The 65,754-nt window shown below is 36.0% G+C and overlaps 1 protein-coding gene across 4 annotated transcripts; it reads left to right on the top strand.

The window, feature by feature from the left end:
• Window positions 1-22,361: 22,361 nt before the first annotated feature.
• On the top strand, window positions 22,362-54,864 carry LOC144248887 (uncharacterized). 4 transcript variants are annotated; one of them, XM_085576340.1, is made up of 4 exons: window positions 22,362-25,669; window positions 46,371-46,451; window positions 46,636-46,688; window positions 53,544-54,864. In XM_085576340.1, the coding sequence occupies exons 1-4, from the start codon at window positions 25,585-25,587 to the stop codon at window positions 53,625-53,627; spliced, it is 303 nt and encodes a 100-aa protein (XP_085432466.1). In that variant the 5' UTR covers window positions 22,362-25,584; the 3' UTR covers window positions 53,628-54,864. The 4 variants fall into 4 exon arrangements, with proteins under 4 accessions (XP_085432466.1, XP_077646993.2, XP_085432445.1 ...); XM_077790867.2 differs by having other exon boundaries at window positions 46,633-46,688; XM_085576319.1 differs by having other exon boundaries at window positions 22,362-31,864.
• The last annotated feature ends 10,890 nt before the right edge of the window (window positions 54,865-65,754 follow it).

The raw sequence follows: 65,754 nt of genomic DNA, 5'->3' as shown, positions 1-65,754 counted from the left end.
TATCTCACAGGACAGGCTGTGTTTGCAGCCTAAGCACTATAAGCCTAATGCCTCTTTGGGATGTTAAAATGCCCCAGAGGCCGTGTGCCTAGAATGTGATGGACTTGAGTATGTGCTGGTCAACCTTGCATGAGAAGTGCAGTATTCTTCCAGATGTTACATGTCTTGTTCTATGCTGCTACTCCCATTGGATGATCAGTGATTTGGAAATACGGAAAAATTACTGAATTCTATGTTTTTGTTTGGAAGAAGAAAACGTGTCTTACTATGGATATAAGATGCTACATCTTGGTGTGAGAAGAACACAGGGTAGGCTAGGGCTTTCTACACCAACTTTACTTCTTACCACTCTTTTTGATTCAATCCCATACCATTAGGAATTTCTGTCCTTAGAGTGAGAAAAGAATGATGATGAGAGAGAAACTAACATGTTTTGATTTTACATATGTCATTGTTTTGTTTTTGTTTTTACAAAACGAGTATATGGCAGCTACTAGTACATAGGTATCAATATTTTCTTTCACTATCCACAGATTTGAAAAAAATATTTCCACAGAAACATGTCTTGCTTACTGTGACAGAGTTTACCCTGTTTTTCCAGGTAGACAACATGTGTCATCCCTGAAGGATGCATAAATTTCTTACAGTTGTTATTCAGTTTTAACTCTTTATTTAAGTGCTAACTGAAATATAGTGTCTCACTATGTTCTTGCAAACAAAGCATGTGAGAATTGCTAAGTCCTACCTTTTAACAGCATAATTTAATAAGCAGATAAAATTATCTTTATACTTTAAAATGTGCTAAATCAGTTAATATAGTATTTCTTTGTATCATGTATAAGAGTGATAACATGAATAATTAACCCTCTACATTTGCTATTTTTGAGTTTGATCAAAACAAGTTTGATCAACTCTTGTTTTATATAGATAATATTTCAGAAAAAAAAGAGAAGGAAGAATAAAAGAAAAAGAAAAAAAGAAAAAAAATACAAAGAAAAGGAAAACAGAGAAAAATAATTCTTGCATTCCTCCTCTCTGACAGTGTGTCATGAGTAGTCTAAAGAGAAGAATGATCCTCTTGCAGGACCAATTTAAGTAGGCATTGAGCCACAGTCACTGTTCCTCCTTGTTCTCAAGTTTCTGATAGTTTATTCCCCCTTCAGTAGGTGACAGAAGAATTGGATGGTACCTGCCTTAGGTACTTTCACTGTTGTTATCTCTGTAGTCAGAGACTGTTGTATTTACACATGCTTAAGGGCACACCTTTCAAAGCTGTCTAATCTTTTTCTACAGTGCATGGCTGAATTTCTTCCTGACCATATCTGCAGTTTAAAATTACAGGAGCTGTTTAGAGTAGGTATATCTACCTATACATTATTTTAGGCACATCTTATCTTTTAAGGACTATTGATAACTCCCAAACTAATTAAATGCCATGTCAGCTTTCCCTAATATTACCTGAGTAGGAAGGAGTAGGAGGAACCAGAGTAGGGAGGAACCAGAGTAGGAAGGAACCAGAGATGATTTCTAGCTTGTGGTAGAGAAATATTAAGAGGTTCAGCACACAGTTCACAGCCAGGAAAATTGTCTCAACTATCACTTGCTGTTTCAGTCTGTTATCTGTCAGATAAATATTAACACTCTCTGCTGCAAGAATGGAGAGCCCTGAATAGAAAGCTGAGTACTAAGACTCTATCATGGCACTTCTTCAGGCAGGAGGTGGAAGGACACGATGTCAGGCATCGTCTTGCAGTATGAGCTTCTATTCCCGTGGATGCAGTACTTAACCATTAAACAGATCTGACATCCTAAAGTACAAAATCCTGCAGCAGTGGCTGCAGAACGACTTTACTGGTGTGTCTTGGGTCTTAAGAGCAATAAGAATCCCCAAGGAATTATTTCTTTAATATTTAGGCATGTGTAGCTGACTTTCACATGGGGAATACTTAGAAAGGGGGAAGGTATCCATCTGTCCACATCTAGGGACAATAATTTAGCTCTGAGGCACAGTAGATAACAAAGAAATATCCTAGGGCTGAGATTCAGCTGCAGGTGGTAGTCAGATAATTGTGTCCAGATGTTGAAGAACAAAATATCCAACTTCTGTTACAATCAGTACACATCTTGAGAACTTGACAGTGGAGTCTCAAGTACTATACAGCTGATCATGTGTTTATTTGAAACTTCGATTCTGAATCCTCCACAGATTTCTTTGCAAATAACAACTGGGGTATAATCTGGTTGTTTAACATAGGCAAAGTGATGTTTGAGATATCATAGGACATCAGAGATGTCCTTATCAGACTTACAGATGAGCACTTCATGTATGAGCATTTCTGAATTGCATCAAACGTGATGTTTGACATGAGATAGTCTATGTCATTGTTAATGCTGCAGACTGATATATCTATTAATTCTTATTTTTAATGTAACAAGATGAGTGAGAACACTGGCTGAGAGGTGGGCAGCAGATCCAGCTCATAGGCCAGGGATGATGGCTGCAAGGAGCTCTGGATGCTATAACCAGCTGCAGAACTGGGTCTGTGAATACTTGGTGCAATTTCTTCTGGAAAAGGGTTGCTGTCATGGGACATCCTTAGAAGCAGATCTTGTTTTTCCAAAAGTTTTGGCATTAATCGCTTTGTAACACATAATCCACATCTTAATGCTAAATGACTATGGACTGCATGTACATGCAATAATAGTCATTATTATTTGGTGATAAAATCCTGTCAGCCAAAAAGGACAATTCTGTTTATAAATAGACAAAATTGCATGTATTCTCTGTAGTGCCTGTAGTGTAGGTAATGTGCAGTTGTACATGTGTTGATCCAAGAATATTGGCAGGTCTGGGAGTAAAGACAATCTATTTTATTAAACTAGTCTTGATTTGCTTAAATAGATAAATAACCTTTCCAGAGGTAGAAGTTGCTACAGGAATGTAAGAATTGCCATTTGCCCTAAGCTTTTAAGGTCACAAGAAAAACAAGAGCTCAGAGATAGCCCATCCACTGAAGGCCTCAGTTCTAAACAAGACCCAGGGACATTCGTGATATTCACAAGTCAACTGAATGCAGTTTGGACCTCAGAATTTTCTCCTTTTAGTGAAACAGAGTCAGAAAACTGATTGGTTTAAACCAAAGAGAGAGATGTGCTCCAGTATGCATAGGAAGTTGTCTTTTTATTCTCTGTGTGTGTGTGTTAGTGCTTGTCCTGAATGCCTGCAAGGATTGTCTCTTGTTCTTTCAAAGACAAGTCATTCATTAGGACGCTTTACCTTTACTAAAAGACATGTTTTCAACTTCGGCATGGCCACTAGCCAGAAAAGCAATTTCCTCTTTTTTTTTTTTTTTTTTTTTTCAAAAAAAAAAAAAAAAGAGATTGTAAACCATCAGCCTGTATCAGGAAGAAGGATTTAAGTTTTAAAGGTGAAATAACGTTTGCTCCTTTTACATGATAAATGAAAGAAATAGGATACACTAAGGAAAGAGAGACGACATAGCAATTAAGAATATCAGGAGAGGGTGGTACACAAGTCTATCCTCATGTTATCTCAAAGTAAATTAGCATGAGAGGTTAAAGAATCCAGACTTCTTTTACTACATAAATTACTCAGCTTTCAGTACAGATTTTACAAGAGCACATATTACTTACCTGAACAACTGATAGTGTGGTATTTATCACATGCTGTCTCCATTTGTAAGGTCATAAATTCCCTTGCTGTGGTTGCCTGTAACTTGTTTTAGTGCTAAGTGTAGCAGTAAAGTGCTGGAAGAAAATCTATAGATTCAGCTTATAATACCTGGCTCTGTTTTATCCTATCTTGAAGGAAGTGAGAGATAAGGCTGAGGTTGCCTAAAATGAGCAGATATAGGAATAATTGCTACTTAGTGTCTTAACTGTCATTTATATATTGATTCCTGGCACTTTAATGGATGAAGAAAGAAAAGTTTTTCTTCCTACATTAAACCAAGGTATTTCAGCTAGGTATCTCCCCTAAAAACTCTTGTCCCTTGTAACTTAAACACATAAATCAATACAAATATATAATTTCAAATGGTAAATGTACATATATTAAGATACATTGTATTTATAGCATATAATTTATATTAAAGTAAATAATAGCAATAATAAAAAAAATTACTGTACTGTTTTTACATGTGTCCTGGTGAGGCTAAAATTCTGTTTTGACAGTTTGTTAATTTCAAACAAGAATGAGGCTTCTAAGTTTTAAACTCTTAAGGTAGAAACTTATCTTTGCTTTCTTATATGTGAAACTAGCCTCAGTGTCTGCTTATACACCAAAATATGTTATGATTATTTCCTGTAGATCTTAATCTGCCTCTTATCTATGTGGTTTTTTGTTTTTCTGAGTTTGTCTCACAAGTTATGGTACATTAATTCTTAATGCTTTATGGTGACTTGTTTATTATACAGGTTTACTTTTGCAAGATAATTATGCTATCTCAAAACCAGTGGAATATGCCATTTACTGCAGACCTAGAGCATACTTTTGATTGCGAGGACTTCAAGTTCAACAAAATTATGTTTTGTTTACAAATATCTCAGTTGGTCTTCTAAGGCATCATGAGATGTCTGGAAATAATTTGCTATGGATACCTTAACGAGGCAGAATCAGATTGAGGTATTATTGGAAAGCAAGTTGTACTGTTCTGTGATTTGCATTTCCCTAACAGGTATGACATCTGCTTGATGACTCCTGGAGCACGGTTAATAATGCTGTTGGCAGGGTTTGCTCTTTTCCGCGTTTTGCAGATGTTACATCCAGCGGTGTGCAGTTTTATGCCTCTCCTGAGGCATTCATTAAAAATCTGTGGTGTTGTATATTATGTGCTACAGGACGGAGACGAAGATGACTTTCTCAGGTCTTTCTCAGCACTATGACATATGTTCTTTGTGACAACAGGCATATCACTTAGGAGGTCTTCCAGACTACATATATCCTGTTGAACAGAAAAAAAGATTATTTTACTGATAGTCATGTACTACTACTAAAATGTATTCAAATTTAAAAGAAGGGTTTCTGTTTAATTACAATACATATTTACTAAACAAACCACAATACTTATCAAAATGGAGCAGTTTACATGTTAAGTAGGTTGATGCCATAATCATACTGTTTTGCAATCATGAATACAGAGCAGAACTAATCCTGTATCTCAGAGATTGAGGGTTAGGCAAATTATTTCCTCAGAGCTGCAGAAAGATGTGTCAAAATCAAGATTCAAAAGCAGAAATGTTTTGAATAAGACTTATGAAACTGCTAGTTTATACGAAACCTACATCTTAATTATTTATTGCTTCACTCAGGTATCTGATGACATTTGGGATGAAATAGGGTACATGGGACATGCTCACATGCCTAGGAGGGATCACACAAGACCAGGGGAGTATCCAAACCCTTCTGATTCAGGACCTGAAAGGCAACATGATATTCTAAGATATATTAGAATACATAACTATGCTCAGGCAGCTGAATCAGGTCTTTTCACTTCCTTTTTACTCTTTGATTTTATTTAGATTTACATAGGTGATTACTCAGCTTACTTACTGGCAGAAGACAGAGAAATACCTTAAAACAACTTCAGTCACATGACTAATTCCTAAGGTGTCAGTAGACCCGAAATTTTTTGATTTATTTGGAGTCCCGAGAAGAAAATCCAAGAACTTGTTACCAGGACTTCATACCCTATCTCAGCAAGCAGCCGCCGGAGAGCACAGATGAGCTCTGGATGGGCCCTGGTCCTCTGGTGTTGGATCCTACTCTTCTCTCTCTCATGAAGTACATGCTTCTCATTTTCTTTTTCATGGTCACTGTCTTGCTTTAGTAAGGGTATTCTCCAGTTTAGTGCTGTCACTAAAAATCACATGCCACTCTTCCTCCCTCCTCCAACTGGAGGCAAAAATGACAAAGATAATGGGTTGAGATAAGAACAATTCACTGGAAATGTAATGAGATAGGAAAATGAACAATAACAGCAGCAATATTAATAATAAAAAGTATAAGAAAATAAATGTTTCACACAGAAAAACTCTGTGACAGTAGACAATATCAGACAGCTCCCTAATCACATTTTCTTGACCAAAGAGAGCCCCTGCTCCCTGGAAGATACTCCCCTTCCCCTGTGTTGCTGTTCACGACCATTACAAACCCCCACACCCCTGCACCTGGCAATGAGGTGAGGTGGTACAGAAACCATGTCCCAGACATGCCCCTTCCTGGCTACTGCAAAAATTAACCCTCTCCTGGCTAGAACCAGGACAGCCACACAGGGGCAGGGAAAGTAGGATTTGATGTGCATTTGACTACTGTAACCAGTATGAACCTGAGATTTGGTTTCCATAAGCATCCCAGGCTATCAGCAGAATATATGGCCTGGATTTTGAGACAAAGATACAGCTACAATTAGTAGAAACCAGCCTTTACATAGCTTATGACAATCTTTGAGCTAAGCTAACACAATTTTTACCTGCTGTGTTTTCCACAATGTCTTCAAAAGTTGAAGAAGGTACTAGGGATTTACTTTAAAAGAAAGAAAGGGTAAATTTTTTTAAATTTCTAGGATGTTGAGATTACAGCATTGTAATACCCACATTTTCAGTCTATAGTGAAGAAGGCTGCTGTTTTCAGTTTTACAATATAAGGTAAAAACATAACACAAGAGTACTCACACTGGGTCAAATTAAAGATTTATCCTGCTGTTAGTTTTGAGAGACATTAGACACCTTGGCAAGAACATGACAAGCAATCAAGTGAATGTACTCTCCACTATATTATCTGTCTAAAGCAATCTAGGGTGTCCCAGATGAATGTCATTTATAATATGAAATAATCCTTCCAAAGGAAAACCACACGGAGGTGGACAGAGGTGTTGTCTTTGTTTTTAATAGTCCTTGATAGATTCCTTTTCATGGCTCTTTTCCCAGCTGATTTTTGAATCATCTGAGAAAGAGATATTTGAAAAATCACTTCCTCTTTGTTCTGAACCTGAATTTTTCAGTCTTCATGTCCCTCAGAAGTGCTCTTCAGAGCACTTATAGCACTATCAATGAAAGAAATTTCAGTGTAATCATTAACAAGTGGTTAGCCTAAACTTGTTTTACATACGGAACTGAAAAGTCTCTGTGTAGAACTAGCAGTTGGTGTCTTACTGAGCCTGAGCTTTAGATAGCAACAGAGAAATGAAAGGTTCTTTATTCTGTTCTCACTGCCAGTCTCCTTCTGAGAGGATGCAGGATTTAAATATTCAGCAAAGTGATTTCCACTGATATGATGAAAGTCTTAATGATGAAAGCCCAGCTGGAGAGTTGCACCTTTTACAGAAGTCTAACACTGTGTTATTACTAGCATCCTGAAAATAATTTGTGACAATAAGGAAAGAAATAGGGCAATCAATCAGGCTTCTACTTCCTATTTCAACCAGAACACATTCGAACAACAGATTGTAAACCAAGATCTTTCAGTGCTCCAGTTTAAGAAACCTTTTCTTGCTGATGTGTAGTCTCAGGAGGAAGAATTCTTGCAAGTTCTTCCTTGCTTGTAGTGGTCCACATGTAATTCAATGTAAATTCATAAAATAAATTTCTGGGGTAATTTGCTGTGTCTTTAGTCCACGTGCACACATGCTGCATTTTTTTTCCATAATAATATCTTTTTCCACAAAGAAGACTTATGGCTTAAAAGTAAGTGCAAACAGAAAGGAATATTAATAGTAATAAGCTTGTGCCAGATTTCATTACCAGCTCTGGTAAAAAAGGAGCTCAGCAGCTTTGAATAATGGAATCTGTTTGATCCTACTCACTGTTTCATAGATTCTGATGGAAAACTCAAGAACTAGGTAGAGAAAATGCATTGATTATTTCATTAAAAATGGAATACATTTGATAGTAATACTATTTCAAAAGAGTAATGTTAAAAAAAGCTAATACCTAGATAAACCTCAGGTTGAATAATTCTCTTTTTATTTTGGATCCTGTGTGTTAGCCTTCTTAACTGATTCTTGGATCTTCTTGTTTAGGAATTTCAACCAAGCAAGTTTCTAAATATGTTTTGCCAATGATGCCAATTAGACCCAATAGTAATAAAAATGGCATAGTTACAAGTCTTCTAAAATGTGCTTTTTTTCTATATGAACGAAGTAAGGCCTAATATCTAGACTTAAACCAACAGATCCAACTGAAAACTTGTCTATTGACATAGTAAGTGAAATTTCCTCTTTCTACAGATGTTGTTCTTCCAGAAAAGTGTATATCAAAATGCACTAAATATATTAATGTGTTGTTTTGATTTTTTAGGAAAAGGAAGTCCTACAACCAATTTTTTCCTTTTTTTCCTTTTTTTTTTTTTTTTCCTTAATTTTATCATATTTATAAAAAGCAGAGAGGATAACCAGCAATAGAAAGCTGTTTCTAGAAAGTAGGAATAGCTTGGTACTCCCTGAAGGGATGACCTGCACTCCAGGGAGTGGGATGTCTCCTAGAGCCCACCAAAAAGCACAGATGTATCCTGCCACAGGGAGACCCTCAGGACAGAAGATCCCATTGGATTTTCTGGTCTTTGCTCAAACATGCCCTGTAGGAACCTCCAGCTCTGTCCACTCTATGAATATGCATAATTTCAAAGGCCATCTAAAATAATGCTCCAGCCTTTCAAACTTCCCCCCAGGGAGGATGCATTTCCAAGAGAGTGATTTTGTGCCACTAGTAGTCAGACTTTTATAGGAGCAGCACCTTGCATTTTGCAGTTTTAAACTCAGCTGCTAAGTGGTTAGGTCCATAAAAAATCTGAACCTGAAAGCAGGAAGTGATTTATTCGGAACTTTTAATTGAGACCAAAAAAAAAAATTACTTTTAATGAAGAACATCAGAAGCATGGCATTTTCAAAACTCTTTGTAAGGAAAAAAGGAAAGATATAGGAAAGAAATAATCAGTGTTTCCCTCTTCAGCCTTCAGTGTATCATGAGTATTTTTTTTTTTTCCTTGCTGTATTGAGAACCTTCCTTTCTGCTGTATTGTGTCTCAGGATTAGTCACTTTTACATTCCTGCTCCCTACATTTATTTTACCAATTTGACTGGAGTATGACAGATCTTATCAGGTTTGGCAGGGTTTGTTTTGATGATGAATGGCTCTGCAAGTCTTTGCTTGCAAAGTATGACAGTCCACGTGCATACTCTTAACTCTCACTCCATTTATTAGTTTAGTTGTATGTGTTTTCATATAATTCTGTGTATTTTAATTGAGATGTAGATATCTAAAAGCACATTGGAGGGAGGTCTGGAAAACAGTGCACAATGCTATGAAATGACATTGAATTTCGAAGTGATAGCAGATATAAACTTTTAAAAAATTATTTTCCAGGCAAGATCTTATTTGTGAAAATAAACAGTACTATTGTAGACATAAGGCTTAAATTATGTTCATTTGAAAATTTTACAGTTGTTTTCATTTGGCCACTTTCATGATCTTCTATTAATAATTTATAAACAGTCATGAGAAAAGATTGCGCAAGTTAGAATATCTGGGAAATGTTTATTCTTTTATATGTATACCTAGGCAACGGAAATAGTTTTACTTAAACAAAATAATTCACTATTTGTTATTTTATGTTTTAGAAATCTGACATCTTCTCAGGGAACAGATACCATGTTACATGATGTAGGCAGCTTAAAGACACAAAGGAAATGTTTTGTAAATGCATAATCTAAAGTTCATAAATTATTTATGTATACAACCTAATATTTAGAGTCCTTGCTCATATTTTAGTGACTGCACCACCATCTCATTGCCTTAAATGGAATTTCTTACATATCCAAGCACTTGCCAGCCTGAACTGTCAATTCCAAGCATTCCTTGATAGTGGGGAGTCATAAAATACAATTTTCTTATTGACTACAAATTAAACTGAACTGTTGCATAAATAATTGATTTTTATTGGCTTATTCAACACTATATTTGTGTGGTGAATAAGCTCTTTTGATCCAGGATTTTGAGAAAATATAGGCTGAAGTGGAAAACAAATACCAGAAAAGGTGGTATAGTTTCTTCACTCACTGTTTTGATCTTGGCTTGTTACAGGGATCAGTCTGAAATGAAAACAGGCTCTCAATCAAACTCCTATAATAACCTTTTAATGTAACATCCTCACTTTCAGAACTGAAAGAATATAATTTTAATTTATCCAGTTAATTTTTAAAACATGTCTTGCAAAATCTGAAACAAGTGAATATCAAGTGGAAATTCTGTGCTTATGAGTCCAGTTATTCACTGATGATTCATGTAATTACATATTGATTTGGTATAATTATCTGTGCCATCAGCATAGATAACCACATTATTAGTTCCTCAAACAGCTTCGAATAATGTGTGAGAGGAGCAGTTACATTATCATGTGGGATTTGAGCCACCTGGGGAAGGAGCCTTGAGATGTCATGAAGAAACCAGTGCACCACTCCAGGAATACCTGGCAAGTTTGGAAGGAGCTTTGACCCACCTGGTCTAGTGAGAAGTGTTCCTGCCATGGCAGGGGGGTTGGATAAAGAATTTTACCTTCCAAATCAACTGATTCTATGACTTTGTGATTTCCTGGAAGTTACAGAAATAAAAGAGTACAAAGAGTAGGATTGACTGAAGTTACTTAATGTTAAATCTCATTAGGATGGAAAATGGTGAATTAATCACTCAACTAGGAATCAATATTTTCTTAACATAACTAATAAGAATTGGATTCATATTTTATATTTAGCCAAAGAATGACCCAGTCATGAAAATACATGGAACCTTTGAAAGCTATTTTCCTGAACTTGAAAGAAACTGCTGACATAATGAAGGAAAAAGTTCCTATTAATGGGTTGTTTGGGAGAGACCAACAGATAAAATAAAATAAAAAAAAAAAAAATAAAAAAAATCTGCTGCACTGCAGACTCTAACTAAGAATACAACCACTGGATAAAGAAAGCTGTATATAGAGAAATTCTGTATTTGAAGGAGGAGAATTAGTTCATATCTTGCAATGTTAATGAAGTACATTGTGTTTCATCAGTAGCTGTAACAGATATTAAATGAGAAAGAGTGAAACAATTTGGAATCCAGTAGATCTTATCAGTATTAAAGGCATTGGCAGATGAGGTTTTTGAGACTTTTGTGTTGATTTTAAACAAGGCATACAACATGGGGGACTTTCCAGAATGCTGAAAAAAAGCTAATGTTTTTCTAATATTTTATGAGAAATATTATATGAGAAGCATTTTTTATGAGAAGTATTTTATAAGAAAGTTTATGAGCCACATATCTTTATACTAATTCTGAGCAAAAGGCTCACAAATGAAGCATCCACAAAATAATTAAATGTAATTAAACCTTATCAAGCTACTTCAGGGATGTTGATATTTTTTCAATAAATATATAGGCCTGCTTTTCAGGCTGATTATTATGACAGAAATTTAACCTTGTACTGTATTTGACTTTATTTCATATGACATCTGAAAAATTGCAATATAGAAAATTCAGGAGAGACAATCTTGTATCCTTACTTCAAGCAGGATCTTGAAAAATTAGGAAAAAAATTGAGATGTTTCAAAATGGACCTGCAAACCTCTTTTCACAGTTGTCATGAAAGCATATTGGCTACTTCCACAAAATCCAAGTCTTTTCATTACAAAAATTAAGACATTTTTCTTATACACACCTATACTCCATGCAGTCTCACTGTAGGTCTTTTTGGCTACAAGCACTTAATGTTGCTTTTCTTTGATGCAAGCAGAGTTAGCCCAGCTTGTGAGGGAAGGTGATTTCTAAATGTTGTTAGGCAGGCATGTGCTAGAATTCACAGATGAAGAGGCCACTCTCTTAGTTCATGAAAAAGACAAATGAAAGAAATAAAAATCTATAAATTCATTGCATCCATTCCCACATTGAACAATAAGAAGTGGGCAGGTCTATAGCATCTTGGAAATTTGGGAACCAAGCCTGGTTTTGAGTTGCAGTTTTTCTGTCATCCATGCTGCCCACACACTGGTCTCACTTACACTCCAGTTTGCAGAAAGTCACCTGTTTCTCTGACTCTCTCAGGAAATTTCAGGATTTGTGGGGTTGGGACAGGAAAGGGAAGCAAGGTTCAAAATATATGCAGTTGACCCAAGCCTCATGGTTGTGCAAACTTAATATTGAGCTCAGTATATCTATCAGCATAGCCATCAGAACAAGTTCTTTGCTTTATTTAGCAATGGGCAAATATTCATATTCTTTCATATTCATTCTTCACTATTCCAGATCTTATATTCTTCTTCTTTCCTCCTGACTGAACTGAGAAGTCTGTGGGGCTGGCAGCCTTGAACTGATGTGAACTGGGTCTGCAAAGATGGAACTCAGTTTTTGTGCAGAGCTGTGGGTTTATCTCTATCCACATCTCTCTCAGGGATGAATCCTTTGCTTTGGAAAGACAAGTAAAGCAGGTGGGACTTCAGCAAACTGTATCTCCTCCCTGGGATCCTCATGGGGGTACAAAATCGAACTGACAAAAGGAAGGCAAAAGAGATGTTTTTTCAGAATGCTGATTATTACACAATGAAGAAGTCTATGGGAGCCCAGGGGAAGAGCTGCATTTAATCATATCAGCACAAGGGTCTATGGTCATGCAACATATACTACAAAAGTTGGCTGACCTTTCTTTGCACCTTCAGCTTCAGCCTCCCGTCCAATCCCCCTCTCACTCTTCTGTTATCCAGCAGAATCTGGAAAGAAATCATTAAACCACATAGCTGTTCCAATAGCAGCTGCTTGCAAGGCGGCCTTGGGAGTCCATGTCAATTCCTGTGCTGTGCAGGGCTGCTCAGGGCTCTCATGTGTGTTCCTGGCAGCTCACAGCCCCAGCACAAAGTTGTGTGCAGGCTCTGAAAACGAGTGGAAGGAAATGAAAGTGGAAAGAAGGGGACAGCTTGGCTCCTTGTATGAATTACCTGTGTGAAGGAAAGCTAGAGCATTAGATTTTATGGAGCTTCTCCTTCATTTTCTCTTAGTTGTATTTCTGTTTGACATTTTGGATTTGCCTGATTTTTCTCTATTTCTTTCTATCTCCTTTTCCGCATTTTCCACTGTGCTTTTATGTACCTTCACCTCTTTTTATATTCTTTCTCACTCTCCCCTTTATCCTTCTATCTTTTAAAATGATTCAATTTCCTTTTGATTTTAGAAATGTTTATTCCATTTCTCTCAATTTCCTCACATATTTCTTTACTTTCTCTTTTTCCTCTCTGCTGTTCTTCCTAAACTGCTTCTCTTCCTTCCTTCTCTCCTTGATTTACACTACTCTGCTGTTTTCTGCACTGCCCCCTTTTCCCTCCCTCCCTTCCTCCCAAATTCTCTCTCCGTCATTCCCTATCTCTGGTTGCAGGTGCTGCAGCTGCGGCAATCAGAGACACACCAGGAGGGCTGGAGTGGGGTGGAGGGTGGTGGTGCTGGGGAGGGGCTGTGCCACATGAATTCCTCCCACCCTGCAAGCAAGAGGAGGAGGGTTCTGCCTGTGCAGGTCTTGGGACAATGGTTCCTGTCAACAGGATGGGGGAGTTTTATTTGAACGTGGGAATGTCCCATGAAAATTAAGACATCTGGCACTCTTACATTCCACGTCTGACTTCGGCTTCATCTGCTGCCGTTATGAGTGTCATAAACATGGGTAATTTCATGAGCCATAGGAGTCAGACTACACAATAGATTGCATTGCAGATGGTATGCCTGCCCTTAAAAGGACTGGGTCTTGCAGAATTGCAGAGATTGCTGTTTGGCATATCCTGGAAAGGGAAACAGGAACTCAGGAATGAAAGATTCCACCAGTGTCATCACACACAAAGTATTAAAAATATTGCAGTCACAATTTAAAATCAGAAAGGAAAGAGAACAAAATATTCATATTAAAAAGAAATTATGCACCAGTAATGTAGGAGCTATTGTTCAGTACTGGTCTTAAGCACAAAATAGTAGGTATCACATTTGTGTGCCTCAATTAGTAATTTCCCAATGATCTATCTAGAATTAGTGAAGACATCTCAAGGAGATTATTCACAGCACCTAGGCTGATACTCTGCTCTTGCTAGGACCATCAAAGGGTGTGTCTCTCTTCTAGTCTGGGCTGGATTTGCTTCTCACCACACCATGATTCAAGTTAGTCTTCCTCTTTCCTGCTATTTCAATGCCTCAGAATTCTGCATAGCTTCCTGGAATATTTTTCCACAAAAATAGGCAAACAGATATTTTCCTCTATGCATTTGCTGTTCTGGTCCTGCCTTTTACTTTGAGACCACTGAAGCCATTCCCTCTATGTTGTAGCTGTGGGTTGGTTTGCAGGTACTGGTCAAATTTTTGGCCCCAGTTATTTTGGGATGTGTAGCCACACTGCCAATCTGATAACCAGCAGAGGGAGCGTTAGTTAGATCTCTCAGTGCCCATGGCTGTTGATGCCCCTGAAAGGAAATGGCCATGATGTAAATAGCAGAAAGTGTTCATTTAAACAGAAGAGATAACATGATAGAGATGAGTTGCCAGATGGATGAGACTATTTGATGAGAGGAATGTTTTCTCTAAGCATTAAGAGGATCATATGCACAATGTCAGATGAAAAATAAACTGGCAAGAATTTAATAAATATCATCTGCTTAATCCAGATTTTTTTTGTTGTTGTTGATTTAAATAAAATTATTGTGCAGAAGTTTATGTAAACAATGCCCCTGTTGCTTTCAAGAGTCTGTACTTCAAATTTTGTCTCCTGAGGTACAGCTTAGGGGCAAAGGGGTAGTGGTGACAGAGGCTGCAAAGGGAAACAGGTTTTTTTCTTTGGGAGCTGCATTCCATTTCACAATGATTTCTCATCTTCTGTATGGGATAGAGTTAGCTGCTTCCCAGGAAGTCACCTCCTTTTGTTCAGCCACATGGTAGATGTTCCAAATATAAGATGAAAAGACCTGCAGACATCTCATATGATCCTTAACTGTAGAAGTATACAGGGCCTTAAATCCATTTAGATGGACTTTACAGCCTCAGCAACACTTCCTCTATGGCTCTAGTCATGGATAGAATGAAGTACATTCGTTACCAGGAGCTAAACTTTGCCTTGTAATATCTGTTTTTTTTAACCCCTTTACTGGGCTATTAAACAAAACATAACCTTGTCCCCTTTGATCAGTATATCTAGCATTTCCTTTAGAACATTCCTTTAGAAGATCGCTATGGGTCCAGTAGTGTATCCACTATGAGATGGAAAAACTGAAACCTGGAGGCAGTAGAGCTCTAATAAATCTAATGAAAAATTATTTTGACAGTGAAATCATCTATTTTTGATACCACAGATAGAGAAAGTCAGTCAACAGGACCGTATGGCAGTTGATCAAAACCCTGGAAGCACACATGTATTTGAGACACTTGCTAGGGATCAGAGAGATCTTGGGTTTCCCACAGAAGTGCAGAGATCTTGTTCAGACATAGGCACGTTTCTTACCAGATTTCCATGACATGCAAAGAAAATATTTTATTTATTTCAAAGGAAGAGAACTGTATCAAGTATTCCTTTCGTTTGTCTTGCTCTTGGTTGTCTCTGATGCCTTTCTACAGAATGATCTGCGAGGAGATATTTTTTGATAACTCATTACTCTGCAATATTCTTCTGTTCCAATAGAAGTTGTGTTATGATAGTTTCTCTTGTTTCAGTGGGATTTATGCAATGGAATAGGGGAGTAAAGAAGCTAATGAAACTACTCAGAAAAGGTGAGACTCCATCTGTCCCACACAAACAGGCCCAGTGCAAACATATGATTTGAAATATTATTTAGTCAGTGCTTTTTCTGACTGCAGTATACCGAGAACTGGCTGATTACCCTGTACCACCTCTCCTTTCTGCTTTCAGCTGCTAAATTGCATTATTCATGCTTTCCTTATACTTATTTTTCTCAGAAGTAATTACTCTATAGGTACAGGGGGCTTCATTGGGTGGTAAATATCTGTGTGAGTCTGTGGTACTCACTGTGTTGCTTATCCTTTCCCTAGGTGATTTAGAAAAATTGACATTCATAATACAAATGAAATTATTATTCCATTTTACCTTTCAATAACATGTTAATTTTAAATTAACTGCCATATAGCACTCTCTCCATCTTTCTTTCATTTCTACATACAAACTTACATTTTGTGAATGTGGAGGATGGCAGAAAGAGAAGCTTTCTCTTACTGATGTCATAAGTACAAGGAAACCAGGATTAGTGACAGTCTAATAGAGAATTCTAATTATTATAAAGAATAATTAGAATTATTCTTATAGAGAATTCTAATCTAAATTCATACCTTTGTAAATAAGTATCATGTTTTGGAACAGAGATAAGACATTAAAGGTTCACTCCCCTGTTCTGTAGCAACAGCTCCAGCATATAGTATAGAACTTGACAGAATTTCATACGCTTATAAGTATGCTTTCTGTCAGTATTCAATTTTATCCTGATTATGCAACACCTCCATTGCAAGAAGAAAGGAAGAAAGGAGCCCCTTTTAGCATGTGCTAGTCCATAACTCAAAAAACACTTTGTGGAAGAAATTTTTAAATACTTCCAGTGAAGAAAATATGCACATTAATTTTATTCCTCACAAGATTAAAATGGAAATAGCTTATGAGAATGTACAATCAGATGGTTCAACCATGTATAATTTATGTTCTTCCCTACCAAAGCAATTAAAAATATTCTATGATGCAACATTTTGTGAATTCCTGTTTCTTTGTTTAGCTGAAGTTCCTCTTAAAATATCAGCTGCTTATATATGATATGTGATTAGGAAGTAAATATGAAAGCAAACAGTCTTAAATTAGTAAAGGAAGCAAAATTTACACATGACTTATTGAATGATTATGCAATATTTTTATTTGTTACCTCAAAATCTCTCCTTTAAAGTACCTGAAAGTAACAGTTCCACTGTTTTGCTTTCACAGTATTTATACTTTGATAAGAAAATGTCCTTAACTATTTTTGAGAAGTGGACTGCTTATGTTTGTCTCTTAAAAAAGTTAAAAATTGCAAAACCAGCACCCAAGATTATGAGAGGGGAAGGGGAAGGGAAGGGCCAATGAAAGGAGAAAGAAAGATGAAACATTGATGCAATTGCCAAATGTCTGTCTTGTCTTGTTGAGGCTTGAGATACCAAGTTTTCCTTGCCAGCCTTGAAATACAGTATTAGTCAAACTCCTCTGAAACTTTTGAAAATATATTTTTCAAACCATTTTGAGCAAAAGCTCAAAACCAGATTTTTTTTTTTTTTTTTGTTTCAAACACTTAATTGTTTAATCAAATGTTAGAATGAGTTCACTAAGACAGATGTGAATGTGATACTGCAAAGTCTGCCATGAAAAATCCATTCAAAATTTAAGAAGTCTGAAAGTAAAGACTTTCATTTGGGGTAGACTATAAGTGCCCTGATTTCAGATGCTAATATCCTGAACTGATGCTGAAAGCCTGTGATAATTTTTACTTTACAAACACTTAGTTATCTAACTGCATATTTAATATTTATGTTGAAATACATAAATAAATAAATAATATTTTTTCAAACATATTTTATTACCAAGCAGGAGAAATATAATAAGGGTCTTGTATCTGTTTTTTGAAAACAAATTTATGAATGCAGACATGCTAGATATTTGTACCTGATATTTGATGTAACAGTTGAGCAATGCCAATTTCCTATAGGCAGTTTCTTCTGATACAATAATTATTACAAGACATGACTCTAAATTTAGGCCAGGAAGTAAATTTTAAAACAGTAAAATTATTTATCTGGAATGAATGATATCACCAAAAACATTTAGAATTTCAGCCAAATGCAACTGAAGGAATAGGATGCTTTTGTCTTCTTGCTTCTCATATAGTTATGAAAATACAGACTTAGACTGTTGAGTGAGGCAACAGGTGTCTAATGTAGAGTTCAGCACCTTTTTCGGTGTTTTGCTTTGCTTTCAGGAATCAGTTGCAAGATAGTGATCTAATAAGTAGGTTGCAGAATCAGACTGTTCTTCCCTAATCCCCCTCTTACTCAGTTATCTTTTCACTACTGTCTGCAGAGATATATGGCTTCAGTTGAACAGGTGGATCACATCTCTCCTGACTCCTGCATGGCTTTGTGTGGAGTGCATAGAGAATCAAGTCTCTGCAGGCTGACAAGTGATTTAAATCCAGATCCTTGACTTCCTAGACAACTGCTTTCATAATAAAATTATTACAAAACTGTAGGAAAATTATTATAAATCCTGTCTAGATTTTATAATCAGTAAGATTTTTTTGCACAAGTGTTGGCTTTCATCTTAACATGGAAAGAAAGGTGTCCTTTATGTGGTAAGGACTTACCTAATTTGTAAATTCAGAGTTGAGTAGATACTTAACTGTTTGGATCAGCAAAAGCATATCCTCTTCAGGCATGTGCAATAACAGGATACTTGGGTTTTGGAATAAGTGCTTCTTGGGACCTTTGCCAAGGATTTTTTGGAGAGTGCTATGGGACTTAGATGCCTGAATCCCATTGAAATTGTACTTTATGGGCTACAGTGAAGTACTGGATTGTACCTTTAAACACTTATGATGTGGAAAACTTCATATATTTGAGAAGACAAAGACTGTATCTTTTCTTCAGGAATAACTTGAAGCCTGGAGAGCATCAAGAACCTCTTAGAGGCTTTTCATTGCCCTTTCATTCAAAAGCCTGAAATCAGGCCAGCTATGCACGCCCTGTGCGCCTATGGAAAGTGCCATATTTCAAAGAAGGCATCTGTCAGTCATGTCTTCTTCATGTTACCTGGATTCTATTGCCACTAAAACACATAAAACACAGGAAGAGAGTCATACTAGGGACAACTCTATATATTTAAAGTTTGATTTGTAGGTTTGTTTTGGGTTTTTTTTTTTTAGGTTTTGTTTTTCCTTTGTTTGTTTTTCTGTTTCGCCTGAAGCTCTGACTATAACCCAGCTTTCTCCCTGCTTGAGCAGGTAACCAGCATGCTAAAGCAACTGCTATTTCATGTCAGTGTGAACATACAAAAGAGACTGTCTGTAAGGCATTACTTCCTAGGGCATATTCTTGGGCCTGACACTCTCTAGCTAAAGGGTGAATGAGGTAGAATTGCAGTACCTAAGCCCAAAATTATGATCCTGAGGATCCTTGCCTTATGCCTCTATTCCATGCTCCTGACTTCTACACTTCTTTCTGTGTAGTTTTTCTGTTTGAAGTATCCTAGAAGCCTCACAGTCATGATTTTTCCCATTCTGAATGTAATATACTGAGAGAGAAGGAAATCTGGAGCAGATAAAAAATATCAGCTCTGTGAAAGTTTATCATGGGGTAGGCATGATAAGAAACAGAAAAGTGTTTGTTTTCTGTATAGTAACTATAAGGGATTTTGTTATGCCTACTGTAAAGCCACAATGATTTATGAGAAGAAGCATTTTAACTACACAACAACAAGCTAAATGTTTCTCTGTGTGGGATAACACAACTCTTTCTCAGCTGGCTGAGTCTGCAGGGCCATCTACATTTATCACTCTCATAAAGTCCCCTGAATAAGTAAAAGCCCCTCTCACCCACTCTTGCCTGTGGCTTTTAAACAGGAAGGAAGTATCATTTTCTTCTACCCTAGCACAAAGAGAGCTCTGAGCATCTAATTACAGTTTCTGTGAGCAAATGGAACCAGAAAAGCATTTCCCTGTAGCTAAAATGCCCAAGCAGAGCTTGCACTCTCTCAGTTTTCCCAGACTAAGGTTAAAAATCTGCTCTCTAAATTATTCCATTGCTTTACAGAGGAAGTATTAATTACATTACTGCAAATGTAGATTGGGGTGGGATGTAATTACAGGGTCGGCTTTGTGTCTGTTGTCCAACAGAATTAGGCAGGAAGTGTTTGCAATGCCAGCAGTTTCAGGTGTTTTGCAACCTATTATATTTGCTGGTTCTCACCAGGTCTCACAGATGGATCAGGTGACTTTCTGCTGCCCGATTGTCTGGAAAATCCACAAAGCTGCTATTACTACAGGTTCATGGCTTTTACAAGACTGATGGGTTTAGATTTAGAGGAGGAAAAGAAAAATGTAAAAATCCATTCTTCTCCATTCAGCCCTTGCCAAATTTTGCTTTCTTCCTTTAATCAAAGACTTATTTTTCTGTCTGTTTTCATTTCCTAGTTCTAATCCTCTTTTCTTTTTTTTTTTTTTTTTTTTTTTTTCATTTTTTTCTGCTATTCTGAAAATATCTTTTATGTTATGGGGAGTAAAGGGCTGTGTGCATGCAGGAGAAAGCCATCAGTCTCTGCAGCAGGAAAAACAGTGGGCACCGGGTTGCCATGACTGAGCACCATACTGGGACATGCATTTGACTTCCAGTTGAGGCACAGCATGGACTGATTTTTTGTGTCTTTCAGGAAAGCACCTCTATTTTTTGGGGCTTGATGGATGGTAGGAAGAAAATCAAATTCCTGCACTCTTCAGTTGCTGGTAGTGTCACCAGGCATAATTTCATCTTGACTTGAATGAACATGTCCCAGAAAAATGCCTGATCATGGCTCAGGAGTGATGAAGACCATCATCTGCAGACACCTTTGATAAAGATTCCTGGTGTAGGAGGGAGAGAGTTTGTTTGTAGGGAGACAGGCTGATCTCTCCCAGTTGAGCTGGGTGCATATGGGTGGTCTGGGGCATAGTTAATTTACTTGATCAATGACTTTGGATATATTTAACTTGAGCTCTCAGCAAGTGGCTGTCTGTCTTTTAACATGCTTTCATCAGGAATTTGGGATGACTGTTCATCAGGGAAATAGATTTTTAGGAGGCAATTCTCTGCTATTTGACCAGTATTTTCTTATTCATAAAACCTATTTGTACTGACTGCTGTGCATGAACAATATGCTCTGGTCTGTAGAAGTCTAAATGAAACAGTCTTATCCACTGAAAGCAAATAGAAGAGGAAAGACAATAAGATCTCTTCATATATCTTTTGGATCAAACAATGTGGCTAAGGATACCACCTTTGCCCTCATCCATGTGTTTCTGCTGTTGCGTTCTGTCCAATGAGCCACTTCCACTGAACATGCAATTTTGTCTGACCACGAACAGTCAAACTGAGTTTGCCTGCCTGTTGTGGAAAAGCAGGACGGGGGCGGGGGGAAATGGCAAGAAGCAACAGCACAGGCTGGGACTTGTAACCAGGCCAACCAACACAGTTATAGATGAAAAAGGAAATAGCAATCACAGTAAAGACACTGCATCTGTATGTTTTTCTGGCACTATTACTAGTTCTTTGATTTAGGGGGACAAGTCCTAAAAAGAAATGTTCTGGTATTGTGGTTATATTCAGTTCTGTAAAACCTTAAGGTCAAAATTAAGGCTGATAAAACATTAATTAACTTGATTCTTAGTACAAACATAACAACACTGTGGAATGCTCCAGGTCCACCCTTTTCTCTATGGCATTTATCTATAATAATATAAACATTTAGAACATACCAACATCAATTTGTCATGGCAAAGTATTTGCATACAGTTTTCAGTTTTCTATGCTAGCAAAGATGGAAGACATATATTAAGTTTCTTTCAGCCCTTAAACTTATATAAATATGAAAGGTAGATGCCAAAGCAATATGTGCCTTCAAAATTCCTAAAATAGATAGGATAGCTATTACGTATGCACAACCCCCATGAATGCCAGCATTTAAGATGTATATTCATGCATATACTGTGGCTGGTGTAGTGAAGTGTGGAAAATATTTATATTAATTCTTGAAGAAATGACCTTAATAATTCATTTTGGACTCCACCTCTCCTAAATTACAGTTGCCTCACTTGTGGAGTATTTTCCATATCTTGAAAAGACCCTAATAAATTCTAATACTTTCCTAAGTGTGGAAATAATTAGTAGTTTATGATGTCACAGATTTGCAAACTTTTTTCATAGTTGTTGTTGGAAGAAGCACATATTTCCTTTCTGTTCCCTCATGCTTAGCTGTGCTTTAAATTTCTTTCAGTGATAATTAGGGTTTTTTTAGAAAGATGCATCATTTGTTTCAGATGTGCTTGGAATTAATTGGAAAACTTGTATGGAAAAGGAATACATCCATGAGGTAACAGTGATAGGAAGCACAAATAGTTTGATTTTAAGGACTGATATATATTGTATTTTAAGGAATTATTCTAAAGATGACTTTTATATTTTACCTAGCAAGGCTCACATTTGATACAAACTAGTAGACCCAATGGCAAATCATCATGCTAAGGTTTTACAGACATTATTAAAGCATGCTTTTATTCCTAATCAGCTTTGCTGATTAAAGTTAAAAAATATCTCATTGTTATTAAAATGCAATTATTTCATTCAAAGAGTGAGGATTGCATCCAAATTAAAGACTGAACAGTGTTGAACTTCACTTGGAATGACATTCAAAGGAATGAAGCAGTTTAGATGGTTTTGGTTCAAGTGCAGGTTGGATCTGAGCAATTTGTCCTCTCTCCAGCAGTGATTCCAATGTGTGTACAATGAGTGCAAGTGAAAACTTACTAAGAAAGCTTAGGGCAGAGTGGGAAAAAGATTAGGAACAAGTGTCATGGGTTAAAGGCATTCACCAAAAGAGTAGAGACTGTATTCTGACTTGGTCAATATACGTGATACTAACCAAAAAAAAAGTCAATCTTCTGTTGATATCCAGTCAGATTCTTGTATTTTTTCACATCTGGAACTTACTAAAAGACAATGGCAGATGAGAGGGCTCAAGCACCCTTTTAGCATTCCAGATAGTGGTTGTTTAGCAAAAGAACTTGCTGGCTGCTTTGGACACATCTTTTGCACATAAATTAGTCTTTCAAGTGCTTAAACGCTTCCCAAAATTTAAACAGATTTACGCTTACTAAAAAGTTTGGGGAATGTCAGAAGTCATATACATATATACTAAATTTTAAATCTTCTGCATATTTATTTCCTTTTTGATACATTCTCCTGGTCTATGAATTTGTAGATTTGTATTTGTCCCTTTCCTCTTGCATTTGATCTTTTACTCATCCTCTTCCATTCCTCGCCCTAGTTGTCTGTCTCATTCCTTGTATTTCTTTCTCTCCTTTTTTGGGGGTGGGAGGGGATTGTTTGTGTGTTTGGTTTTGGGTTTTTTCCCCCAAAGAAGAGGAAGCACCAGCTTTTTAGATAGTAGTCAGTAAAGACAGAGGTAGCAGCCATTCTAAAATTTTCCACGTGGTGCAATAATGGAATAGCATTGGATTAAAATAAATAAATAAATAAATAGAAACAGTAGGAAAATGTGAAAGGATACATGTAGCATGTAGGCTACTAAACAAAGACCATCTTGTGCAGAGTGTAAAGAAAACATAATGATTACAACCTGCTGTAGGGTTTGAAAACAATTTACTGAGAAGTCTTTTACAGTGGCTAGCTTTGGAGCCATTTCTATTTAGGTAGCAGGTAATTCAAGATCTGTTTAAGTATGTTCAATAAATTTCCTTCAGCGTTTCACTGTTATAAATCTGTCATGATGATTTTTTGGATCTTCAGGAATTAGCAGATCCTAATCTCAGAGCTACAACACAGTCATATTTCATGACAGCATGTTTCAAAATGCATATATTTTCATGAGAAAAGTCTCAAGCTAAAGTTGACCTGAGAGATTGAATAAAGTAAAATATCTTGGGAGTGATTCACTCCTTGCAATTAAAATACTGTCTTTGTGTTTTAATAGCAAAATACAAAAAATGCCAGAAAACTTTGATTTTAAATATTCTTTTTGATTTTACATGAGGCAAGTGTAAATCCTCTCAAAGTATCTAACTGTATTCCCCTTTTCATTTCTAGACTTCACTCTGCTGCAGTGGAAAATACCTACAAAATTATTTGGTCTGTTTCCATTCATACAAATTTAGTAAAAATGCACTCCATATGTTATGCATGCCTTTCTAGATAAAATATGGCTAGATATGCATAGAGCATCAAAACACCACCCCATCCTCCTCATTTTCCAGGGTGGGGGATGAGAGATCTTGGATGACACAGGTTGTGCAATGTGTGTTTGAGTGTCATTGTCACAGACAAGCAAGGAGGTCTCTGTGGGAACCCAGCTCAAGTCTGGCAGGACTTTTGAGCTCAGTGTCCAAAACCAAGCAAACGTACTGAGCTCACCTTGGAAGCAATGAATCTTTGCTCATGTACCATGTCACCATAGCAGGGTACTTTTCTGCAAAATGGATGCACTGTCCACAGGTAATGGACAGTCAATTGTACCTGCTGGCCTATTGCAGTGAAAGAAAGTCTTCTGTGCCCCAAATGTGTGTACAATGGAGGCAGCTGAGTGTGGAATGGAAGCTTTTTGAAATATATAAGATGAAGAAACTTGTAAATAGGGCAGGCAGGATGAAAACAAGGCTATGCAAAGACAAAATGAGAAGGAAACAGCAAATTATTTAAAAAAAGTGTACTTCCAGGTTGGGAGAGAAGGGAATTTACAGCCTTGGAAATAACAAAAAGAAGAATTGAAAACAACATGTAGACAGATCTGTTCAGAGCCTTAAAGAACAATGAATTTGTGACACATAAATTAAATATAAAAGAAAGAGAAAAATATTGCTGTCTAAGTCCTGTAGCACTGACTTGTTGGTAATGCTTGTACTTCTGATTTTTTGCTTTTAAAGACAGTTGGAATGTTGTTAATGTGACAGTGCTACATCCTCTAAGGTCTTCATCTACTATCAATGCATCAATCCTCTGATAAGTGAGTCCTGAATTGACAAAGGTCCATGAGATTTATATTTTTAGTTCCATCCTTCATTGGTGAATAATGTTTGTCAGTTATTCCTACTGAATTAAGAAGAAAAAATCAACAATTATACATAAAAAGGAAATACACCCAATGTTTTCTTTTGAAAACATCTAGAGAATTGTGCTTTGCAAAATGGATTGGATGTTGGCAGATAGCAATGTGTTTTTTAGACACTCTTTTTGATCATTTTTTCTGAATCTCTTATCCTAAGAATGGAGTACACTCTGTGTGATACTTCTATGGGTAAACTCAAAAAATCCCTCCTATAACTGCTTCTAGAGCCTGAAACATTCTATTCCTAATGTCTCAAGAGCAGAAGTCTATAGTGATATGATTATAAATGTTGGACATCCCAAGCTGGATAAAAAAAAAAAATATTCTGAGAATAACATAATAAGATTACAAAGAAAAAGGAACAGTGAGTGTCTAAACAGATGGCAGTTGTTTCACTTGTACCTTCCAGGGCTATATTGTCAGGCACATGTGAATAGAAGCAGCTGTGCGGTTGCTAGCAAGATCTGATCTGATGCTGTCTGTCCTAATAAATTCATGAGGTGATTTTGGCCTCCCTGAAGAGAAAATTCTTTGTGTATTTTATTATTGTGAGGAATTGTGGACTATGCTTTCTTTCTCTGAATATTCTTCTCCTTTATAAGCTCTTCAAGCCCATCACACTGTCTCAGTTCCCACTTCTTCCTCTAATTTTGTTCCTTATCTCTTCCTCACCTGTCTCAGATGGAGAGATGATACACTTATCAGGAGCCCCATCTCAAGGCTGGAAGCAGTTACAGGATGTCCATCATTTTCTTGGATTGAAGAATACTGAAGGTAAATTTCCCAAAATGAGACTCAAATCTTGATTCAGTTGCCTTCACATGCAGTTCCAGTGCCTTTTGAACAATCCTGTGATATTTGGCCTGGCCTCCAGCTACTTTATGGAAGGCCCAGGTTTCCCACCCACACTGTGCCATGTCTATGAGCTTCATTTCAAAATCTAAAATACATAAGAATGATTCAAATGGTACTGAGAACTAAAGTGTGCCTGAGTCAAGTCCTTAGTATAAGGTCTGGTGTGTCGTTAAGGCGTATCTGTGCCAGATAGTTTCAATTTTTTAGCTTTTCTCTTTTTCTTTGGCTTAATATGTAGTGTATAGTAGAAGACACTTGTGGTTTGTTTACCAGCGTTTTAAAGGGTAGGCTAGTGACTCCTCTATAACCTTTGTCAAAAGAATCCCATTAAGTGAGAAAATGTTTAAAAGGAGGCACTGTAAATTTAGGATTCTTGAAGTGTTTCAGAGCTATGGGTACTGCATTGCAGAATCATCTGGAAAGGAAGAAACATGGTCTGATATTCTTGAAACAAAGAAACTGAAGCTCACTTTTTGAGTGAAAGCCTTCATTATTTCAGTTTCACAATGATCATTATACTCCTTAACATCTTTTGCTTAAAAGAATGAGGCCCTAGTAGCTCTTTCAAGGAATGCTTTCAGATTATAACATCTACCTTCCTGATCTTTTTTCCCTAGATCTCCATTCTTCTCTGCAATTGTTCTTATTTAAATTCCTCTTTATTATACACAGTTTTTCATACTTCCTTTTACTACATTCTCCTCTATATATCATTGCAAGGGAAAAGTCCATCATGAAATCCTGAGTATATGTAGTTTTTTGCTGTTGTTTGTGCAAGTCAACCTTTTAATCTGAAAACTGCCAGCCAGCTCTAAACTCTGGCACTCTCCATATTAATTAAACAAGACTGCTGGAACAAAAATAACAAACCAAACAAAAAAACACAAAACCAAAACTCCATGTACTTTACTTTTCATTAAAGGCTGTAAGCATTAGTGTTGGGCAAAAAAAAAAAAAAAAAAAAAAAAAATCTGATTTTATTTCTGGCATGGAAAAAATGTGTTTTCCTAAAAATATTTTGAAAATCCAAGTGGATGGGCAGAGTAAGAATGTTACATCCCCACTTGAAGCTGTTTCAAACCTGGAAGACATGAGGGGATGATCAGCCATAGTCATTCTAGCTGGATTACAAGTTCCCTCTCACAAAACTGGCCTAATCTATGTCTGATATTCCCTGTGCTTAGTAAAGGATTTAAATCTCCTGTTCTATAGATCTAGAATTTAAGGACAGAAGAACAAGATAAAATTATTAAAGAGATGACAATAATTTAGGACTATAAAGCCATAGATGAGAGTAAAGGTTAAACAATGTGCTGTTGAAAAGGTTAATGTTGCCCTTTTAACATATAGCCAAAAGAATATGAATTTTAAAGGCATTGTTCTGATCTTTGTCACATTATCCTAATTATACCTTGTAATAAAATATTAATACATGTTTAAATATTGTTGAATGCCTCTCAGGTGTACTAAATTCCCACGAGAAGCAGTTTATGGATCAAATGTTTTACACTTTCAAGGTCAACACTTCTATACTGTGTGTTGGAGATGTCTTGATAAATAAATACAAAAGACTATCTGGTACTATTATCTGTGATATTATATGACTGAAGTAGGTGAGCCAGGCTTTTCTCTTCAGCTTTGTGTTGAAGGGTAAGATCAAATGCTGGCATAAATGAATGCAATTTTACTTGGTTGTGCCCTCTTATGTTGGTTGTTAGTTTTGCTCTATGTATTTATTGGCCAGTATGGTTCTCTACCTCCCTTAATGCAAACTCTCATGTTCTTTCCTTTACGCTCCCAACCACTTTTAAAGGCCAAAACCTTACAAATCTTTCATTCATAGCCCAGCAGGAGTTTTGATTTATGATAAAATAAATCAAAGTGCTCTCATCAGGAGGGTAGAAACTTATGATAAAATGATTCTTCCAGCCCCACTGACGCAGAGCCAAATACAGTATTTTTCAAATTTTAAATTGCATGTACTACTTGTTAAAAGCGACCCTCTCATTTTTCAAATGTTACCTAACTGTTTTTTCAGTTGTCTGTGGTAATAATTATCAACCAAGACTATTTAATAATCTCAACTTTAGAAATATTTCTTCACTTAAACTGATAGGTTTTTTTAAAATGCTATCTACCTTTTACAAAAAAAAAAAAAATAGAAATTCTGTTCCCTTATTAGAAAAAAAATTACTTCCAGATATGATTGCAAAACAAAGGTGAACATTTCACATTGTAGAGTAGCATTGAGTTAGTTTGACACAGACAAATCAACATGAAGAAGCCAATGTGAACATCCTACCTCCTCCAGAAAAGACTGACTGCATTTTCTGTCTGCCCCAAATCCATGGATGGTGAGATTGGCTAGGCAAGCCAACTAAACATGCAATTTACTACTGAGAATCCTAGCTTAAAACTTCAAAATATATTTATGATGTCACAAAGTAACCCATTTTCAGGATATAGAGGAAGCTGTGACTTTGTAATGCAGTCATTCTCTGTCATCAGGGGTTGCCATAATTGGTCCCCAAGCATATTGAATTGCTTCTCTGAACTCGTGCACAGTAAGAGTGTAATACTGTAGGGGAATTATCTAGTTATTAATGAAAATGCCAGGCTGGGCTTTATAGTTCTTTTCTCATCCTCTTTGTGTGTGCATATGTGAAGGAGAGATCATGAGAAATATTATTCTAGTATTGGATCAAATGATTTAGGTCCCTATAGCAGACTATAAAGTGTGTTTGCACAGGAAGACATGCCAAAGAGGTCAACTGCCAGTGTTTCAGTATTTTCTCAGAAAAAAAATGTAAAAATATCTTGGCTCAGCATGGTGAAACTGAAATACGTTGGCCTAGTGAAATGTGTAACTAGAGAAATTGTACCAGGACTGTGTAACAGAGAGCAGAAGAGAAGCAGACAAATTCACTTCTTTTCTACACACTTCTGTTGGGCCTTCTTCTGTCATTAATCACTGAGGCAAATAAGGGTAGTTTTTTACCAATTATTTGGACAATACTCTATTTTGAGTTACAGTAGAGTTATTTGATGTTTGTATCTCTTTGGGTCAGTGTACCTCCTTAAATCCTCTTTGGTAACATGAACATAAATTTAGATTGGATATCTTGCTCAAATCTAACTTCTCTTTACAGTATGGATAGACAGGCTGCTTCAGGCAGTTTTTTATCCTGAGCATTATAGGTGCCTATCTTGAGGTAGTAAGAACCTCTCTCTTAGAGGACTCTTTTGAAAGCACCTGCTTTTCAGCAGGGATCAGGGTCCACACAGCTAACTTCAGCCAGTGGCTGAGTTTTCATGACCAAAAGAGAGGGGAGGTGGCCTACTTTGCCTTAGGTGTAAACATAGACTGAGCCTTTCACAAAATCCCAAATATCATGAGTTGGTCATAACTGCTGAGTGTTGGAAAGCCCATTTGCAGTCTTGAACATTAGAGTCAACTATGAACACCACGAACAATAAGGTGTAAATTCAGCAGCTTGTACAGTCTCACTCATCTCTCTGTGAATAAGTGGTCTCAACATATTAAAGAGGAAGTTATAGTAGAATTGGAAGCACTCATTTCTTGACACATTGTTAGCATGAAATGAAAAATCTAGGTGCACAGGAGGCAATGATTCAGGGAATGACTTATAGCCCCATACTAGTCTCCTGTAAATTTGTCTCATTGCTTGAGCTGCCATGAAGATAAAGATTCAGCATGGGCCAGACTAACTGGCCCTCCTTTGTTTTGAGAAAGTTATCTTCTTCAGAAAGATGTCGGTCACAGCTTTCATACATCAAGGACATGAATGATGGTTACATCTGGAAAATCAAAGCCAATATATGGTTTTCGTAAGAGATCATAGGATTAAATATAAGGAACCCTTAATTTTTTTAGCTTTATTTCCCTGGAGTGTTAAGGATTGAATTTAATGATCCATATCTGAAGGACATGCTTGAAGCTGACAAGGTCAGAACTAATTTTACATGTGGTACACAGATTTGAAATTACTCTCCTCTCTTTAACCATGGAATGAATGATCTATTCAACTTCTCTCAGCAGCAAGGCTCAAGGAGTAGTAGCAGATTTTCCTGCTGTTCAGGTATAATTACAGAATCACACAGGTGGCATTCAGTCTTTCTCTAATTTAGTAAAAAAAAAAATTCTTCATGTTGCCCCAAAGTTGAATATTTTCTTCCTTTATAATTCTCCTTGGAAACAAAGCAAAACAAAGCCAAAGCAAAACTAAGCATTTTCTTTGTTTGTGGAGAATGCCTTACATTTTGTTCTGTTTTGCCTACAGTAAAACTGTTATGCAGAAAAAAAACCCCAAAACCCAGCTTTACTAAGACAAACTTGTTGTGTTTGTTGTAAGCTACTTATATGCATATGAACATGTGGTCCTTGCTGAGGTTTTGCCCATGTATGACTTTAAAAGGTGCCCAAATTCCTGTCTCTTATTCTTAAATCTATGTTCAAAATATTAATTTCATAGCATACTTATAATTTGATTCACTAGAGCCACACCGGAGAGGTCAAGATTTTTAGGAAAAAAACAAATCACATTATATTTCATTTTTTCTACTTTTACAACAGAATTGAGTTTTAAAAATTTAGCTTGTCTCAATAAATTTGCAAATAGTGGACTTGCTCTTAAATCTGCACATCAACTATTTTTATTCTCTTCTTTCTACAATGTGGGTGAGAAGTGTTTATGCCAAAAATGTAAGACCGATGAGCTTATTTAACAAAAAGTTTAATTGTTCTGAGTACATTTAGTGCTTGAGGTATGTATAAGATGACTAACTTATTTTTCTAAATAAATCAGTTGTTGTGAAATAGAAAAAAAGAGAATTTCTAATTTCACCTGGAAATATACTGGTCTTTTTCCCTGAGGCAAGAGCAATTTTGTACAGATAGGATTTTTTCTCAATGAAAGCATCTTAGAAATGTACACAGAGTATGATAGTTATGTATTGTTCATTTAATTCCTTTCACTTCTTTGTATAACTACTGTACAAATTCTGTGTAAATAATCTGTCTATACACATGCATAGTATTTTTTGCTCTTGAATTTATTCTGAATGTATCTATTTCAATGTTTATAGTTTGTCTCCAAATCTTTGAGTAGATTTTTAGAAGTGGAAGTCATAAGTAAGTTATCCCTGACATATACTCTGGCCATACCTGAAGGACAATGGAGTCCCTAGAAAATTGATGAACTGGTAAAGTTTGCACAATATCATGTGGAGATGTATGCTCAGATCCTAGAAGGTATATATCAGTGTTAATTGCATTTTGTAGCTGAGCTAATAACCATATCTCTCAACAGCACTAATTAAGGTAGGCTCAGTATCATGTTGATGCACTATATTTTCTTCCAGTAACAAAATTAGATATATGGGTGGTAATTTGTAGATTTTCAAGCCACATTCCATTGCTATTAGTCAAAGTCTACTAAATTGCAATCTACATAAATCTATATCTTACAACAATAAGGCAGAGATACTACTAAACAAATAATCTCACATTTTCAGAGCTGGCTAGCCCTACAATTTTGAGCAAGTCAACCTACAATCTAGAACCCTGTAGTAAAACCCTGAACTTTTTATATGCCACAGCAGAACTGGGTAGGCAGTGAAAATGAAATGAAATGGTGATAATTTTATAATTCTCTTCTAAAGCTAAATTCTATGAGGTTTTTCCAAGAACACATGAAACTAAAGCTAAAAAAAAGCAAGACCGGAATAAAAACTGAAGATCTAGGGTGGTTTTTTTTGCCTGACTGAGCCAAAGAACAACATGCAGGGAGTTACTGTAGAGAGCTGCAGACATCTGACAATAAATTGCAAAGCACAACTGAGAGAAAAAATAACCAGCCAAGTTAATTCCAAGTTGCTTTCTGCTTTCTCATTTACACACATAATTAAGGAACTCTTTACAATTCAGAGTAGATCGAAGGCTATTCAAACTTTGAATGACTGGTTAGGGTTCCTGGCTGTTTTGCCCTTCTGGAGCAAAGCATGTGATGGCCACCCCTCTGCCACCCCTGGGACCAGGGATGCACACAGCAGCACAGGGTGTTACAACAAAAGGTCCACTCAGTTCTTTACAAGGTAAGTTGAAGCTGCACAGAAAACGTTGCTTTTGGCCAAAACATTTAAATTTAGGCTGGCCTATGAAGTTATCTCCCTTAAGAAGGAACATTTATCTTCCTATTTGAAGCAATTTAGACAAATAATGTGTTTCGAGAGCAGCGCAAACAGGGCCTTAGCCTAGGGTATATAAATGTACTAACCACACATAACTGAAACAGATAGTTCTTCCTTCCTCTGTGTAATGAAAAGTTGAAGGTCTGCCAAAAAAAAAGTTGAATTGCCAGAAATTCTGTCAATGTGAAGGCATCTTTCCGCCTGTAAATCAACTACACATTTAAATTACTTCCTTTCATAATCTATTAAAATGGTTTTGGCACAGTTATTCTTTGTGCAATGTTTATTGCATAATTTCATTTCATTCTTGGTCAATAGTTTTTACTACTAAGTCTCAAATGCTGTTGAAGGAGAGAATGCATCTTACTCTGTTTTATTTCTGAGTTACAAAAATGATCTAAGTAAGTATGTTTTTAAAGTGGAATAGAGAATATTATCCTGAATATTTAATCCACTAGATTTGTTAGCTATTAGGACATGGTTGTAACAAGACTGTTTTAATGCAAAATTAACTACTTTCTAAATTATCTGTTGATAGTAAGGGTGTGTATGAAATTCATTCATCATTATTTCAAACTATATGAACCTGGAGTTCATCAGGAAATGATGATTTTTAGTCTGAAACTGCTGAAACATCAATTTTACATTCATAATATGTTCTAGAAGTGATCAAAATCATTACGACTTCTGTTGCTAGGCTAAAGACAAGCCATATGAATCGAATGGAAGTTATAAAATATTGTAGGACTGTTAAATTCAGCATTTGGAAGGAATAAACTGTTTGCAAAACCCATAAAATGTTTTTGGCAAAATATCTATTGCACATTGCATGAAACTAGAGCCCAGCCAAAAAAAAAAACCAAACCACTAAATCCTTAAGAGTGCAGGTTATTTTTCTATATATTTAAAAGGGCATTGTAAACAAAATTGCCCCTTCCTCCACACCTTCCTCCACACCTTTATATTTAAGATGTAAAATAATGAAAATAATGAAAAAAAATGCCTTGATACATTTTCAGTAATGTTTATAATAAATTTCTCACAACAATACCTGAAAAATTCCCAAAATGGAAGAAAATGAAGGTTGCTGGGCTCTCAGGCCCTGCAAAATTTTTGAATCCATCTGCATCAAAACTTGAACAGGTAAGGAAATGAATAGTTCCACAAACCCTTCTGAAAATGTAGAAACGAACTTATTGACTATTGCAATTCAATATTTGCCAGTTTTTGAGAATTACTAATGGCCACTGCTTTTCAGCCTGCTGGTACCCAGCCTTTACTGGTGCAAGGGGTGGTTAGTTCCCAGATGCAATACTTTTCCTCTGGTTAAAATGTGCCATAATTAACAGATAAGAAAATTTTTTTATATGTTTAATATCCATTCACTGGCCTGATTACAGCTGTCTTGAGTGTTGGTGGAGGAACTGGAGTAAATTAACAGATTGTCACTATTGAGGGATGTTACAAGTGGCCATTGTTTGCAGCAGCTCTAGCCTGTGTCTCCTTTGTCCTTCTCTGCTGAAGTCTCCTTTGGACATGTGGGGCTCTGCTCAGCCCAAGGGTTTCAGCTGCTGCCTTCCCATTGGAAAATTCAATCAGTAGAGCAACTCAGCAATATCTCAGAGACACACAGAGACATGGACACTCACAGAGATGGACATAAACAGGACTCACAGACAGCCATGTCCCATTCTCCCCTCAGGCTGGCAGAGGCAGAAAGCCACTAGTGCAGCACACAGCACTCCCTCTGTTCAAAAGCATATGCACATTCATAGATTCCCCCTGTACCAATGTGGCATTTCTGCCCACCTGGCATTCACCTTCTGGCCCAGCTTGGACATTACTTTTAATATTCATATCTATCTAAGAATCAGGAGAGTTTATAATTTTCTATCTTAATTGATCTTACCTATTTTTATATGTATTTAACAAAGCAATGTGGCATATAGACAGAATATTGGCCCTCATATAAAGGCTCAATGAGTACCAGTGTGTTCTAATATATACTACCTCAGAGTGGTTTTCATCTACAGGAGACCAAGATATAACTTCCTTTGTACATATCTTTAAATATCAGGGAGAAGAAAAATCATTATTTGTAAAAGCACACAGTAGGAAACAAGCCAGATCTCAAGTTTGGAGAATACTCTCGGGAATATGGTGTGATTCTTGGGGATGGTCCTGTTCAGGGCCAGGAGTTGGGTTCGATGGTGCTGTGGGTCCCTTCCAACTCAGCCTATTCTGTGATTCTGTAAAACAGGAAATCTTCCCCAGAGGATGTCCATGACAGAAGACACACAGGAGCATGACAGGACATGCCCATGAGGCCCAGGGTCTGAGTGTGAATGTTTACACAGGTACATCCAGCTGGGCGCCCTGATCAAGCCCGTGGCAATGGCTTCTGCAGCTATTCGGCTGTTGAAGTGGGAGAGAAGAAGCTGAGCAGTGGAGCTGCTCATTATCACAGCTTTAGCAACTGAAAGGGCTGTCAAACATTGCAACAAGCTGCCCAGGGAAATGGTCGAGTCACCATCCCTAATGCTATTTAAAAGATATGTACATGTTACACTTAAAGATAATATTTAGTGGTGGTGCAGTTTTAGGTGGTGGGTTAATGACTGAACTCCATGATCTTAGAGGTCTATTTCAACAGAAAATATTCTGTGAATCAATGTAGTCATTCCTGAAAAGAAAAAATAAAAACCAGCCATTTTTAATATAGGAAAGATAATTTATTTAAGGACAAATATTTTATGTTTGAGAAAAACAAAGTAAAATTTTATACAAGATTTATACAAAATTTATACAAAATATTATACAAGATTTTATTTACTTGACTTGAGTAAATTTAAATTGCTCTGTAGAGTATAAAATAACAACAAATGCCACATTTATATTTTAGTCAGTCCTGACCTGGTTTCCCAACTCTATTTGGGGTCTAAGACAATTTTACATAAGGACATGCAGCAGTGCAAAAACTGATGTTAATGTACTTACAGTCATATAGCAAAGTATACTTTGGAATTATTAGTTTCCAAATACACAATTTCCCTTGGCTGCAAGCTCAGCTTGTCCCTGCTGTGAGCAACTTCAATAGCAAAAAACTGTGTTCGTGGCTAGACTTACAATCCAAGATGCCACTTTTGGTTCACACAGGGGTATTTAATTCTAAATTAACTAGCATTAAAAAAGGAAAAAAAATCAGATTATAAGGGGAAATATTAATGAGTTTCCTTTTGTAACTAGCTAGACTTCTCTCTGGGGCTTCATATGACTAACACATGCTGACTGAAAATGGGTTTAAGCTGCAAGAGTTTTATAAAGTATTTTTCAAATTAAACCTGTTAATTTCAGGAGGGATAAATCCAAAGATTTGGTTTAGCCCACTAGAGATATACAAATACTATAGCTCTTTCTACTAAAGTGGTTTCCAACCAAGTTCTTTGTTTGTTCTGGCCAATGGAACTTGTATTGTACCATGACACTGTGGGTGCCATAAGAAATTTGATGCTGAAAATTTGTAAATTTGTAGGAGTGAAATTTTCCACACAGATCTGCTGTAAAGTGTAGTATGTGGAAGAACATTTATTTGTTTACTTATTTCTGTATAGGGAAATTGATCATATTAGAAACTTTACTGCAAGAGTTAGCTTTGTGCAGGCACATAAGAGAATAAAATAATGCCTAATCTAAGTCAGTTCAAAACTTGGGTGATCATTATAAATTGATTTCTTAATTTTTGGGGCCTATCTTTGTCTGTAGAATATTCATTCTGAATTATTCAGCATTAATAAAAATAACAAAATGAATAAAAATAACTGAAGAAAATAACAAAAATAACTGAAGAAAATTATAAGATAATTTGAAAACACCAGAAAAAAAAATATTGTAATATTTGTTAGAAAGCTACTAACTGTTTGATTTACTGAAATTATGTTTTTCAACAGGTGCCTGAATCAAAGACAAAAGAGGTTACAATTTGTTTAATCACTTAAATAATGTAGAGTGATATTTTTAAACTCAATTCCTTGAAACCAAACACAATAAGTCAATCTATTAAATGTTTATTAGTTTACTGAAAACTAATATGCACTTCTGAGGCTTCCAAAAATATTTGTCTTTGAGAGTATTTGATGCATTAGTGCTTTACAATAGGTGAGACATCTGTCCCACAAATTATTTCTAAATGAAGACTGAAACTCTGTGTTCAGCAAGACATAAGTAATTTATGTAATGATCTAATAAACTTTTATCCTACCTTGATAAAATTATAACAGAAAAAGCTTCCCTGCTGACATTAACAGATGTTACTGTAGATAGTTTTCCTAAAAGCAGACTGGAGGCAATCATCAAGGAGTAAAGTTCCATCTACCACAAGCAAAGATTTACTTTGCCCATCAAAGGTTGAAAAGAGATAGTGCTGTAAACAAGTTTCATTTAAAAGTCTCCATTATTCACAGTTTGCTGAAACTTTTCTTCATCCTGGTTATCCTCTGTCCTTAACAAAAAAAATTCTTTTTTTATATATTATTCCTGGAGAACTCGAATCCAGTAATTCAGTGATGTAGTCTCCTATGTTTCTCTATATACTTATATGTCTGTCATAATTTTCATCCTGGAGTCTAACCAGAATAAGCACATTGAAAACTGTTGGTTAAAAGATTTAAAATTTGAATTGATCCATCCTATGCATTTTTATCTACCTTTAATATTGGTTTCAGGAACAAAACAAACAAAAAAACAGCCAATATAGTTTGCCTATTTAGCAGACACTGGAAAATAATAAATGAGTCTACAATAACTCATTTGGCAGATTCTTTGACCAATGACTGGAACTAATGGGTTCAGTGTTGGAGTTACTCAGCAAGGGTTCCCTTCTATACATTTCAAGGTATAGCAAAGGAGCATTGACCTTGCCTCAAAAGTAATTGTAGACATCAGAGCAGAAATGTGTAAGTAAACATATTATTACTCAAGGGAACTGGAAGGACACTGGTGTGAGGACTGAGGACATTGCAGACAATATTTGCAAAGAAGGCCTTCAAAATTTCTTTTGCTTGTATATGGTATATATTTGATTGAACATGATACTTTTTGAAAGTGTCAGGCTGAAATTCTTGGTTTCTTATTCACAAAAAAGAGACTTATATTTGAACAGGACAGTACTTGCTCCACCTTTATGTCTAAAATAGGCTGGCTGCTGACAAAATTAGATGTTTGGGAAAACTGTTTTGCATAACAGTTTAAATTCTGGATGCTGTTTAGTCAGAGAATATAACTCAAACATGACTGTCTTGTAACAAGTATGACAGCAAAAAAAAAAAAGCTTGATGTTTTCAACAACTCTAAATTCAATTTCACAGGGCAGGAAAGGTTTTAAGAGCATGAACAATCTTTCTTTGTTGGAAGTTGTACAAATACAATGTGTATGAGCAGTTGACAAGGAGTAGAATTTTGTCAGCCGTTCCTCTATGGCAGTGAGAAAGACTTAGCAGAGAGGCTATATGGGTTATTTGGCCTTTGGCTTAGACTATGTGGTATGATGTTCTGCATTTAGTTTGTTTATTTGTTTGCTTTGGTTTTTGCTGTTGTTTATTTTGGTTTTATAAATATAATTTATTTATATTTTTTTTTCTGATTTTCAATGTGCCAAATCTACATTGTCTTTTGTTTATTCCTGACCACACCTCAAAGTCTTTCTAGAGGGTGGGTAATTCCAGAACTCAGTAATAGAATTTTTTTAGTGACTAGCAAGCCCAGGAAGCATTGATAAAGCCTAATGTAAACAACTACATCTGATCTGTGGAAAGATGTAGAAGTGTTTAGTCAATGGAGAAAAACATTTAAGGAAGTGATGCACAGCTAGCTATTGATAAGATGAGTAATACAATAAAGTGCCCTTTTTCTCCATTGTTTGGAAATAGAATATAGCAAGAAATGTTCAGAATATAAAGAGATCTAATTTAGACAAGAATCCAAGCCTTCATATCTCATACCTTAATTCAAAAACATATATTACAGGTACAAGTAAATAAAAGCTATAGGATAGATTATGACACAGTTAAAATGTATTATCAGTGTGGTACGGAATTTTCATATAAACTATATTATAAATTATTGAAAACATTAAAAGAAAACAAAAAAACTTAAGGCAAATTAAAAATACCTAAGGACAGGATTAAGTTGCCTAAGCATATGTGTCTGGTGCCATTTAAGATGTCTTGGAGTAAAAAATAAAACAGGTTTTATGTTTCTTGACAATTTAAGCAAATGAACTTTACTCTGAATGTTTATGTTCACACGGTGGGATTTTGCTCTAGAGATGAGGTTCAGCTTGCAAATTAAAACATTTCATTATGCCTCAGCTCTCATTTTACCCAATGGAGATATGGTCAATAGGACATGACATTAAATAGTCAATAGAGTCTGAACAACAGTACATCTTCATAAATTTGGAACTTAAATTCAGCAAGCTAAATAGCTTTCTAGATTTCATTGAATTTACTCACTAGGTCTACTAAATATGGATATCCTGAATGAGAAATTTGTCTTTTCCTGCCTCATTTGAATGCCTTCAATAATGTGGATTTTCTCAAATGTCTTTGAACACCCACAGCCCAAAAACTGAATCAAGTTTCTAAATTTCTCTGAGCTGTATCCCATTGGAAAATGTTATGGATACTCAAATAATCAAAGATATATAATTTTTAATTGTAATTAAACAACAACAGCAGAATGAATTTAATTAAAAAAATTTTTAAATAGAAGAAATCTACTGCTTTTTCCCCCCATGTGTTGTTTTAATATGTTTCTAATTGTGCTTGTTTTGTCTGGGGTAGATTTAACTTTCTTCATTGTACCTGCTCTGGGGCTATGTTTTGGATTTGTGTTGAACACAGGACTCATAATGTAGAGATTTTATTTTATTACTGAGAAGAACTTACACAGAGCTTTGCCTATTTCTACACTGGTGAAGAAGTTGGGGGTACCTGGGACATTAGGAGTAGACACAGTTGGGACAAGTGACCCAAGTTAACCAAAGGGATATTCCAGACCATATGACAACATGCTTGGTACATAAAAGGTGATGGCGGTGAGAAGGAGGAAGGGGAAGACATTTGGAGTGATGGTGTTTTTCTTCCCAAGACATCAGTACACGTGACAAGATCCTCCTCTCCTGGAGATGGCTGAACACCTGTCTGCCCATGGGAAGCAGTGAATTAATTCCTTGTTTTGCTCTCCTGGTGTGCGAGGCTTTTGCTTTTCTTATTAAAGTATCATTATCCCAACCCACAAGTTCTCTAGCTTCTACCCTTCCAATTCTATCCCTGATCATGCTGGTGGTAGTTGGTTTTTGGTTGGGGATTAAACCATGACACTAGCTAATATTAAAAAGAAATCCTAAACTTTAGTTATTTCTTCTCTTTAAATCCACCAAAAATAGAAATAGTTACTGGTATCAATGACAGTTTGACTTTGTATCTGAATATTAAGTGAAGGTCATATATATATGTTTATAAGTGAACATTAGTGACAGAAAAAATGGATTTTTGCACTTATGGTATTGGTATCTAAAATTACATATTATAAAGGAACATATCAGTCATATATATATGCAAATTAAGTAAAACTTAATTTTTTACGGTGATATACAGACAACCTAAACAGCAAGTAATTAGAGGCATATAAATAGGTTTTGAGTTTAAAAGAGACACCTTTTATTTTGCCATATACTTTTCATATTCTCTTATGATTTTGTGTATATATATATATTGTAATAAAGGTGTAAAACCATATATGTGTTCATCTGATTTGACAGCATGTTAAGAATGCCACTCTTCTCACAAAATAAAACTAATGCCACTGCTTATATGAATACTTTTCCTTTTAAATTTGTCCTACCATATGTATGTTGCATGTTTGGAAGAGGAACATAAGGTACACAAGTAATAATTCTGTTGTGTTTGGAGAAAAATTATTGTATTTGAGTACCACTTAGTCCTGAGAAAATAATCATGTTCCTTTAGGACAATGGACATGAAAAAATCCAAGTCCTTTATTCGTAATATCACTTTTCTTTTTTCCTAAAATATTTGTCTGCCTCTCAAGATGCTTAGAAATTTGCTTAATCACAAAGGCTACTTCCAAAAGTGTTGAGCTCTCATTAAAATTCCATATCTGAATTGTGGGAGAAAAAGATGAGTCTGTATATGGAAGGCAGTTCTTTTAATTTCTTCAGCTTGACTGTTCTGTCAGTCATCCTGAACATCTTGGTTTCAATGTAAGACATGAAAAAATGTATAGTATAGGCATGAGTGTCCATATTTTTAACAAATTGAAAGCTAAAAATGTAAATGTAGCATATGTAGCTAAAATCAACCATAGCTTTCAAATGGAAAAAAGCAGAAAGAAAGAACAGGGAAAGAACAGGGTCCTACACTGGCTCGTAAGTAGACAGACATCTGTAGCAATTCAAATATGTCTAGTTGTCTAGTTTAAATTACTAAGACAGAATCCTTAGAATTTGCACAGATAGTTATACCTCTTAAATTTAAAAGGACTTGAATCTGAAGGTTGTTTCTTACTGGTTTTGAATAAATCTAATTGTGCTACCTGCATGGAATTGGTCCTAAATGCATAGAGGTATTCTGGTGTAGCTTTTTTTGGTTTATTTTTTTTAGTATCCTTACTAATATTACATCAAGTTTTTAGAGCCTCAGATGTCTGTAATCTAAATATTAGTTTAATGTATAAATACAGAAATCCTTTTATTTAGTAAGCGACATTAACGACTGGCTTAAGCATTGGTAACTCTTTATAAGGGCTGTAGCATTTACAGAGTTATTTTTATTTCTTATAATTTGCTACTCCATTTCTCCAGTGTAGCAGATTGCATCAAATCTTTAGGTCTTGATTTTCACTCAGTTTAAATTAGAAAAAGTGAATAAACAATTATAGGGGATGGGAAGGGCATAGCATGAAAAGATATAAAAAATTAGTATAAACCTTTCCAAAAAGACTATAAAGTTGCTGACAAGCAGAATATGAAATGTGGATTAAATGGGCCAGACTACTTGTTCTTTAGTGACCTCTGAAAAAATTAAATGTGCAGCAAAGTCAGAAATTAAATAGATCTTTGTCTACTGTCCAAATGGACACTCTTATTGATTCTGCTTAGATATTTTTGTTTAATGTTCCAGTTATCTCCCTTTGCAGCTACATAAGAAAGATATAAGCTATTTCTACAGTTCTAAATGCATCCACCCAAGGGAATAATTGCTGGCTCCAAAGTGGTGCAGATTGCATCTATATACCCTGTTTAAGGCTAGATCTCCACAGAGCAGTTATGCCATGGCCAAACAGCATTGCACTTCGTCCTCAGCCATTTTGGGCTGCCACAGGATACCAGAACAGTTTAATAGATGGAGGAGTTTTTTTTGGTTGTTTGGTTGGTTGTTTTTGATGAAGTTGTTTGTTTGGGTTTTATTTAATTTTGTTTATTTGTTTCTGTTTTGCTTTGTCAGGGAAGAGAGAGGTGGGGACACTGATTTTAGTTTATACTATCTGATATAATGTGGCAGCTTTACTGGCACTTGAGGCAGGTATATATATTACAAGATGAAAATAAAAGTAGATGTTTCATGCTCAGTAATGTTTCATTTGAATGTCTGGAGACATCTGAGAATGAAACACATGCAGGAGAACCTTTCAGGACAGGGCAATATGAACAAATAAACCTGGTTTAAGGTTGTATATCTTACCTTTTATATATAAATTCCTGAAGAGATATGTTACAACAGCACATGAAAAGAGCTTCCTTTTTCTAGCCTTATACCTGGAACTTAATATATATATAACAATCAATTGCTTAATTAATTATAATTTATGATTTCTGGTGGCCAAGGCCCTGTGTTGAGACAGAGAAGGGGCTAGGTGATTGGTTTAAATAATTTCTATTATAGTATTGTCAAAAACCTTCTGACTTCCATTTGTTCCACATAATTAACTGATCTTTAGCTGATTCTTCCATTTATTTTGTCAGCAGATTTAGGCTTAGATAATAAATTTCTTCCTTTAATTTAGTTGAGATGCATTTTATCTGTTCCAAATTTTGGCCACTAAAAGTTCAGTGCATATGCTTAAGCAAGTTAAATTAGTCTCACATTGTAGACAGAAATGAGTGTGTTCATCATTTGACCTAGTTAGCTAGTCACATGAAGGTGTCTTTCTAGATGTGCAATTTTACTAACATTGATTACCTTACACAGGATTAGATATTTTAGATCTCTAAAGACAGTATGGCAAGGCATTAGACATTTATCTATTTGTTTATTCATTTGTTTGCTGTGTTGCATGTTAAAACCAGGTTGTTTACATTCTGCAGAAGAGATATATGAATAATTTAACATTTTAAAAGAAAGCATAGAAACTTGTTATTTATAAAAGGATTACATTATATGTATTTTTTTTTCTTTTACTCCTTTTGGATGGTTTCTGTGGCCTCCTGGTCCTTGGAGACATTCTTTCTACCTCTCCTTTTTTTCTTAAACTGTTTTAACTGAATTCAAATACGATCAAGTTGGCTTTCTCCACCATAATGCTTTGGAGGCAATTTCCTCTTCATTTTAAATTTGTCACCAGGGAAACCTTTTTCTTTCTCTCAGCCAAACAGATGGTTTATATTTTCATTTTTTATTTTTTCAGTGTTTCCACTAAAACGGTCAAGATCATCCTTGGAAAAATGAAGTTCTGAATCTTCTTCCACTATCTAAAAATAAAAGCATATAAATTTTTAACATCCTACAGGTTGTTTCTTTTTCTTCTCAAATAAAACTACTCATAGATGACTTTGGCCCTTGTCATTGTAATACCTGAAATTCTACAAGCTACTAATGAGATTGTCCTCTGACCTTGCATGTGAAAATTCTTGGACAGCCTTGAAAGGAAAGAGTAGATTTTGGTCTGATTAAAATTAAACCTTATCTTGAATTCAGGGAAGAAAGCACAAGGTAGATTAAAATACTTTCTCCAAATTTCACTGAAGGTTTAGTCATATAAGCCAATAATAATAGTCTAACAATTTATAGCAGCACATAGAAATATGAATGTGTACAGATGTCCCATTTCACTTGTAGTACCTGTTGATTTACTTCTAAAGTGAAATACTAGATGCCTATACAAAATTGCAGCATTTTGCATTTAAGATAAACATACAAGAATATGCATGTGTACTGACAGTTACATGTCTACCAATGTTCTGTAATTTTTTTTGCTGTTCAAAACTGAGTTTTAGTATTATCATCCTTTTCTCTATCAATTGAAGAGCAATATTAGTATCAGAATTTGTTATTAGTCTACCACATAGAACAATAGGAAATAATATCAAATTGTTCCAGGAGAGGTTTAGAATGGATGTTAAGAAAAATTTCTTCACTGAAAGGGTTGTCAAACATTGAAACTAGCTGCCAGGGGAAATGGTTGAGTTTCCATTCCTAGAGGTGCCATGAGTACATGTGGCACTTAGGGACATGGTTTAGTGGTGGACTTGGCATTGCTGGGTTGGACTTCATGAACTTACAGGTTCATACCAACCTAAATGATTCTGTGATCCTACAATTCCACTCATCTGGTTAATCAGACTGAATTTTAGGAATTTGTGTCTTCTCATCACATGCATTCCAGTCACTGTTCCAAGCAAGACTAGGGATTCACAGGAGTATCAGCTTTTGCTTAAGAGTTTCAGACTTGTTCCAGGTGGACAACTGTAGGTCCTCTAAATTTTATTTTCTGTGTATTGTGTATTCCACCAAAATGTCTCTAACTGAACTAGATTGTTCTTACAGAAGGTTCCTTCTTACTGCAGGTTTCTGTTCCTGAAGTTCCTGAGCTACTATCTTGACATTCAGGCACTCAATGTCTTGCAAATCTGCTGAAGTGTACTATTCTTCAGTGTATAGGTCTGACTTGGTAAATGCATAAAAGAACTTTGCTTCTGGATTTGTAATTACATGAGCTGGAATCCAGTGCTGGAGATTATTTGCTCACTGACCCCAGTCCATTAAGCTCTTTCAGTGTTGTTTCCTCCTCAATTATGGCATTTTCCATTTTCATGCTCTTATTTCCATCAGCCCCTTGACTTCGCCTCCATGAACTACATCATTTGTAGTTACTGAAATCTGTGTCAAGGGTTTTTTTTGGCAGTATCTAAACTAACTTTAATCTTTGCCCCTATACTTGCTGAATTACCACACCACTTCCTCTTTCTTTGTTCTCTTTTTTATTTTTGTGGCTAAAAAATCTTTTTACTGTTTGTTTTAATTTCCTCTGCAAGGTCCAGCTCAGCTTGATAGTTGGCAAGTCTTACTTTTCTCCTACATATTCTGACCTTCAAGACATATCTTTCTATTTAGTCAGTCTGTTCTTGCTGTTCCACATAAACTCCCAATTTACTCCAGTAAATACTTTTTTTTTTTTTTTTTGCACTGATGTGATCAAGGTCAAAAATGGGTAAATGGATATCTATTTTCAGCAATACAGCATTGGCCCACATCTCAACAGCTGCAGAGAAACATCACAAAGAAGACTTTATTCACTCCTTGGTTACTAAATGATTCTCAGCATGAATGAATAGTTATCTAGTTAGGTCTTGTATATTTTCCTCTCAAACATTTTCTCTCTACTTGTAGTACATGTATTGGCTTTCAAACTGTGATTTAAAGTAGCTCCAAGATTCTTTTTCAGACAAGCTTTTAAACCTTACAAATCCTCTCAACTGTCACTGATTTCCTGATTTTTTCAATAATTTTGTTACTAAAATAGAAAGTGTTAAAAAATATATTTGCTTTTATTTTTTTTTCATAGTATAACTTTACCATAATCTGATTATCATCCCTTAATTCAAGATATTTTTTCTTTTTCCAGTTGTATATGAGTTTTTATTATGTCCTGGTCATGAAGATATTATTGTTTCTGATGGTTATGTTGTGTAAAAATACTGGCATCGCACAATTTTTGTTGGAATATGGTCTTCAATCAATATGTATGGTATAGCAACATTGTATTAATCTTGATACTATATATTTGAGTACCAGAGTATATACTATACTCTAATTATTAAGAACTTAATTCAAATATGACCCCAGTTTTTCCAAATAAATTAAGAAACCTCTTTCTAGAACTTCTTAGTAACTTTTCTGAAGTATTTCTACTCTGTTGTCAAGATTTCCTCTTCCCTCCATCTTTTTATTATTAAGAGAAAAGATAAAAACTTTCCATGTTGTTTACTTCTCTAATAAATCCTTCACAAGATTGTTGACTGGATAACCTCTCTGAGAATTTATTCACACGTTCCTTACTTTGTTCCATCAGCATGATTTTTATTGCTTCTATCTTTGAAAAATCTATCTTTGAGAAAGCTACCTCCCCAAAGAGATAATGCACAACAAGTACACAACGCTCACTTGTCCTGCAGGTCCTCTTGCCCTTCCTACTCATCCCTTTCTTATAATGGAGAAATCCTTGGCATCCTTGTTCTTCCAGTAAGCCATGTACATTGATTTCTTCTGCAAAGACTTAAAACCAATTAATCTAGAATCCAGGTCATATTCCATTTGTGATCTTGCATTTTAGAATTCTTGAACATTCACTTTTCAGAAATTTATTTGTGTAAGATATGAATTATTTTTTTCCAGCTCTTACAGATCTGTTGTTTACTTAATAAACAGAAGGGCATGAAAAGAAATCACTCTAAACCCCAAAACAGTAGTATTTTTATTCCTTCCTCTTCCTGCCTTCTCCTTTCAAATTCAGAATCATACTCTCTGTACTAATTAAAATCAAGAAATGATGCTACAAAAACTTTAGTAAACTAAGAATTTAAGCTCTGCAGCAGAACATAACCTTGAAGTAGCCTCTCAAAGTCCTATTCTTATTCAAAGTGGGTTTTTTTTTGTCATAAAATATTGAAAAAGAAGAGGGAATAAATCTTAGACTCTATACCTAATTTAACAAGTTATATGTTGAATAGTCTTTACTCAGCAGAAATGCTGTGACAGAGACATTATTTAGTGATTTATCTAATGGCTTAAAAATCCTGCTAAAAGAGCTCATATCGAAGGTGATGAATGAAAATATTCAAAATGTCATCTTTAAAGTGAGCCCTGTTGTTTGTGTCTTTCCTAATCAGAGGATTAGTATGATGTAAATAGATACATTTTTTTCAGTGAATGAACTGTCTGCAAACTCATTTATGGAGCCCTTTAGTAAATTTCAAAACGTGATTTATATTTAAAGAGACATTAAAAATATTCTTCAGTTCCAATTCCTTTGCTGTTTTTAGTTCTACAAATGACATCTGGGATGGTTTTGTATATCCTCATTTTAAAACTGAAATTCTTTGACTATTTTGTAGCACTTACTTGCAGCAAAGAATTCTTTGCATCTCTTCCTGTGAGCAGAGAGCATGAGCAGATGGTGTCCACTCAGCCTTGCTGTGAGTATTTAGTTACCCCATTAGGGACAGGTAGGTCAGAACAGATCAAGTGCACTGTGAACCACACTGATCTTGAGTATAACTGCATATAGGAACTGTACAGAAAACCTTACTTTCCTGTGTAATGTCAGGACTTGGGAAAAGTTGCTGAGGTTTTTTGTCATCCTTTTTTTCATTCCAGTAGATCCCCTGGGATACTTTACTGTGTCACATAAGAACACTACAGTTTGGCCTTGGGTGAGTCTTAGATTTATGCCTAAAAATGTTTTATACACACACTCATGCATCTGCATGTCTGATATATGCTTATATAAAGACTTATGGTAAAATTATTGCTATGATTAAATTTCTAGGAAAACTGCTACTATGCTACAAAATTTTTTTTTAAACAACTCCTGTTTATGTGCATGCGGCATCAACATAGAAATAATAGAAGAAAAAAGTCTTAAAGAATGAAGAATGAGAGGACAGAGCTGATACATGCATACATACATACATACATACATTTTTATATATATATATATATATATATATATATATATATATATATATACATATATATATATATATATATATATATATATATACACATATATATACAAGCTGATGGAGAAGTGTAAAATTGAAGACACCAGAAATTGTTTTGGAAATTTCTAAAATTTAAATTCCTACCTTAGTAATTTTTAATTTGAATGGACTATCTATAAATGCATTATTTAACATAAAAAAGCAAGTAAAAAACAACAGCCAAGTAAATTTTAATGTATTGCTACATCCTTGCAAACAATCCAGAATCTTGTACATTTACATCTGTCCACAAGGATTAGGTGAAAACACTTTATTAAACCATGGTTAAGGTTATGTTATTCAAAAGTTAGAATTATGTTTGCATGAAAAGTGTTCAATGATTCTTTATGCTCATATTGCCAAGAACCACTCAAAATGGTCTTTTTTGCAAATAACTTACAGTTAGCCACATCAAAATTGGCAGGATTAAGCTAAATTATCTTTTGATATCTAAAGTCTTATACTTCCAAAGTAATTCACTGGCAGTGACAAGAAGTTAATGTCCAGGAAATTCACATGCATTCCCAGTGGCAGAAAATCTTCAGGGCAGTGAGCATGGGAAATAAAGAATTCTTATTTGTGTTTCTTCCAATTTCTTGCCATGTTTCCTCATCCCAGCCAGAATTGCACTGCTAAAGATTCCACAGTGGCCAGTGAAAGGATGAATGGAATTTAGTTCTCTTTTGTGAGCTGTGTGGGGAAAGGGAAAGAACACAGTAAAGCTTTTATTGACCCAACTCCAAATCCAGTGTGTCTAACTAGGAAATTGTTCATTCAGATGGAAGCCAAAAAAGTGTCTATGCCTCAATGCGGCTGAGACAGCAAAATCAATTCAGAAAACAACAGATCTGTTTAGTAAGGATTCAAAGGAAGAAAGTGTACCTAAATCAATAAATAATATACACAAAAAGGCATTTATATGGCATTATATTTTATTAAAGTGTCGAAAAATAAAAAAATCCATCAGCTTCTACCAACACTAGCTTTTCACAGGCCAAAAGGCTGAAGTGATTTTAAAAATTAAAAAAAGCTACCTTAAAAGGCTGAAAGACACATGAATTTGCTGACTGCTTTCCATGTAAAAATTATTTTGCCATGATTTCTGTCTTGCTTACATTGTAAAGAACACTTATAAAGCCACAAAATATCATCCTTTCATATCATCCTTCTAATCACAACCCTGGGACTTTTGCTGCATACTGCATTACAGCTCAAGAGCAAAGCACAAGGGTGATGATGAGTTCTATGTTTGGCTGCATAACTGGTCTTTTAAAATCAACACTGTACCTAAATATGCTTCTAGTCCAAACTTTTTCTCATGAAACATAAGTATTCTTAAACATGGAGTCTTAAATTACTCTGTGTACATTTAATTTAGTCAACAATTTATCTATCTTTCCCCTGAGTAATAAAGCAAACTCAAGGTGAAATGATACCTTTTTAAAGTATTTGAGTTGAGGGGATGGGGTCCAAGTCCTAAAGAGGTATAAAGTCTCCCATTTTTCATGCTTGGTATTATCTGGTTGTGGAGAATTGTAATGCAATTATTTTCACATATTTCAATACTAATTTGTGTAGCAGAGCATGAACTTCACATACATAGCCCTCATTTCGCATGTAATTGCAAAATACTTTATCAGTAATGTGTAAGCCATGATTCATATGTTCAGAAGAAGCATGAAATAGCCCTTTTCAATTAAAAAAAAGGAAAGGGTAGAACAATGAACTTTGTTCATTTTATTCTCTTACAGCTGGGTCAACATCCTTATCTTCTCATATGCCTTATCTGTGCTCCTCTACTCCTCCTCATCTGTGGCAGAGATGATCTTTGGAATTTCCACATCTTCCCACACAGTTGTTTGTTCCCAGGACTCCACCTTTTCCTGCACTCTTTCCAATTTTATAATCATAAATAACCTCCTGTTTCTCTGATGCTTCCTTGTGGAGGTGGTGGACTTTTTGATTAATATTGGACTGAACATTAAGTTGTTTTGAAAGCAAGAAGAGGAGATTGTGGAAAACAGGAAAACTTAATGAAACACATGGCAGTAGTTCTAACAATCTATTTAAAATACCTAGTGTGATAGACTCTGCAGACACTCAGCAGTGACTGCAGAGTAGATAATTTTGAGAGTCATCATGCAACACATACAGCACCACCAGGTGATCAGGCCCATCCAGCATTGGTTTAGGAAAGGCAGATCCTGCTTGACCAACCCAATCTACTTTTCTGACCAGATGACCTGCCTAGTGGATGTGGGAAAGGCTGTGGATATTATCTATCTGGACTTCAGCTGAGACTTTGACACTGTCTCCCACATCATTCTCCTGGAAAATCTGGTAGCCCACGGCTTGGACAGGAGCACTCTTTGCTGGATTCAGAACTGGCTGGATGGCTGGGTCCAGAGAGTGCTAGTGAAAGGTGTTGCATCCATCTGGGGCCAGTCACCAGCGGGGTTCCCTAAAGGTATGGATAAGGAAATTGAGTGCACCTTCAGTAAGTTTCCAGACAACATCAAGTTGTGTGGGAGTGTTGATCTACTAGAGGATAGGAAGGCTCTGTAGAGGAATCTGCATGAGCTGGATGCATGGGTCAAGGTTAATGGTATGAGGTTTAATAAGGTGAAATGCACTGCACTGGGGTCACAATAGCATCTGCACTGCTAGAGGCTTAGGGAAGAGTGTCTGGAAACTGCCTGTCAGAAAAGGACCTGGGGGTAGTTGACAGTGGCTGTGATGTGCCCGGATGGCCAAAAAGGCCAACAGCATGCTGGCCTGTATCAGGATTAGTGTGGCCAACAGGATCAGGGAAGTGATTGTCCCTCTATACTCAGCACTGGAGAGGTTACACTTCGAGTACTTTCTCCAGTTCCCAGTCCCCCAGCTCACGAAAGCTGCTGGAGTGAGTCCAGAGAAGAGCGACAAACTGGTGAAGAGTCTGCAGCACAAATCCCATGAGGAGAGGCTGAGGGAGCTGAGGATGTTCAGCCAGAGGAAAGAAGGCTTGGAGGGGAACTTGAACACTTTCTACAGCTATCTGAAAGGAGGGTGTCATAAGGAGCCACTTCTCCCAGGCAGCTAGTGACAGGACAATAGGAAATGGCTTCAAGCTGCGCCAGGAAAATTTCAGGCTGAGCATCACGAAGAATTTCTTCACTGGAAGGGTCATTAAACTTTGGAAAATACTGCCCAGGAAAGTAGTGGAGTTGCCGTCTCTGGAAGTCTTCAAGAAATGATAGTATGTGGAACTTAGTGTTGTAGTTTAGTTGGCATGGTAGTTTAGCTAGCGTGATCTTGGAGATCTTTTCCAACCTTTATGAATCTATGATTCTGTGACAGAGATCTTAGTTTTGAGAATGTATTAATGCTGGATGATTCATACATATACTTCTTCTACTTCCAGCATTACACTTTTGTAGCAATCACAGTGCTAGAATGCCTTACTGGTGGAAGAACAATGCACAGAATTCCATGATGTCAGAAGTCTAATTGATTACTTTATTATACTAAAACTATATTATGCTATATTGCAGTAATAAGAACTATATCACTACTAAGAAAAATCCATGACTCTGCTCAGTCCTAACACAGCTGTGACCTAATTGGTCAATCATTCCAAAACACCATCACCAGAATCCAATCAAGCAATCACCTTTGGTAAACAATCTCCATAACATATTCCACATGTGCACAACAATGAGCAGCAACAACCGAGATAAGAATTGTTTTGCTCATTCTTTTCTCTGCTTCTCTTCCAACTTCTCTCAGGAAAAATCCTGAGAAAGCTAAGTCTCTCTCTGTTCAGAGGATATGTAAATACCACAACCCTTTAATTTAAATAACCTTTTTTCCTCACGGATATTTATTCACCAGTGGTTTTATGCAGGGTAATAATATCTCTACCCAACTTTTGTTCTGCTAGACCAAAAAAACCTGTGTTATTGTTATCTAGTCTTGGACAAAAGGCTTCCCTCATCATGCCGTCTGTCCTTCTTTGAACATCTGATTTGAAATCATCTTCTTTTAGGCAGGTGAATGAAACTATACAGCAGTGTCCTTCCAGGCTCTTGGCACTTATGCTTCTCTGTCTTCACAGGAAATTGTTTATTAATACAGCCCACAACCACATCTATTTCATCTGCAGCAAATGCACAACAGTAGTACACAGACACAAGCTTCAGTTACCTGCTGATCAGAAATCTGATTTCTGCTGAGTTCACATATCAGCAATAATTGTCTCAGTGGATCACTCATTTTTGAAATGGATCTGTCCCTGGGAGGAAAACTGTTTTCAAGAGAACAATAGCCCTATACAATTCTTTTGAATAAGAAACAACATTATCCAGTGAAACTTTGAGTGTTTAGCAGGAAGCACAGAGCAATAAGAGAGAACAAGATTTTTTGTAGTTTCATTACAATGACAAATCAAACCTAGCCATGAAGCTGAAATTCTGCAATGCGTTGACTAAAAAAATCCAACTCAAATGAATTGTATTTATCCAGATATGCAAGGCAGGACCTCAGTTTTACCATAACTGAAAATGAAGTTAGACAGTATCTAAGATACTCTCCAAGATACTAAGAAATACAATAGGATAAAAAATTTAGTGAAGGATTGGGATGAGATGGGAAGGGAAGGGAAGGGAAGGGAAGGGAAGGGAAGGGAAGGGAAGGGTCCATGGCAAAAAATATATGCTTATAACATATTTCAGGGGACTTTAATTCACATTAGTCTCTGAAATAACTGATGTCCTCATAGTTGTTGATTTCCCCATTATATGATTTAAACTTTATTTCCATTCAGTAATTTCTCCTTCAGTACTTAGATGTTTTACCAACCTTGTGCCATCACTATTCTGTCAATTTATTTTTTCAGAATAATACATTAGGTATATGCTCAAACCTCCAGCTTTCTCTTAGTATAAAAGGATTTTCAAATGCCTCATAGTTTGCATGACAGAGGGAACTCTGTGTCTCATGTCTCTCCCCTGATCATTAATAGTTCTTTCCTCTTTTTCTGGACTGTGCTGTTTACATTATGTTCCTCTAGATTTTGCATCTTACAGTTTGACAGAGAAGAAAGCAAAACCTCTGTTAGAGGAATATATTTCTGTAAAAATTGTTATATATTTTGTATAAGAGAAGTATTTGTAATTCAGATTATGGTAAGAGGTGAAAAACTTTGTACACCAAAGAATGGTGTTCACATCTAGTATCATAGCTGGTGTCACAGTGTGTAACACTTTTTAGCTCCCTAGGCATGCTTAAATTTACCAAACTACCTATAAATATAATCCATGATCTTATTTTAGGTTTTTCTCTCCTCTATTTGTATCAGTCTCTATTTGCACTTAGACACACCTAGTAGAAAAAATTGGTGGATAAATTGAAATGCTATAGTGAGTGAGACAAACTTTCTTCTCTAGCTGGACACAGTTCCTCCCCATTTTCACAGTGTTGGATAGTTGTGAATTAGTATACAAGCTGCTCTATCTGTGTTTTTTGTAAGCTATGCTACTGTAACCTCTATTGTCTGACATCCTCCATCTCTGATTTCCCAGCTGCACAAAGATATTTTGGCTGCCTTATATTTGTGTCATACATCTAGATGGATGAGAACATTAGAGACTAAAGAACAGATCTCAAATCCTGCACATCACTTAGACCACTTCCTTGATTTTCATCACTTACTCTAATACAAGGCACATGTATTTTCATTTTCATCCTTCTGAATATGTTTTCAGATTCCTTTCTCCCCTCTCCTGTCAATTCCTTTCAATTGGTCATTTAAGGAACTGGTTTACACTGCTGTTTCTCTCAGCCATCATTGCTCTTTTTTTGACCCATATGACTGAGAGAAAGCAAAAGTGTTTTGTGATCATATATACCAAAGGTGGACCATAAAAAAAAAGGCTGGAATGTTATCTTATTATGTAAACTTGCTCAAGCAGTACTTTCTTCCACTAATAATGATGGGGTTCATGTTATATAAGCAAGGAAAATAATGTTTTAAACTTCATAAGACTTCAGCTTTATGATACATTAACTGTATTAGATTTTAATAAGAACTTTGCTAATAAATAAATAACTAGGACATTTGGACACAAACATGTTTTTTATTATGTGAAATGTCATCAATTACAATTTGGGATTAGTTTTCACGTTTGGGGGGGTTGTTCCTTTTATTTATTTATTTCCTTATTTTATTAAGGGGGGCTTTTAAAATACTTCTGCTAAGGGAAATAAACTTGATGTTTGTCAATTCATGGCATAATGATATGAGCTTAAGCTGTACTGAATAACTGTTTTAGAATGCCTGAATTCAGTTGAACACTGTCTTTACAGTGAGTTTGGTATAATTATTTAATTAATGGAAATGAACTATTGCTGCACTGAAGGGTTTGAATAGGTGTTGAAGAACACTGGGGGTTAGTCCCATGGCTTGGCTGCAACTCAGGGTAATTCACATATTTGAATAATGACATGGTGAATTTTCATTGCTTGTCTCTCTTTTCCTTTTTTCAGCTTTGTAACATGATGGAACCAAAGAAATCTCTTCTACCAGACAGTAAGAACCTAGGTTGCTGGCACAACATGTCAATGGCATAAAACCCCTTAAAATAAAGGTGGCTCATTTCCAAGTAAACTTTTTTGGTATTTGGGTTTTTTCCTATGTTTTCATAGAAAGGACTGGCAAAAATGGCTTGTGGGAGGTTTTGTAATCAATAAACCTGTTGTTTGTAGAGGGATTATGAATCAGAAATTAATGCTAAGCAGGTGAGAAATGCACACCAGCATTTCTTAATTCTAAAAATATGAAAATCTCTAGAAGAAGTACATAAAAGTGTTAAAGGCCCTATTTAAAAAGCAACTGCTTACCTAAGAATTGGTTGCTAGGATTGTCACAAAGTTGTTTCCAAATCTGCTTTGCTGAAATGCTAACTGGGTGAAAAACATGTTCTTAATGTTAAATGGACTGCATAGGATTAAGCTGCACACTTTCCATTGAATCAAATGAGGCCTGTGTAGTTAAATTTGAATTCAGTCCTTTGGAAACACTCATTGTGCATCACAAATACACCAATGTTTCAAGTACACAAGAAGAAAAAGCCCTGCTTTTAAGTAACAAAGGTGTGACTCAGCAAAAACAAAACAAAAATGTCCCCTAAAATCCCCCCAAACAAAACAAACCCCAAAAAACCCTCCCCAAAACAAACAAAATACAACCCCACCTCAAACTCCCAGAAACCGTCTAATTCCAGTAACTCTGTAGTACCTCAAATCTGTGACCTCCTCTTGCATAACAAAAGTGTATTAACAGTAATGATGCTATGCTAACTGGTGCTTGAAGACAATAAAGCCCATCATGTTGAGGTGTTGGCCATCTTTCATTGTATTAAAATTAATCTACTAGAGATGTTGTGAAGTTGTTAGAGATGTAGATCTTTCTTGGATTGCAACAAAACACATCAGTGACTTTTCTGGGTCTGATAAAGATCCAAGACTGTATTTTAGGATGTATCCTATCTAATTTAAATGCCTATCACTTTGTTCAGTGTTGGAAGCAGAAGGAAATGCCAGGAGAATATGTTCACTTGGGGGCTGTTTGCTGAGTGACTTTCATCCAAACCTCCACATGCTATGTGGAAAAGGGCACTGGGGATTGCCTTTTAGTTTAAAATTCAGGGTTAGAGCCCTAGGCAGAAGAGCTGGAGCTGGGATTAAAGACAACTAAACTCAGCATCAAGCAAGGCAGGAATCCTCACTGTGGTCACATACACACTCCAACAGACAGAGTAATCAAGGTCATTAATGGAGGCAAAAAAAAAAAAAAAAAGAAAAACAACAACTCTGTCAAAAAGTCAGTCTTTTTCCCCTTTGGAGACAGAGACCATTTAATCTACATGAAAAGAAGGCCCCACCATTGTGTGTCTGTAAAGAGAAATGGATTAGACAAAACAGAGGTGATTGTGCAATAAACTGGAGTATGTTAGTATGGAGTCTGTGGGATTCCACTGATCAGGTTATGTGATTCTGTTGCTCACAAACATCACAGGTTCCAGCTTCATTGGCTGCTGTGCAGGACGGAAGCTCTGGTGTCCTGGAACACACCAAGGGAATATGCCACTGCCATATAATGTCAATTTACTGGGATCCTTAACTCTGGTACAAGATAGGCAAGCGTTTTAAGTCTGCAAAGATACCTGCCAAGGAAGTAGGAACAACTGGATGTGCAAACACAGGAGATCAGCTGAAGTGCATGTTGGACCCCTGCCTGTGTGTTATGAGTCCCATCCACAGGGAACCATCATCGTATGGAAAAGATTTTTACTTATAACCGCTCAGCAAATTTCAACAGACAAGTACTCCATGCTAACATTTCTAGACCCAGTTCTAAGTGGAAGAAATTCTTCACATTGTCTGGGGATTTAAATTTGATAGCCTGTTTCTTGAGCTGTCTCTAGTGAGTTTTTGTATTGGATATGTGCTCACTGATTCATTTCTAAAATTGTGTAATTCACAGAAATGTCTGTTTTGTTAGTCCTGCTGGGACTTAATTTTGAACAGGTCAGCAGTTCAGATGGGTATAGATCTGGCCACTAGGAAAAAAATGGGAATTGAAGTGCTCAGTGGTCTAACCAGGGATATCATGAATAATAGGACACATGAATGTGAGGCTTAAAAAAATAGAAATATATTTATATGTTTAAGGTCATATCCACCACAGAATGTAGTGCAGTTTTGAGGCCCTCAAATTAATTCAGACTCAGGCATAAATACAGTCAGGGTGCTTTCAAACCAAAATTCTTATTTAGAGCCAGAAGAGATGTCACTGCAGTGTGTCTTTCCTTAGTTTCCACTGTTAGTCTATGTGGAGCTAGAACATTGCAACAAAGCCTATGGAACACAAAGAAATACTGTGAATAATCTATTTTGCATGATGATCTTTGTATCTTTTTCATGAAATAGCCTAGCATTTTTCCATAAAACTGCGCTGGCTTTTTTTTTTTTTTTTTGGGGGGGGGGGGGTAAACATAATTTTATCTAATCATACAGTTAAATAATTTACTGCTACTAGTCTTCCTGGAAACTTTAATGGATATCAAGAGTGTAGGTACAAATTGCAGGGCAATTAAGAACTCGTAAATATTAATGTCGGATTATAATTTGTGAGAGAGTATAATTCCTAGTGATGCCACAAACTCAGGATCCTGCAAAATTTTTTAGAGTTTTGGAAAAGGGAATCTATGAGAATATAAATGCTTCTCTGATTCTGAGACCTTTTAATGTAGGACTTTTGTTATGAGAAGTGAAAAACTTTAACTATCCAGCTGGAGTCTTACTGAAATTGGTGCCACCATTGGCTGGATGAAATGAATGTTGCTGAGCATAGAGGCCTGTGGCAGAAGAATAAATGATCCTTCAACCCTTGTGATTTATGAGTTAATGACAATATGTAACTGGATTTTTGATTATGTTCAGAAAGTGCATCAGGTTAAGGAGGAAAGAGCCAATTCAGAATCACTGACTGAGCTAAGAAGTGTGTTATACAGGCAGAATACATTGAAATAATTTCTCTCAAAATAGTATCCAGAATGAAACCCTATAAGGAGAGTAGCACTTAAAAAAGCTGGCATGAAGAAGCAGTCATCTTAGGCACTGTACTGAATTTTCATACTTAACATCTCAGGATCATTTATTTGTCAGATGAAAACTACTACTTAAATCTGCTTCATACTGGGAAAAAGCTCACCAGGACTACAGTCCTCTTAAGGAAGTTTAATTACTAATCAGCTACAATTTCCTGCTTAGAAGGACTGCTTGGACACACACACACATCTCTCATGCCTCAGTTTCATTGTGAGGTGAGATTTGGGTACTTTTGTCTGTGTGTTCTGGAATCACAGAATCACAGAACAGATAAAGTTGTAAAGGACCACTGAAGGTTATCTAGTCCAAATCCCTGCTCATGCAGGGTCCCCAGGATTGTGTCCAGATGAAATTTGAATATCTCCAGAGATATTAAAAATATAAGAAGTACAAGACAATTTGATAAAGCTATATTTCAGTATGTGCCCTGAAAAGAGGACCAGAACCAGAAATGGAAAAAAAAAAAAAAAAAAAAAAAGGTGCATAAATCAGTAAATGTTGACACATTTAGGCACTGACTTGTTAATTTGGCTTAATAATTTTCATGCAGTCTTGTCCATATTGGTTTTGGAAGTAAACAGTCCAAGGCAGGGATGGGAGAGAGGATTGTGGTGTGGCAGTTTGAATAATTAGGCGTCTTTTTTCCTGGGCTGTGGTATTTTAGCAGCATAGACATTCTTTTCAGGGGCTGGAAGCAGAGAAGGGGGACTGATTGATCTGTGTACTTCCATGAAGGATGAAAGATGATACTGGTTCTACAAGAGTGCTTGTGTAGTATTCAGCATGATGGTCTAGGCCTACAGGTATTGTTGTGATATTGCTAAAACACTTAGCTGTGCTGCAGCTCCTAAAAAGAGCTCTGGGAAGCAGATTTATCTAGGTTTAGCAGAACAATATGGGAATTTTGGGCTCAAATCTTAGCATACTTATAAACAAAAATATTTTTACTGGATTAAATGTGAATCTATCAGCCGGTTTACAGTTCTGTGAAGTCCTTTAGGTTTGGGGTTTTTTTAAGGTTTATACTATTTTTTAATCTAAGTGTTGTCACTAAAAATGTTCATTCTTTTTCACGTGTCAGATACAGTTTATTTATGTAATTTTATTTTCCTATTTTGTCCTTTAACCAGGACCAAAATTAGATGAAGTAATTAAAAAATGAAGTAGCTAATTAGATGAAATAACTTTCTAACTTTTTTCCCTCTGATTTATTTTTTGCTAATATCTCAGGAATTTATTTTTTAATTATTTCAATATGCTCTTTGCTTTTAAAGCCACTGACAAAACTGCGAGTTTAAAACGTCTGGGTACCCTTTTTTGTTATTTTCTTCAGTAGGCTTGAATTTGTATTAAACAAGGGAGGATGAAAGAGAAACAAAATTGCATTTGTCACAGGTGGAAATGAGGTAGCTCTTTTAGCTTCCCTAGTCACTCTGAGAACTGGCTGCATGGCATACTTCAAGAGCTGTTTCTAAGTTGTATAGTGAGTCCTATCTTTTAGGTAAAATTCTCTGTCAATTGAGCTCTGTATCACAAGAGAAGTGTTGATGTACATTTTAGCTTTTCATCAGTGAAAAGATGCTTATTTGTTTCTGCCCTTTAGAACATATTATCACAGTGCTATCATAGTGCTGGCACTGGGTATAGGTAATAGTAGGATTTGGGAGCAATTAAAATTCCAAGTTATACTGTTACATAGTGACAGAAACAAAGCCCAGAAACATAATGCACCCACAGTGTGATGTTGTAACTGAAAACCAGAAAGCATCAAAACCTCTATTCCACTTCTGGGCATTCTAGGGTATAATTCTTACACCATTAACTGTGCCACAGTATCATGCTGGCTGTTACACTGAGGAATAATTTTCCCTGGACCAGGCTGGAAAATATGCACATGAAGACACAGAAGCTGCTAAGATGTCATGTTGGTGAACTATGGACTAAAAAGGAAGAAATGTTTCACATAGTTTCAAAGGAAGAAAACCTGTATAAGTGGGCTGGAAATGTTGGTAGGAGCACACAGACAGTACAGCAGATCAGTATCAACCAAGTTTAGTATGCTCAGAGCAAAACAGTGTCAAGGCTATAAAATTTAGCATCTAGTTTGCAAATTGGATGGGAAATATAATTTTTCTTATTACACTAGTGTTACGGGGACTCACTAGGCTAATCAATTCCAAATGAATAAGTAGTCTAAAATGCATTCTCCTAATACAGATTTTCATTTAATCATACTTTTGAAACATCCTGTGAACAATCTGCAATAAGTTCTTACACATAACTATCAATATATCTGCAGTTACTGAAAGATCTCTTGTGTTCAGTACACAAAATAGGAAAAAAGGGCAAATGAAAACATTTATTGTTTTAGGTTTTTATTACAATAAATTCAGAGAGAGACTAGTCTGTACTGTAGGCAGTTCAAAAAATATGTAAGTTAAACTATGTTTGTGTATAATTTATTGAGCTTCATGTACCATATATGAACTTCATGATAATCAGACTCTGATAGGAAGTATCTGAAAAAATACAGATGACTTAACACTTCAGAGATCAATTCCTTTCATTCCAATATCTAAAATAGCTCAACAAAATCATCCCCTAAGAGTGTGTATTACTTCCACTGCCTGTAAAGTTTTTCATACATAATAACTGGCTCACACAGAGTAAATTTTATTTATCTAAAGTTAGGTGAGATAAATCTAGCACTCCTGTCCTCCCTATTTGGATACTGCAATTGGACTTTTAAACTTGGATGGCTCTAGAGAGCCATCTGAGATTATGCTATCTCTTTTTCATCTTTAGTCTCATTTGGGCAGGAACTCCCTTATATTTACTGAAGAAGGAGAAGAAAGAGTAAAATAAAATAAAGTTTTAAATAATTTATTAATAAAAATTGAATAATAGAAAATATTTAACTGTCATATACTCAAATATATCTAGTCATTGTTTATATTTCTCATTTTAACAAAAATAAAGTATGTACTCTATGTAAAAGACAAAATAATTTCTTGAATATTGTTTTTTTGCAGTTACATACTGATCTGATGTTTTGCTGCTTTGAGAAGAATGGAGACATGAACTTGAAAACATAACCATATCCATCAGTGCATTACAAGGCTTGCATACAGTGAATCCTTTAAAAGGGCAAAAGTTTTAATCCAATGTGCATAATGGCTTTGTAGTTATATCGTCAACATGAATCAAACTCTTCCTTTGCAGTATATTGATTTATTTGTTGTTAGCTTAGTTTTCTGCCTTTTGTTTCTTCCATCAAATGTGGGGGCTTACTACATCTCAGCATAGGCATAACACAAACTGAAATAATTTGCTTTTTTATTTTGGGGATTGGGCTCAAACTCTGAATCACTAGACAATGAAGGGATTATACATTAGAAAGGACTGTATGCAATCAAGAAGAAATTTTAATTAATCATAAATGGAACTGGTTTTGTGGAAATAATTAGACCTGACAGTTCAAGGTTTGATCAGCACATCATAGAGATTAAAAATACTTTTGACTTGAACAGACAGAATCCCAGAGAGTCCCTGCAGCCTGAAATACTTTAGGGAAGCTAGTGTGTACAGATCACACTATGTCAATGTTTCTCTTAGTGCTTCCATTCCATTAGGAACCAATGCAGGACTCTTTTAACTTCCGAGAAAGCTTCCAATATCAGGCTGTCCTGGTCAATGCTGAAACAACAGAGATTACAAGACATCAAACTACCATTTTTTATCCCATGTTCTGTGTGTATAAAACAAGGAGTCAGCTTCCCTTTGAAGTACTAATTGACTGTCAGGACCAATCAGCACCTAATCCCTTTCCTGAATGCATTTAGGTCTCCACAGTAACTGAGCTGGCCTTCTCTGGGGTCGAGGTTGGAAATCACTTACAGTAAATGTGTAGTAGGCAAAAGGAGTTATTGATCTCAGTCTACGAAAACCTTCTCAAAAGTAACTAGACCTCGTAATTCATGATTAAATCTAACAGCAAGAAAATGGATACAAGATAGAAGAATTCAGAGACACTATATTAAAAATTAGCAGTGAAAAAGAGGCATCTGATATTTTCTTTTATTTCATTTTTTTCCCTCTCCTTTAACAGAGATTATCCAGGAACAGTGAGCACCAGAGATTTACTGATTGTTCTGGGTCCTTACAAATAAGGTTGGAGCAGCTTCAATGGCTACCTTGCTCATTGCAAGAATTATTAATACAAGAAATTACAGATGCATTTTAACCATTGCTGGGAGCACAAGCCACACACAAGTGATCATTTAGCGTTGATAGCCTCAGAGTCTAGCCAGGCAGCCAAAGTAATTTGCACTTATTTGATTGCAATTTCTGCCCCTCCCATGAAATAGGGATCAGGAAGGAGACCACTTGGAATGTCAGTTTGTAATATGTCAAAGAAGAAAGAAAAGGACATAGTTAAGGGAATTTGAAGGATGTTCTCCAGCAAGTACTTTCTCTGTCAATTAGAAGAGAAAAATGCCATAAATTACAGTAAAGAATCAAAACCACAGGACTTCATGTGTCCCATAAAAATCAGTCATTCATATAAGAAGCACTCTTATGAGCAGCAAAAGTTTAGAAGAGTAGCAAATGTTTTCTTTTCTTCGAGGGGGGCCATAGAAGCATTTAAATTTTAGAAGTGCGATAAGTTTTTTGTACCACAAATGCTTTATGGAAGAATGAATACTTCCTCAAAAGGAAAGAATAAACTAGTTAATATTAATTCCCAGCAGGTAACATTTATGCTCAGTACTTCTTTACCTAAAATAGCAACACAATTGTGTGGCTAATAAAGTGTCTTCTTTATATTCTGTATTGTTAAATTATAAACCTTTCAGATATTTCTTTCACACAGGACATGCAAAATAGCCACATTTTCTTAAGAGGAAGCAGAACTGCTCCACTATCTCTGATAAACAAATAGCTTGGAACAAAATAAAATATTTTAAATATATAATGGAATTGCCAGTAGAATTCCTACTTTTGTTAGACTTCAGTGTCCAGCAATTGACATGCTTGGCTATAAAGCTTTCCTGGTAAGTATTACCATCATTTATGATTGAAAATTTTTCCAATTGCCCACAGCTTTGAGTGCCTTTGTTTTGAGGGTGTCTGCCTTGCTATATAGGGAGAAGTTCAATTATTAGGAAACAACATTTCCCAGAAAAGTCATTCAAGTGGTCCCCATTCAAAAATATTTTCCAGCTTTTGGTTATGAAGCTACAAAATTAAATTAAATATTAACTGAAATAAGAAATTCGCTTGTTGTTAGATGTTTATTTTAAAGAGACATATTATGATTTCCAAGGATTTTTATTTTGTCTTTCTATAAAGTGAAGTTCTTAAAGGGGAATTTGATTTGCTGGTCTCTTGGGTGGTCACTTAAAACAAGCCTCTTCTTATGACTAGAATTGCCACAAAGACAGACCACATAGGTCTGTTACAAGAAGGTCAAGACAGAGGGGTCTGTAGAAAAATAAACAAATCAAGCAAAGAAAACAAACCCACTTGTGCTATAGCTGCTTACACCTTAGCAGTTTTTTTTTCCTCTGCTGCTCACTAAGCAACAACTCCCCAGTACTAATCTGTGTGGCTCTTTCTTCCCCTTTCAGAAACTATCTAAACTCTCTGTTTAAAAAAGATGAAGCCTAAAGCCTCTCCCCTGCTGTCATGTCCATCTTGCCCTGACCCTGACCTTGTGCTGCGGTTCTACTCAGTTGTTAGTTTAGCAGGAACTAGCCCTCTTTTGACAGAAGAACATTAATCTGTAGAAGGAAAAAAACCCAAAAAAACAGCAGAAGAGAGAGAGCCCAATGAGGAGTAGGCCTACAGACTGACTGTCTTAGCTCATTCACCCGGGGTGTCAGACTTTTAGTACTTCTCTCTGACTTTTCTGATAGCTCTGGCTTTCTCAATGATATGATGCCTCTGTTCTTGGAAGAGCAGGGGTGGGGGACTGACCAAAGCTATGCTCAAACAATGGATATTTCTGATTCCTTCCCTGTCCCATGCCTTTGTAAGAACAGCATTTGATGAGTCCTCACCTTTTGCATCTGCCCTAATCCTCCAGGAGCCCTAATTGATTGTAATTCTCTTGAGATTGGACAAAGAAAAGGATGGAAACCACTTTCAACTCAGAATCTTACATACTAATTAAGTCTATATTGACAGTTCTGGGATGAACGGAATACAGGACCACCTTCATATTTTCTACAGCAACCCAAATATTTTTTAATAAAGTCACAATCCTTGACATAAGGATTTTTAAATCAAATTTATTTAACTAGAAATCTTGTAAAAGGAGTGGAAGAAATTCTGATAACAACACTAGAAAGTGCATTACACTACCCTGACTCACAAGACAGACTACCAAAATGACAGCTTGAGCTAAAATAGCTAAAGTAAAATTGAAGAAAATCAGACCTTAGAGTATTCTTTGAGGAATTCATCTTATAATTCCTATGTTAAATGAAAATAATATTTTACATTGATTGAGAACTGCCACTATTAATTGTTTTCTTGAATAGTGTCCTTAATGGTTTCACCAGGATTAAGGTACTGCTAACCAGTGGTAAGTAGTAAGTCAGTTTATGATAGTCACATGCAGCTCATCTGTTTTGTAGCTTAGTATTTTACTTCTTCATAACAAGCAAGTAATAAGCAATATTTCACAAAGCTATTTTCATTTCTACATTGACTATTGTGTGATTTTCTCCTTCACTCATACTCAAAAAAGGTCAGTTCACCACTACTCAAAGTGTACCTGAGTTTGGTCTCACTAAGCAGAAAAAGTTCCTCCTCATTTGGTTTGAAAAGTGCTTGTTTTCCTTGTGCCAGAGGAAGAAGACCTGTATCGTGGTTAATAGTTTTCTGCATGTTACTAACCTTGGTTTGAATCAGGAAAGATTACTTTCTGAGAAAGCATTAAGAGTCATGTGAAGGGTTCACTAATCAATGCTTTATAAAATATCATTAGTAATTTAAAGGCTTTAAGAATGCACCTATAACCCTTCCAGGAAATATGCCAAATATTATCTGTGAGACCTGTTAAATATTTTATCAGGAAGAAATAATTTAAGTCATCAAATGGATTCCTGATTTTGTTGTCATCCTGGGTTGTTGGTCCTCAGATAAGGACGTAAAGTATGAGTTAGTCCTGGAGACCACTCAGCCAAGAGGAAACTATGAATGTTGGGGTGTTCAAAGGCTATTAGATCATTAAATGATGGGTGGCAAAGGGAGACATTGCATCTCTGGTAGGCTTAGAGAAAGATCAAGGAGTTGGAGGAGGCAGTTGGAGCCTCAAGTAGGCCCATACAGGAGAGATAGCAAGCATATTCCACGAGATCCTTGGCTTACTTTTAGCCTCCTTCTCCAAATTTGCTGAGCTACAGTGATGTGACAATATTAGCCTCCTTCATGGTGGTGGAGGTAGTTGTAAAGTGGTAGGCAGTGATTCAGGCAAGGCAACCTCCTTAGAAAGGTACTATATGAAAATCACACGGTGTGAATGATCATCCCAGGGCATTGCTGTGAGCCAGGCTGAGCTGCAGACAATGCCTTGGCAGCTGTGGAGGAAAATGCTGCAAAGGAGTTAGGAAGTGCACTTCTTATCTCACATGCTGCTGTACTCCTATGTATCCTATGCAACTTTTATTTAATTTTCCTAGAAAGAAAGCTTTTTCTGAAGGAAACATCCATCATTACATTGTATATAGAGATCAACAGGTTTTGAATTCCTTGTGGTGTTATCATGCCCTTTCATCATCTAACCAGCTAATTTACACCACCACAACCTTCCTGTTACTGATAGAAAGGAAGGATTTGATGCAACCCAAAACCCTAACTCACTCATTACCCAACAGAGGGTCACTCTGCTATAGTAGTGAACCCAGTGAATATAAAAGCATTTTAATGGAAACCTTCCCTGCAGCTGGAGAGCATCATTCTGTCTGAAGAATTTCTGGTAAACAGGCATTTTCCAAAACATAAACATTTGGGTTTTAAATGAATATTTATTCTGTTTCACTCTACATTTATTTGTAGAAAGGAAATGTCTATATAAATAGATGATTAAGATCTAGAGTGTATATTACAAAAGAGGGATTGTAGCTTTTTCTTGTTCCCTGTAGGAAGAAAACCTTCTGAACCTGTAATGGTCAAAGAAAACAAAGTATTGAAAGCTGCTCTCAGTACATTTAGAGTGGAATATTGCACTGTTGCACGTTCAGAGCTTTAAGTACTTCTTCTGACTTTTTATGCATAGGACATATGCATAATCACAGAGTAATAGCCAGAATAATTTGTAAAGTTGAAAAGCTCACATGTGCTCAGAGACTGCTTGGGCACTAGCATGTAACGTAGGAGAAAGGAGAAAAATCTTCCTTGCATGTTACTCAAAGCCCCTGGTTATTGCTCATAATCTCCTGGAATACAAAAACAGGAGCTAACCTCATTCAGCAAGACATTTAGCATCACTTAACTACATGAGCTGTCTCACATGTGCTTTTAATTTGTTTGCAGTGTTCCTCTCTTTAAATTTTGGATGGTAAGTTGATGCTTTAACTAAGACAAACCCAAAGTTTGGATTCACTTCTGGCCTTTGTGCAGTGGAGGGAGTTGCCAGTGGTGAAGTGACCTGAGCTGATCATTAAACTGAAAATCTTGTCAGAGTGTGCAATGAGAAAACTGATCTGCACTTCCAAGTCTTTTGCCTTTCTCAAGGCAAGAACATTTAGATATTGTTAGACAGTATTCTTGCTATTCCTGAAGGAAAAGCCTAACCTTAAGAATAAAATTTTTTTCTGTAAATCTTCTTTTAGCTATTTTTAAAACAGCAGAATAACCTTTGGTAATCATAAATAGTTATATATTCTCTTAGATCAAAAATTTGTGCTTGTATAATCACACAGATGGCCAGAAGATGTCGGTGAGTCAAGGTCAGTATTTACATATTTCTGATAGACATGCTTACATCAGGGCTGTGATGATTTTTAATTACTCTGTATACTTTTTTGAGAGTAAAATTTGTTCTTTACTTACATGCAAGGTCATCACAGAATCTAAG

This window comes from Lonchura striata, chromosome 1, assembly GCF_050655825.1.
Source record: "Lonchura striata isolate lonStrDom1 chromosome 1, ASM5065582v1, whole genome shotgun sequence".
Classification (NCBI taxonomy): Eukaryota; Metazoa; Chordata; class Aves; order Passeriformes; family Estrildidae; genus Lonchura; species Lonchura striata.
Note: the sequence above shows the minus strand (reverse complement) of the source record. Positions and strands in the feature narration are given on the sequence as shown.

Excerpts from the sequence above, each read along its gene's own strand:
- LOC144248887 (XM_077790866.2), top strand. The coding sequence starts at position 31,777 with ATGGCCACCCCTCTGCCACCCCTGGGACCAGGGATGCACACAGCAGCA. Across the intron at positions 31,865-46,370 it reads TCCACTCAGTTCTTTACAAG|CACTTACTTGCAGCAAAGAA; the intron begins GTAAGTTGAAGC and ends ACTATTTTGTAG. Across the intron at positions 46,689-53,543 it reads ACACTACAGTTTGGCCTTGG|CTTTGTAACATGATGGAACC; the intron begins GTGAGTCTTAGA and ends TCCTTTTTTCAG.